The sequence below is a fragment of the Equus quagga genome, chromosome 9, assembly GCF_021613505.1.
Source record: "Equus quagga isolate Etosha38 chromosome 9, UCLA_HA_Equagga_1.0, whole genome shotgun sequence".
Taxonomy (NCBI): Eukaryota; Metazoa; Chordata; class Mammalia; order Perissodactyla; family Equidae; genus Equus; species Equus quagga.
In genome coordinates, this window is record NC_060275.1 from 41,020,726 (window position 1) to 41,085,023 (window position 64,298).

Genomic DNA, 64,298 nt, shown 5'->3' on the forward strand with positions numbered 1-64,298 from the left:
AATTTAATTCTTAGACCAGCCAGAAAGACCTAGAGGGTAGAGGAATTGTCATCATCCGCTACAGGGGTGTCATCCCTACAGGATGAAAAATGTTCTGGAACTAGATAGTAGTGGTGATTGTATAACATTGTGAATGTACCAAATGGTACTTTAAAATGGTTAAAATGGTGAATTTTATGGTTTTAAAATTTTTACAGTAAAAAAATTGAAAAAAAAAGTAATGATGGGTAAAACTATTGGTGTCTTAGCACAAATGAAGGCAGTGGAACCAAACTGTACTAAAGGCATTGTAACCTTCATTGTTACACACTTGCAGTAAATAAATGAACCAATGAATAAATAATTTTAAAGCAAGCTTTACTTAAAAATGTCCTTAAAGAAGCAGTAAATATTATTAACTTCATGAAATCTCAATTCTTGTGTATACATATTTTTTATATTCTGTGTGGTAGAGCAGAAAGTACCAAAAAAGCACTTCTGCTGCCTGATGAAGTACAATGGGTTCTCAAGGAAAAGCACCTGTACGATTTTTGAGTGGTGAGATGAATTGGCTGCTTTTTGCATGGAAGACCATTTTCACTTTAAAGAACAATTGAAGGATAAATTATAGTTATTCAGACTTATTTATTTGGCGGATATTTTTTCAAAATCGAATGAAGACTATAATTTTCTATACGTACATAATGTAATATATATTATATCTAAAGTTTAACTTATTATATATGTGTTTTCTAGTGTCTTTGGTATGGCTTTTATAGTGGTTGCTCTAGGTATTACATTAGATATATAATTATAAATTTATAAATTGTTACATTATATATAATTTATAATTTTATATATAATTACATATAACTTTTAAATATACTATGTATACACTTCTTTGTGTGTGTGTGTGTATATATATATATTTATTTAAAATGTAATAAAATTCACTGGAGGAAAGACAGCCTTTTCAACAAATAGAGCTGGAGCAGTTGGACATCTGTAAGTCAAAAGATGAACTTCAACCTAAACCTCACACTTTTTTCAAAAATTAACTCAAGGGGCTGGCTCCGTAGCCGAGTGGATGAGTTCGCACGCTCTGCTGCACCGGCCCAGGGTTTGGATCCTGGGCACGGACATGGCACCGCTTGTCAGGCCACGTTGAGGCGGCGTCCCACATCCCACAACTAGAAGGACCTGCAACTAAGATATACAACTGTGTACAGGGGGAGTTTGGAGAGATAAAGCAGAAAAAAAAAAAAGTTGGCAACAGTTGTTAGCCCAGATGCCAATCCTTAAACAACAACAACAGCAACAAAAATTAACTCAAAATGTATCACTGACTTCAATACAAAACAAAAAATTATAAAGCATTTTTTAAAATAGGAGCAAATCTTCAGGATCTAGGGCTAGCCAAAGAGTTCTTAGACTTGACACCAGGAGCACAATCCATTAAAAAGAAAAGATGATAAATTGGACTTTATCAAAATTAAAAACTTTTGCTCTGCAAAATACTGTTTTAAGAGAATGAAAAGACAAGCTACAGAGTGGGAAAATACGTTTTCAAACCACACATTTGACAAAAGGATAGATTTGGAATACATAAGGAACTCTCAAAACACAGTGGTATAAGAGCAAAAACTCCACAGGGCGTGAGCAGAAGACGTAAAGAAGTCGTCCACGGAAGAGGATACACAGATGGCAAATAAGCAAGCGAAAAGATGTTCAATATCATTAGTCATTAGGGAACTACCAATGAAAACCACAATGAGAGATGGCTACACACTTATTGGAGTGGTTAAAATAAAAAATAGTGACAAGTGAATAGAAGCCAATCTGAAAAGGCGGCATGCCATATTAGTCCAACTAAATAACATTCTGGAAAAGGCAAAACCATGGAGACAGTAAACACATTAGTAGTCGCCAGGGGTTACGGGGGAGGGAGGGATGAACAGGTGGAGCACAGAAGATTTTCAGGGCAGTGAAACTACTCTCTAGGACACTATTATGGTGGATACATGTCATTATACATTTGTCAAAACGCATAGAATGTGCAACGCTAAGAGTGAATCCCAATGTAAACTATGGACTTTAAGTGATCATAACGTGTCAATGAAGGTTCACAGATCGTAACAAATTTACCACTCTGGTGGGGATGTTGATAGTGGGAGAGGATGTGAGTACATGGGGGCAGGGGGTTTATGTGAAATCTCTATACATTCTGCTCAATTTTCCCGGGACTCAAAAACTACTCTAAAAAATAGTCTATTAAGAAAAAAATAATGACAACATCAAAAGCTGGCAAGGATGCAGAGAAACTGGATCACCACTGCTGGTAGAAATGTAAAATGGCAATTTCTCAAAAAAACTAAACATGCAACTGCCATATGACCCAGCAATGCTGACCTGGGCGTGTATCCCAGAGAAATGAAGATTTATGTCTGTACAAAAACCTGTACGTGAGTGTTTATAGCATCTTTATTTGCAATAGTCCCAAACTGGAGACAACCTAAATGTCCAGCCACAAGTGAATGATTAAACAAGCTGTGGTGCATTCACACTGTGGAATACTATGCAGCAATCAAAAGGAGCAAACTGTTGTACACACAAGAACCTGGATGAATCTACAGAGAATTATGCTGAGCTAGAACAATTTTAAGAAAGCAATCCCCAAAGGTTCTACACTGTATGGTTCCATTAATATGACATTTTTTAAATGATAACATTATAGAAAGAGATAGATTAATGGTTGCCAGGGGTTAAACAGGAGGTGGGAACAAGAGGGAAATGGACAAAGCTATATGAAGGCAACTTGATGGGTTTTTGTGGTAATGAAAATGCTCTGTATTTTGACTGTATAATGTCAATATCTTGATTGTGACATTGTACTATAGTTTTGCAAGATGTTACTGTTGAGGGAAACTAAAGTAAAGGGTACACAAGATCTCTGTGTAATATTTCTTACAACTGCATGTGAATGTACACTCATCTCAAATAAAATGTGAATTAAAAAAATTGAGTGAAGTGAGCCTGTCACTACAAGGAAGACGGTACTTGTTGCCAAAGATAAGATTTAAGCTTTTGAGCAAAGATTAGAATTTTGGAAAATGTGTTTCCGCCACTGTGAACGTCAACTTCTCAGGACTTGAAGACTTTTTTATGAGATCAGTAGTGATATTGACTAATGTTATGCTTTGTTACTGTGTAACGAAATGTGCCAAAAGTTATAAGAGCTGCAAAACTCAGTGAACCAATATTTTGTAAATGATCAATCTACAATATTGCAAAATCACGCATAGCTGAAAGAGCCATTCAAAATATAAGACAGATGAATGATAGATGTACTGGACAGAGTACAAAAGGTCATTGATATGACTTCAGATTCCAATCACAACCAGCGTTTAAGAAATTACCATTTGTCAACTTTTAATATAGTATTCAAAAAGAATATCCACAATTACCTTTTCCAACTATGAATCTGTGTGAGGTTAGATTTTCTTCTTATCCTTCATCTAAAATAATATATCACAATAGACTGAATGGGGACACATATATGAGAATTTGGTTGTTTCCTATTAAGCCAGACAGTAAAGATTTGCAAAAAAAGTGTAAAACAACATCCCTCTTTTTGCTTAATTTTCTTTTATTTTTGAAAATATAGTTATTTTTCATAAAAATATTATTTATGTTAACATGAATGGGCTTATTATTTTTTAATAATTATTAAAGACATACTTTTAAATCTTCCTATCTTGAATTTCTAATAAGGTAAGATGTGACAAATGTAATACTCATCAGCGAAAGCTCTTTGGGGCCATTGATAATTTTTAAGAGTAAAAATTTGGGTCTTGAGACCCAAAACTTTGAAAACCACTGTTCTAAGAGTTTTAAGTTTTCATGTTAATCATAGCTGGAGATTCAAACTAACTCTAAACCAAGCTCATGTACCAAAGGGCTTATGAAAGAAAACAAGAGGGCGGCCAATTTGGGAGGGAGGCGTCCAAGGAGAGAAAGAGAGCTGTCCTACTGGCCCTCCCTACATTGAGACAGGGCGGCATGTCTCGATGCCCATTGCCATTGGGTGTTTCCAGTGGGTTTCTAGGGAATCACTGGAGAGGCCACACACTTGCCCCCAAATAAAGGATCAGTAATTTGGAAAGCTGTCTCCAGTTGCTGCTTTCCTTTTTATAGACAATATTATACTTCCAGAGGAGCCCAAATTGCTTCCCCTCCTTTATTTTTATTTTTTTACTTCTCCTCCTTTAAAAACAAAAACACAAACAACATTTCACTAATTAGACTTTTACCAAAATAATGATTTATAGTATATCCAGCTATTTACAGAGAAGATCCATTTATAGAAGAATGAAGCGGTTGTAATATATTTTAGGTGAAATCCATGACAAAGAATCCTTTTTAATTTCATTTGCTGGCCATATCGTCGAGTTAATCTTCAAAATGCATGTTGCTAAAAGGGGAAAGAACAATTGATGACTTAATTTCTAAATTTAAAAACTGTCATTTAAATGAATCACAATGAAAGAGTCTAATTTTTAAATGAAGTGCCATCAGCAGTCCCCTGGCATCCCTCCCAGCTGGCAGGCAGCCCCGGCCCTGGCTCCAGGAAGATGCACTGGCCTGCGTTATTCAGATGCTAAAACATTAGGGTGAGCACACACTGCAGCCTCAGAAAGAGGGTCATTCTGATTTAAAATCTATACTAGATCTTGGGGGCTGGCCTTGTGGCCAAGTGGTTAAGTTCGCACGCTCTGCTTCGGCGGCCCAGGGTTTCGCCAGTTCGAATCCTGGGCGTGAACATGGCACCGCTCATCAAGCCATGCTGAGGCGGTGTCCCACATGCCACAACTAGAAGGACCCACAAGTGAAAAAAAAATACACACTTTGTACTGGGGGACTTTGGGAGAAAAAGGAAAAATAAAATCTTTAAAGAAATAAAAATAAAAATAAAAAATAAAATCTATACTAGATCTGAAGGCTCTGTTATCGGTGAATTAACTATAGAAATGCCCCAATGAAGGAAAATGTAAGTTGATTGCCTACTCTTCGAAATGTGTTTAAATGACCCAGAGGCAAAACGGTTCTGTTGTAATATTGTGATGGTTGTGGTTGTGTGTGAGTGTGTGTGTGTGTGTGTGTGTGTCCACTTAATGGCCCCACCATGTCCCTGATACTCTGATAGTTCTCCACTTTATTGACTTCCTTCTTTCTTTCTCTTCTCTGTGTTTTATAATTTTCTTTAATTCCTTCCAATTTTTGCTTCATAATCCGGCCCTTATAATAGTGCTTACATTTTCCAGTTTCCAGAGGAATATTCCAGCAGTCCCATCCACCAGCTAATGGGTCCTCTCCTCCCTAACCACTCCTCCACCTTCCCTACTCCCACCCCTAATTGCATCCCTACTGGCACAGGGGACCACGCCTGCAGGCACAGCTTCAGGCACAGCTTCCGTCAAATTAGCCTACTGGGTCATTGGCTGATCTGTTCCTTTTATTTTGAGACACAAAATAAGCTGGAAATACGTTTTTTAAAAAACAGCTTGCATATATTTTAAGTACTTTTCTAATAAGCCTCTTGAAGTAATTGATCCATTGCCTTATGATTAGCTTTAAATATCTTCTTGTTGAGGAAATATGGGAATAAAACTATTTGCTTTCTGTCCATTGTCATTCTCCATCTTTTGACTAACTTTGCAAGCAAATTTAGTGTCTTGATCTGTTTGTCCACTTAAAAAAAAATCATAGCCTTAAAATATAGTATGTCTTGAATAATCATTTTTCTTAAGAAAATATACTCTTGCTTTAACTAACTGCAGTGTTTTTAGTTTCAGAGATACTTTAATTGAGCGTGTTTTTCCTTTAGTTTCACTAGTAATTTTCAGACTCTATTTTGAATGAAATACACCTGGAGGAAATTTAAAGATTTACTTTTAATTGATGTTCAGATCATATGCCATTTTCTCTGTGCTCTTTTGTGAGTGAGAATACAAATCTGCATATGAACCTCTGTGCTGTCTACTGGTGAGGTACATAGTGGCTGCTGGGGCCCAGGTGAGTTCTGCCCTTCAAAATGGAGGCTTTCCTGCAGGACATGCCCTTCCCCTGAAGGGTGCTGCCTTGCCCAATTATCCATTCCCTCTGGGTGGAGGGGGGAGCCCCAATTCAATGGCTGTTGATGTGGGGAGTACAATGGCCTGGCCTCGTTGCTTCAGTTCAGGATAAGTCTAAGGGGCCATCCCAGCTCCAGAGCTCCCTGTAGGGCAGTGGAGGGCGGGGGTGTGGCAGGCCCTGAGGCCTTAACTGCAATCGCCTCACAGTCCAACGCCCCCCCCCTGCTCAGTCCCGAATCCCTCACTCCACTACAGGAGTTCCCAAGTGCACTCCCCAATAAACATCCTGTATGCAAATATCCATCTCAGAGTCTGCTTCCTGAGACCCATCTGGGACAGGATAGTCTCAAAGTCTATTGCCACTTAGAGATTCTCTGAAGCAAGACTTTAAACCCTCTACTTGAAAACCTTGCCTTAGAGTTACTTACTGCTCATGGAGCCAGAATTAGTTATCTTCTTTAATGGAAAAGCCATAACTATGCCAGTACCCTTTGCTACAAGCCTGAGCTCAACCACCACCAAGACACCTTTGGACCCAACACTGACAGATCATCTGTCCCCTTGATCAGGAAGACTGGCATTTGTAGGCAAAATTAGTTGTGCCTTTTAGGAGCACCACAGACCCTCACTCCAGGAAAAAACGCACAACCATACACAATTTCAGACACAATTATAGGAGGATATTAAACTCCCTCCCCAAAAGTCTCCATGGACTCCAGTTTAAGAACCATTCATTTGTAGTGAAGGGAACAGGAACTATAGTCTCAGAGCAGTTGTCCCCAGTATAGAGAATGAAGAGAAGGTTAAACAAAAAGAAAGAAAGAAAGAAAAGTGTATATTAAAAAAAATCCTAATTCTTCTTCATATGATTCATCGATAGGTTTTGAATAGCCAAATATCAGACTCCACTTACGTTTCTCACAGTCATATCTGCTGTTTTTGAACTTGCGTTTTGACGGTATCTCTTTCTGGTACAATAGACACTGACGAGGGTGACTATGAGCATCAGGGCAAACACACCGGCAGTGGAAGAAGCAGCAATGATAACGGTGTCACGATGGGAGCCTCTCTTCTCACACCTTTCTCCCATGTACCACCAGTCTTCCCCTGACGGACACCTACACATTCAGAGCATGACTCAGAGTTCTCAGCTGATATTTTAAATCTGAAAATCTTCACCATTAAAGATATAGGTCAACATTCAGGTCATTGACATGGATGATGGAATGATTTTGCCCACTCTAGTCCAGAGGGGGATGGTTAGACTGGCACCAGAGGCCAGGCAGGGCCAGTGGATAGGAGCAATGGAATGACTTCTACTCTCGTACTTCAAACAGCAGCTCCGAGGTGGGAAAGGAGGTGAGTGTGGGTAAAGGAGAAAATTTAGTTCTCAGTGTCCCCTCCACCTCCCAGCTAGACACCTTGGTCAAGCTCGTCTCAGAACTTAGGTATCTCCATCTGGAAAATGGAGAGAGTCACACTTAACCACATCAGACTGTTGTCAGGACTTACTAAGACATGTAACTCATAAGGACTTTTTCAGGCAGTTAGAATATAATGTGCTATTTTTTCATAGGCAATTTCATTGTTCTTGTGGCTATCCAAAGTCCCAAATGGAGAGAAAAAAGTAAATATCCTATGAATGGTTATGGGAATCAACTGATTTCACTCACATGAAATATCAGTATTTAATCCTACATCAAGGGAATGATAAAATTTCTAACAAAAGAGTGGGGAGATCTCGTCTGAGTGACCCCCTTACCTGCACTCGGCTTTGCCTTCTCGGACAGTGCAGAGGCCATCATTCTCACATTGGAAGTCTGTGCAAAGTTCACTGATGCCAGGGGTTGGGTTTGGCTCAGTTTGTGTAGAATTAAGGTGGGATATGTCTAAGGAAGGCAGGGGGAGAGCACGGATGGAAATGAGCTTTGCTTTAACAATCATTTGCTCTTTAAGTTTAAAATAGATGCCCAGGTTTCAGATTTGTGAGAAGTTCAGGTAATCTTGAGGCGTAGTCCAGTAACATTCACAGGCATGAAAATAATAAATAGGCAGGTGAAATCTCGCTGGCCTGTGGGGCTACTACAGAACCACATGCTTGCCTGGGCCTAGGCTTGCCTGAGCTTGAAGGGGCCCAAGCCCTTGTTACTGACCCTCGAGGGACAGCCAAAGAGACCAAAGCACAGAAATGCAAGACCACTGATGGGCTATGCCCCAGGTCACAGGTCTCCTACTTGGTGGAGCAAGTTAGCGGATATATGGCGCAAGACACCAGGTCCCTTGACAACCAGGGTTCTGTTCTTTGCAGTGTTTTCCGTTACTTCTGGTACAAAGAGTGTCAAACAGAATTGATGAATATGTGACTTTTTCTCTGCTACATAAAATGTTTTTCTCCCTTGGGAAAAGTTACTCCTCAATAAGTTTTTCTGAGAAATATCATCTAGATTTACTCTAATAGACAATAATGTAAAAATTTCATGGGTTTTACTTGTACCACCTTTCATCACAAACAAGATTCTGATTTACTGAGACATAAGTGGGTCTTTAATAGTAAATGAGTTAAAATCCTACCATACAAAACATGGAAACTACCAGGATTCCTGGAAAATGTATTTATTGGCTTCCATGGCTAAGAAATTTTAGGAAGACAGTAGATTATTCTCACTGCCAAGGTATACATGTGTGTGTGCATATGTATGTATATATATTTAAATGAGACAACAAAGATAGTCCATTTCCAGTTTAATTTCACGTGCTTGTGTGATATTTTTATTTCTGGAATCCTTGAGTATAATCCTAGGATATAATAGCTATACTTCAACTTATTTCTAAAGATGTTTTCTGGCCTAAAGTTTTCCACTATCGCTCCATGTAGTGGTAATTAAATTCTTTATCCAGGAATCATCACTGTTTCTATTTAAATTATTTTCTTATTGCTAATGATTCATACCAAAAAGAAAATCCTAGTCATGCCTATTTCCTCCCACATCTCTATTTAATATACCTAAAAATGGAACCCAGAAGAGCACAATAAATAATCACTGGCCATAACAACAAAACAAATAGCTTATATAAAACTATTTTTATCAACATACCTTCCACTGTCAGTAGGATATAAACGTCATCTCCTTTTATAAAATCTCTGCTTTTCAGCCTCTCATGGGTTATAAAGGCACTGGTTCCATAGCCCCGACCTCTTCTAAATTGAGTTCCATTAGGGAAAAAAGCCACTTCTCCCACATTGGAAGGCCTGTCCCAAAAATAGTTTCCATTATCTGAAAAAGCAATTTATATTAATGGATTGTGTTTAGCATCATCATAGCTTTTGGTGGTAGGAAAGCACAGGCAACGTGAAACACAATTAGGATGGAGCTCAGAATAATTAAATGATGGTATTGACCTGTGATGTATTCGCTGGCAAGTCACGGGAGCTTGTTCATTTTATACTGTCCTAAAAGAAATGAGATGCCTGGCAGAGAGGACCACATTCTGGAACATGAGTGGAGAGGTTCCAAAAGTTTCCTAGGTCGGGTACCATGCCTATACTGACTGACCAGTATAGAAAATCCCCTACGCATTGGAGTCATTCCTTAGTGCCCTTCTGAGTTACAGAAAGTCCTTTTAACTGAGTTAAATCAATATGTTGCTGAGAGAGATTTTAATATTAGCAAAGGACAGTTTATTTCATTAACTGTCCTTCAGGAGTAGAAGACAGTGAGAAGCACTGCTTCTGGGAAAGGTGATGACCTGCCCACCCCTGAGCCATCTGCAACGTCAGTCAGGGAGAAATGTTTTGAAAAGAAAGGGAAGAAATGCTGAACATCAAGTCCTTAGACTTCTCTTTCTGAATATTATTTTTTTCCCTATCAAATTAGGTTTTTTTTTCCTCTGTCGCTCAGGTCCATTCTTTTTGTATATAGAATTCAGATTTGGTGGTAATAATCACCTTGCCATAATTCCATTTTTCCCTTTATTGGATTCCAAGAGGGCAAAGGATTATTGAAATTGGAAATGTGATCATTGCTTTCTGGGTGCTGCTCCTTTTGGAGACTGGAAAGATGGGGAATGACGTCATCACTGGCAAGTCTTCCAGGACTCTTTAATAAGAAGTCATAATCCATTCTCACGCTCTTCCCAACACTCCAGAGTACCTGCTCAATGTCTTCCTTCTCGTCAAAAACCATCCCCCATTAAAACAGCTGAATTGTTTTTGACAGTCCCAATGGCAAGACCAAGGCTGCACAGGTTGTTGCACTCAGCACCTGAGGGCCTCACCACCCCAGGCCCTTCCACAGGCTTCCATGCTTGATCTATAGTGATTCTCATAACACATGTAGGGGGTTTTATTACTGCTCCAGTTTTACTGCTGAGGACATTGGGGCTCCAAGAAATTATTTGCTTAAGGTCACAGAGCTAATGAGAAGCAAACCTTGGATTTGAACCCATGCATGCCAGACTCTAAAACCAACACTCCTTGCACAACACTGGGAATCCAGGTATGGACATCAATTCCTAGGAATATAGTCAGTATTTTCTCCATTTGTTGGCATTGCTGCTGACATCCCTGGCAATCTCTTGCCTGAGAGACTTCCACAACCGCTGAAGCCCTTCCCCCTAAATATCTTTTGTTCCTAAAATTTGGAGCCCAAAATTCCCTGGGTACACGACTGTGCAGTCTCTCATTCCCAAACCATCCATCTCTCCTACAGCAATGATCATGAATTAGCAATAAAGAAAATGAGTCACGAACCGGTGGTCATAAATGGGTCTGTAGTTATACTCCGCTGGTTGGACATACGCTGTCGAATGTCAGGATTTTGATCCAAGAGTGTCATCGTGGCTTGTTGCCAAGGACACGGCCACTGTAATTGATCATCATTGGCTCCAGAGATCAAGTGGAAATATATTCCTGCATTAGTCAAATGGTTTAGATTCAAGAAAATCTGAAAGGCATAACCTTTGGAAGAATAAAATGGAGGGCTATATAGAGTTCCACTTGGGTTGCCAATGAACTGTGTGAAATTCGTTATATGCCAGATATGATGAGGGCACTGTGTTTCTGAAAGATTGATGTCATCAATAGACAGGCCACCCAGTGATGCACCAGTGCCTCTGACCCCTCCAAACGCCACTCTAAATTTGTTGGTCACTTTCAATGTTACATGATAAAGTTGCCAGCTCCCAATAGGTATATCTGCAAAAGAGATATTATTATTTCAAAGAATGCAAAGACTATGAATCATGTGCAAATCAATATTAAAGTTCTAACCTTCATGGACAAATGATCATCCTAGAGCTCCTGATGTCTACAGGTTTGAGGTTTATGGCTTTCTTACTCCTCCAGCCCAGACTCATTTACTTCAAGGTGTTTCTGTGGGGTCGAGCTGCTCTCTGGAATATTTGGATGTTTATCTAGTTGTTTCTCGGATAAGTCACCCTTTCCTAGAGATGGGTGAGTAAACAACAGCATCTAACTTGTGAGTACTCCATGCCCTATTCATGGGTTACTCCCTGCTCTATGTTAGTTAAATGGTCAAGCAAGCCCAATATTCTTACCCTTGTTCCCAAGATTCCTGTGATACTCAGCCAAAGTCTCCTTCAATATATTTATAGTTTGGAATACTTCCTGCACATGCAAAATTTTCAATCAACTTTTTGGCAATATTAAACAAGAATCTACCAAACCCTAGAAAGGCAACATCCTATGATTCACTCCTTGGGTCACTTACAAGTGACTCGACATTGTAAGTGTTATCTGGTATTTAGTACCATCTCCTTTCTCCCCAACCTGCACTTCTTCCTCCACTATATGGCACACGGGGTGCCACCTTGTCTTACTTTCTTATATCACATACCCAGATAAGAAGCAGTACATTAAAAAAATGTCAGAAGCCCCCAGACAGAGAATAGCTGAGGAATTCATGTCAAACTCGTAGTTAACACAATGACTTAAAACTTAAATATGTTGGCACTGAATATGAAACACAATTGCTTGAAAATAAGTTAGAAATATCCAAATTACAGAAAATGCTGTGTTTATGAATAGACTCTAGATTGAACAAAAACCTTTCCTGAGAGCTTTGCTTCGTTATTATCAGTGCTATCAGTTTAAATGCTGGACTCCTAAGCAAGTTTCTTAAGTGCTTTTGTGCTATTGTCTATCAATGATAATACTCACAGGTTACTAAATGGAAAGGAATATATACACACATACATGCACACACATAAGATGTATATTATATATGTAATTTTATATATTATACATGATTACATATATAATGTACATATATAGTATGTGGGTGGGTGTGAGTGTGTGTATATAGATATAGACATAAAGAGATTGAGAATTTCACTGTACGTATTCATGAAGAAAAATATCATCTGTGTTTCAGATTGTTTCTCCTTGTTAAACGGGGGGGGAATGGCATGACATATAGCATAATGTTGATCAATTTTATAATAGGTTTTACTTAATTCATTCAAACCAAGAGGTCAATGTGTGGAGCAGACAGTACTATATCTGCCAGCCCTCAGCCCCTCCCTGCCTCAAGGACCCTCTTAACCATCTGCTTTAATACGTGGTTAACATGACCCACCTCTCTGACACGTGATTGGAATGAAGCATGGGCACCCAATCCTAGAGATACCCTTCCTCCACTCAGGAATTGCTCCAGACGTTGCATTTAATTCAAGTCATAACAATCAGAGTCCTTCACTGGGATTTATTTTCTAAGCTGGAAATTAGAAGAAGAGTCCCTTTTACAGTCTAAAGGCACGTTTGGCAAGACGTAAGCTGGGAAGCGCCAAGGTACAAGTTTATAGACAAAGCCCAGCTCAGATAACATGAGATGTCTCCAGCCATGTTCAGAGACAGGTGCAGTCCTGCCTGAAACCGTTCCTCCCTCGTCCATTCCATAATTTAGTTATATTGAGCCAGTAACTCTTCCCATTTTGCCTAAGCTGGTATCCGTTGTATTTTTATGACTTGCCAAAAACTGACCTCTACTGTGCCAGAGACTTATATACTGTTTCTTAAGTGAGTGTCACATATTAGAGTACACAAAGGGGCCTCATTTTTGCTTCCTGACCACAGCATAAAACAGGGAGGATCAAGTTCTAAGTTGAAAAGCAATGAGTCCATAGCCCCTGCCCTGTTGTAAGTTATTGCATTAAGAGTTAAGACTGCCTCTTACACTCTTTGCCATTGGTCTTAGCAGCATCTTTTCTAACACCATGTCTATTCGGGCGTGGGAAATAAAAGAAAAAAATAAACAAATGGGACTACATCAGATTAAAAAGTTTCTGCAAGCCAAAGGAAACCATGACGAAATGAAAAGACAACCTACCAAGTGGGAGAAAATATTTGCAAATCATATATCTGACAAGGGGTTAATTTCCAAAATATATAAAGATCTCATACAGCTCAACAACAAAAAAACCAAACAACCTGATCAAAAAATGGGCAGAGGTTATGAACAGACATTTTCCCAAAGAAGATATACAGATGGCCAACAGGCACATGAAAAGAGGTTCAACATCACTAATTGTTAGAGAAATGCAAATCAAAACTACAATGAGATACCACCTTACACCTGTCAGAATGGCTATAACTACCGAGACAAAAAATAACAAATGTTGGAGAGGGTGTGGAAAAAAGGGACCCTCACACACTGCTGGTGGAAATGCAAACTGGTGCAGCCACTATGGAAAACAGTATGGAGATTCCTCAAAAAACTAAAAATAGAAATACCATATGATCCAGCTATCCCACTACTGGGCAAAGAATGTGAAATCAACAATACAAAGAGATTTATGCACCCCTATGTTCATTGCAGCGTTATTCACAGTAGCCAAGATGTGGAAGCAACTCAAGTGCCATCGACTGATGAATGGATAAAGAAGATGTGGTATATAAAAACAATGCAATACTACTCAGCCGTAGAAAAAAGACAAAATCATCCCATTTGCAAAAACGTGGATGGACCTTGAGGTTATTATGCTAGGCAAAATAAGCTAGACAGAGAAAGACAAACGCTGTATGATTCCACTCATATGTACAAGATAAACAAACACATGGATATGAGAACAGATTAGTGGTTACCAGAGGGGAAGGGGGTAGAGGCGTGGGAGAAAGGGGTAAGGAGGTACTTATGTGTGATGATGGATAAAAACTAGACTATTGGTGGCGAGCACAGTGCAGTTTATACAGAAACTGATATATAATAATGTACACCTGAAATTATACAATGTTATCAACCAATATGACTTCAATAAAATAATTTAGTAAAAAAAGAGTTAAGACTGCCTCACTGTGAACCCAAACAATGAGACTGCTGATATTGTACCTTTTATTTCTTCCACAAGGGTTAAACTACCATTGACATCATCTGCAGAATACTCCCTGATATAGATGTTCAGTTGGTCATTTTCACTTCCGCTGCTATATAAAAAAAATTGCAAGCACTGAAATCCTCTTTTAGGGTACAGTGTTCTACTTTCCAGCACTGCCATGGCCCCCACATTTACAGAGCTACTGTCGAAATGCATGAAGAAACCAGAACCTGTTAAGAGGACAAAAGCAGAATTGAGAGAAAACAGATATTGGATATAGGATTGCATATTCTGTGGGCACTATAGGTCCACTTAGTTCCCACTGTATTGGGCATTTAAATATGGGTCTAGGAACAAGCATTTTATGAAAGAGACAACACGAGGCTACCTTTTTCTTACAACAGATGTTAGTTTTCAAAAACAGAAAAAAGTATCACCTATCTGGTTTAGCGTCTCTCTCTCTCTCTCTCTCCCTCCTTCCCTGCCTCCCTCCCACATTCCCTCCCTCCTTTCCTCTCTCCTTCCTTCTGGCCTGCGTATGACCACTATCCACTACCCAAATCTGCATTTAAAAAGAAAAATATTTTTTATTGAAATATATTTGACATATATCCTGTGTAAATTTAAGGTGTGCAACATGTTAATTTAATACACTTATATTGTAATATGATTGCCATTATAGTGATAATTAGCACCTCTATCATGTAACATAATAGTCATTTCTTTTTAGTGGTTGGAATAATTAAGTTCTAGTCTCTTAGCAAGTTTGGTGATTATGATACAACATTGTTATCTACATTCACTATGTTGTGCAATAGATCTCTAGGGCTTATTTACTACTCATTGCAAGTTTGTATTCTTAAACAACATTTGTTCCATACTCCTCCCCCCCCAAAAAAAGAACAAGAAAAAGAAAAGGAAAGGCACTTCATTATTAGAGAGTAACTCCTGCCTAGACCACCTGAGCTGTCACGTGCAGGGGTGGAAAAATTTCCCCTTCTTCTCTTCCAGGTTCTTTACCTGGTCTAATATTTAAATGGATATAACACAGATTAAAAAGAGAAAAACAAATTTAATTATGTACACACAGGGGACACTAAAGATATGAAGACTCAAAGGGCAGCCAGGTAATCGAGGCTTATATAACATCCTGAGGTGAGAAAGGGGCTAGGGGTCTGGAGGCACAAAGGGGAGCAAAGGCAGAGGTGTTTGGGAAACAAAGATTGTCCTGTTGGGCAGATACATTTCTTAGATAAAAAGGTATCTCTGGTAACAGCTTTCTTCCTGGTACAGGCCCCCTTTCCGATGTAAATTTCGGCACGTATGGGAGAGGTAAAGAGCTTTCCTGAATCTGCTGGATTTTGATTGCCTTTAGCTCAAAATAATCCTTATGCCAAAGAGAAATCTTTTAGGGTGGCAAAACCTGCTCCCCTCCATAAGCAATGGCCCTGAGTGCTGAAGTCTAGTTTTCGTTTTTTGTTTTTTGGTTTTTTTTAAGATTTTATTTTTTCCTTTTTCTCCCCAAAGCCCCCCGGTACATAGTTATATAATCTTCGTTGTGGGTCCTTCTAGTTGTGGCAGGTGGGACACTGCCTCAGCGTGGTTTGATGAGCAGTGCCATGTCCGCGCCGAGGATTTGAACCAACGAAACACTGGGCCGTCAGACGCCGCGGAGCGCGCGAACTTAACCACTCGGCAACGGGGCCAGCCCCCTGAAGTCTAGTTTTACACATTTGCTGCCAAAAATGAGCAAATAAATAAAAATTTGGTACTTGTAGCCAAATAAAGGACTATCTAGTTCAAAACAAAACTACAATGGCAGAGAATACTCATCTGAATAAAATTAAATAATTGTACTTTGTACCTTCACTTTAAGTATTTTTTTAACAGGAGGATGTAATCACAACCAGCTGAAATTCTGAAATTGATTAATGCACAGCCTATTGCCTTTCACTGGAAATTCTCTTGTATTCTGCAAGCTTCTAGAAAAAAATCCTTTACCCCCAACATAAGAGTCCTTCAGGAGGGACAGTCCCTTCTGCTGTGGGCACATACTATGGGTGAAGGCTTCACGGAGCCCAGCTCTGACTCATAGGAAGAAAAGCAAATACAGATAGTAAAAGCAAAGAAATTAACCACACCCTGATAACGCACAGAACCGAGTCCTTAGTAGCAACCTCATGGGTTATCGCCAGTAATTCTTATGGAAATTAGAAATAAATTATCAGTCTTTCATAGCAAAGGGAAAGGCTGGAAGCACTGAGAGTAAAATCTAGAAATATCTCCCTCCTGTTACCTTTGCACTGGCCCATGTTAGAGTGGTCGCTGTCTGGTCCCCTGGGAACTTGTGAAACCCGCTGCCAGTCAGCATTATCACCTGAACTTTGAATCATACCACACACGTTTTCCAGTTCAAAATCGCATGAGTCCATAAAGCTCAAGGAAGAGGCTACAAAAGCAAAAGAACAATTATTGACACTCATACTACGTGATCATCTAAGTAATAAAAACTGAGCTTATCACAGAAGTACTAGGAATGCCAGAATGCTGTGAAAGGGGACAGCTTGCTGATTCTGGTGATGGTATCTTGGAGGCCTCTTGATGTCTGCAGAACCAAGACATCAATCAATTCCAGACATCTGAATAAGCTGCCTGATCTAAGTCTTTTTATTAAATTATCAAATTATAGAAATCTGAGTCTAACCTCCTCTAGCTATTCAGATTATTAAGCCACAACCCAGATTATTTGATCCCATTTATGTTATGGCTGTACACCCTATTTTGGGTGAAAAGAGTTTGATTATCAAGTTGGCCCACATTTGAATTAGAATTGGCTTCAAAAACCTGCGTGGGGCATGTTCCTACAGGAGCCAATTTGTTTTTATATCTGAAAGCCTGATCTTTTGAGAAGAAAAATGCTGCTTCCGAGTTGTAGACTGGGATCTGGGTGCCATTCTGCTATTTTTTTCTGAATATCAAACTTCAACTATCAAATAATAATTGTCAAACTATAATTCCAGAAAACCCAGAAATATTCAGCAAAATGGCACAAAGCATAATTTTTCCCACCTAGCAGAGAGAAACAGAAGTCATTTCAAAGAACCTGTCACATACAACAGTTATACAGCCGGTTCAACTTTAGGAGATCATAGTCACTGAAATCCATGCGTTGGCCGATCACATCCGCGAAGTCTGAGATTTTTGTTACGATTGTTGGTTCTGTCCCATTTTGGAATGCTGTTTTACTGTAGTGCATTACTGAAGTGTAGTCATAGGGAACATTCAGAGAGTCAGATACTTGGTCATCATAGGTGTTAAAATTGTGCTCTCTACCTAAACAATAAGTAAGAAATCTTTAATTACTTGATGTTCACAAAATTCAGGTCATCTTAGTCCAAATACTGTTACCTTTGAAACGGAGACTGTAACAAACACAGTGCAACCTTTGCTACAACTGCTCTATGGTATTTCAAGAGTGTTCCATATAGTCCTATTCTAGAATATAATATTCAAGCTTAGAACTGTGATACCAGCGGTCATGCCGAACGTATCTAAGGTTTCATTACAGCCCCCAATTGGGCATTAGCATTTGACCTAAGGTTCTAAGAGCTGCTAATGGAAAGGAGGATTCTAAAAGATGTCGCTGAAACAGTAAGAGTCATCGGTAGGCGATGATGGGAGGGCATCCATAGCAGATGGAGATGAAAGTAAGAGGACTTGGGGAGGTGTGATGGGAAAGGACTGGAGAATGATAGCATAGAGTCATTAGAAAGGAGTGACATAGTCAAGGATTTCATGGTTAGTGAAATATGTGTAGATGTATTTAAAATGAATACATTTAGAGAAGATGCCTGGCTGCTTAGCATCATACTAATGGACAACTGATTGTGACTTGAAATTGGTTGATTTTGTGGTCACAGTGAGGTGGATCTGATGTTCAGAGCATACAGATGTGTTATCGAATGTAGGTGGAAGTTTCTACCTAAAATAAGACTTTGGGCAACCTAAAGTGTGTGGCCATGGATTAAAACTAAACACTTCTCTTGCTCTTTCAGTCTGCTGCTATGCCATACGCCAGTTGAGATCACCAGACACTAGGGCGGATGGTAAGGTGCAAGAGCCGCGATGTTAAGACTGTGATGTCAGGGGCCTCAGCACAGGGCACTCCTCACAGAACCTCACATGATAGCAACGCCATTCCATCAGCCATACCCTACAGAGGCAGGACAGACGGGGAAACGAAGTGTCACTGTGGAAAACATGAGTTCTAGTCAGACATGGTTATTAAAACCCTTCTGACTTTGAGTACAAAGTCACAAAAAGTTTGAGCTGTTCAACTACTGCAGTGTTTCTCCATATGGCCTCCATGGAACAATAAACCTGAATACTCCACAAAAAGAAAAAAAAGACCATGATCAAGTCACTTCGGGAAATGCTTCTCTACTTGGAGATTTACAATTCGTGTCAGTCTAACAAAGACTCTGAACAGGAAGCAGTATAAATAACTGTAAGTTTAATTTCTTTTAACCTAGCGTTTCCCAAACTAATTTGACCACAGATCTCTTTCCATACACTGGTGAACACATTGTGGAACAGAGCTCCATAACACCTGCTTTGGGAAACACTAGTTTCTAAGATCACATCCAGCTCAAACTAGGTTTCAGGGACACTGTGCCCCAACAAACTTCAGGCACTTCAACTCATGTTGCGTCAGAGCTAAATGAAGTAAGATATCACAACATAGAGTTTTCCCATTATTAACAGTCGGCACAGATGGTAGGAGAGGGCACATGCTTAGAAATTCAGTCTTTAAGTAAAAAATATAAGAAAGCAAGAGAAATGTACCTGACAGAATTCTGTCCCAAATTATGCTGACATAGTCATCCCGATCAGAACGTGACTGCTCATGCCAGAACCCCAGTGCGTGGAGGAACTCGTGTTGAACCGTTGCTATTCTGTCACAGTTTTCCCCAATGGAGAGCTCTTGCCTCCCAACACGCCTATTTCCCACGTAAGACCAGCAACTAACAGGAGAGTCACAGGAGAAAGGGGTGAGGGTGTTATAATGATGGAGGTTGAGGTCTCCGGGCAGAATCTCCAGTGCCTAGTCTCCTTAGTTACCCTCCCAGATCCTTCACTCTTACGTCTGTACACTGTATGCTTCTCTTGTAACCCTGGTGAGGTATGAAAAACTTTGCAGACCAGATGGTCCCAGGAGAACTTGCCCTGGCACCAAATATTACACAGAAGTCAGCCTAGTCCTGATTTTTCCCGGAAAGTTCAGTCTTTTCAGATCGTCCTCGGTATGATGATAACCACTAATAAGGGTTTTATAGAGACAGCAACCACTGGGAATTGCTGAGCTCCAGGCAAATAATACTGTCACCTTCTTAACTCAAGCAATAAAGTGTACTTAAAATAAATTTAAATACACTGTGCATGCACACACACACACATGTTTTACTTAAAGGGGGAAATAAGGAGTATGTTAACCATAAGCAGCCAAAGTTCCCAAAGTTGTGGGTTGGATGCATGCAATCCCATCCTCCTTTTCTTAGCATTGGTAGTCTGGTTGCATGTATGAAAATATCATTTTTATGGCTAGAGAACCCAGATACAAATTGTCTTGTACTGTCCAGTAAATAGCAAAGGAAGCCCCCAGCCCACCCTCAAGGTCAGGGCCTATGGCAATTGCCGTGATATGCCACAGCTGCACAGTTCTCGTTCCAGGCCTTAGAAGACAAACTCTTCAGCTCACCCGCTGTCCTTGATCACTGCTATATAGTTAGCTTCTCCAGCCCAAGGCTTGAAGTCAATGCATGTTTTCAGGCGATAACGTTCAAATGCATTGAGGATAACTCCCTTAGCATTCATGTCTGAAGGAGGAAAACAAACAAAAGTACACTTACTAAAATTATCGCCATTGAACAATTCACCCTGGAAATAGGCCACACAACATATTGCTTATTGTGAGTTAGTTCTAATATGAATGTTTGGCGTTTTATTTTTACAAAGCTTGGTATTCGGTGCCAATTAAGTATCATATACAAGTATTTGATTGTCCTTCAGATCCCTTATTTCACCCTGTGTTTATCTTCTGGAGCCATTAGAGGTGCATTACTGAACAGTAAGCAAAGGCATCTCCTTACCTCAGAGAACATATGCATTGGATCACAGGCAACCAAAATGAACAAGCACTGTCATGTGCTTCATCTGTGAAGCTGAACTGTGTATTTATGGCCTCAAAGTGGAGCTTTTAATCTGAGGACCTTGAGATGGGAGGGTCCCTGAATATTCTGAAATAATATGCAAAGTATCTATGTCTATATCTGTATCTCTATCTATATCTATGTCTATCTACATCTTCAAATTGCATTCTCTGGGGAGAGCGTTCATAAGATTCACAAGTGAATTCAGGGCCCAAAATAGGGTTAAGGATCATTGCTTTGAAGCTGAGTGATGCTAACAGGTCGGACAGACATGGAGCTCAAAAAAGCAGAGGCATGAAAGCAACAAAGACATGCAGGAAAAGAAACTGGCAACCTGGAGGGAGGGGCTGTATAAGATGTACGTGGAGAGATCATCACAAATGGGGTGGCATACCGGGAAGTGAAGGGTGCTGGCCTCAGGGAGGCGGGAGGCAGTATGGCAGAGTGGAAAGTACTTGGACTCTGGAACCAGACACACCTAAGTCCTCACCACTTACTTTTGACATGTTACCTTGGTTAATTGGATTCACTTTTGGAGGCTTGGTATCGTCATTTAATCATGATGAAGTCAACTTTACAGGAATATTGTGAGGATGGGGAGAAAGTAGAGGTGAAGTTCTAAGTAAAAGGAGCATTTATCAAATATTCATTTCCTTCCTCCCCTCTTACTTGACCATTGCACAGGCATTTAAAGAATTACTCGGAACTCCTCTGTCCAGGCAGGAGAAGGTCAAGAACAGCATTCACACAAGTAAGGCCCTAAAATCCACGCATCGATGAGAGGCACTCAGAATTCAGCCTTTTACAATACCACACAAATAACACATTTGGTTATAAACAAGTTAGAAAATGCATATGAACAAAAAGGAAATTTAAAATCCTACCCCCCAGGAATAATCAACCACCCTTATCATGTTTTTTGCTTATGAATACATACATACATAATACACATATATTTTTATTAAAAATAAAATCACAGGCTTCGTAACAGTCTGTAAACTTCTTTTTCACTAAATAACACGTCATTAAAATCTTCATCAATGTTGTTTTTATTATCTTAACGGCTACATTATACAGTTGTAACATATGGAAGTAACTTCCTGTTGTCAAATATTTAAATTATTTCCAAATTTTCTGTACTATAAATATCACGTTTGGATCACTATTTCAAATCTAACACTTCCTTAAAATAAGGCGTGATAATACCGACCGCTATGTGACTATTTTCGTAGTGAATGTGAAAGCAGCATGCTGGTTTTTATCAAACTTAATGAAGATAGTTTCTACCCCGCACTGAATTGTTTTGAGAATCAAATAAGGGAACAAATGTGAAAGTTCTGTGAAAAGCATAGCCCTCTCCCAAGATAAGATTTTCATTTCCCATGTGCCTTTATTTACTGAGGGCCTTTTAATTCACTTTGCATCCTAGACGTGGATGAGCTCCACCTGGGATCATGTTATTTCAATCCCAAGGCTCCAAAGGATAAGGCAGGTCCTGGACAAGCTTAGGAGTTAAGCAAGCAGCTGTTCAGGATTATTTTCCCCTCCTTAGCCTCTTCAGTTCCTAGCACCTTGACCTTCATTTCCATCTCCACCTCTTTTACTGCCATCCTCCAACCCCCCCACCACCCCATCCCCCACCTCAGATCTGGCACTCAGGCGAGGAATTTTAACTTATTCAGTGGAAGCTACACATGGCTGCTTCAAGCATTACGCCTTTCAGGGGAGTTGCATCGATCAGCCAGACAACACCTGAAGTTTCAGCTAAAAGACTAAAGCCCTACTGGCAGAATTTCATGTCGGTCCACCAGAATTTGAGTAATAGTGATTTCTGGAATACCTCTGGAAAACCCTTCATAGGTATTTACTTTTGCTACGTGTAAGAGTGGCCTTGCTTAGTGATTTTCTTAGTCGGAGTCATTTGAAGATGGTATAAATTTCTGAAATGTGAGGAAATACTCGTCTCATTTTAAACATAGAGAATAAGTTCACTGCTACGATATTAAACATAGGTAAAGTATTTTCTAAATAAGAAAGAATCAAAATCATAGAACTGAAAAAATGGCCTATAAAAATTTGAAGTTTAATTGTATTATAAAACTATATAACATGAAACAATGCAATAATATTAAGTGAAAGAAAGCGGAACAAAAAATTTAAAACACTACAGTTATAACTATGTAAAAATGTTCACAGTTTGGATGGTAGGATCTGAGCTGAACTGTTTACTTCATACATATATGTTTATCAATTTATTTTTAAAAATATTAACTGCTTATAATATGCCAGAGACTATGCCAAGCCTCAGATTTGCAAGATGAAAAATGGCTCCTGTCCTCAGGGCATTCACTATGTTGTTTTATAAGGTTATTTAAAAACAAGTATATAAAGTTCATAAAGTTACAATAGCTTTGGTTACAATACATGGCAAAAATAGACTAAGAGATACAGTCATATTAAAGCTCACTGATCTTTCATGGAACACAAGAGAATAATTTTTTTTTAATTTTATATATATATAATTTAAAAACACAAGTACTTTTAAAATTTTTTAATCAAAGATTAAAACAAAAAAATATTTAAAATCTTTCAGATTCCCCCTGATTCCGAAAGTCAATGAACATCTTTCTCCTTTCATGTTACAGCTTCCAACCCTTCCAAACTGTTGCTGTGGCATTTTCTCCCTACTCTTGGTTTTTCATCCATGTTTCTGGCCAGTCCTCCCCTCTCAATAACTTCTATCAGATCCTCTCTTCTCAATAACTTCTATAAGATCCTCCATCTATTCCAATTCCAAAAAGTTGTTGCCCAGGCTGAATTCCATTCTCAGTCATCTTCTTACTCAATACAATCTTCTTGGGTCATTCAATGAGATCCAATTATCTAAAGAGTACTTGTGAGAGAAGCTCATTCATACCCATGGCTTCAATCTTCTCCTACATCCTAATAACTCCCAAATATTTCTCTATCTTGAACAACAAGGCCATACACCAACACTTTATATGATACCTCCGCCTCAGTGAGCCTGATGCATTTCAAATTCTGCATGCCAAAAACTAATTTCCACCACACTTCTCTATCTCACCCTCTTTGAGCTATATTCCCTATTCTTGTTAAAGGCACTACCATCCACCCAGTTGCCTTTGTTTAAAAACAGGTACATAAAGACTGAATCCTGAGCACTGGCATTTCGTTACCTAGACTGATCTTATTCTTTTTTTTTTTTTTTTTTGGAAGATTAGCCCTGAGCTAACTTCTGCTGCCAGCCCTCCTCTTTTTGCTGAAGAAGACTGGCCCTGAGCTAACATCTGTGCCCATCTTCCTCTACTTTATATGTGGGATGTCTGCCACAGCATGGCTTGACAAGCAGTGTGTAGTTCTGCAGCTGGGATCTGAACCAGCAAACCCCAGGCCACTGAAGCAGAATGTGCACATTTAACCACTGTGCCACCGGGCTGGCCCCTAGACCCATCTAGTTCTTGACCTCTTGCAGTCAATCACCAAATCAAACAACTGCCTCCTAAGTCTCTCGGAGTTATCCGTTTATGTCTATCCTCACCGAGAGAGTCTTGGTTTAGAAACTCTTCAGTTCTTCCCTGAATTTCTTCAGTAGTCTCCTAATTGACCTCCTTATTGCTTTCTGCCCCTCTAATAATACATCTTCTATACTGCAACCAGCACGATAACAGTCTCACTTCCACATTAAAGCTTTTGGAGGCTCCACGTTATCATCAGTATACACACCAAGTTCTTTAACACGGGAAAGACTCCTTCCCAGTCTGGGTCCTGCCTACATGTTCAATCTCATTATCTCCCCACTTCCAACTGAAATTCCAGCTACGGGTTTTCTCCCTTCCGCATGCCTTCGCACATAGTGATCCATCTGCCTAGACCACCTTTCCCTTGCTATCAGAGGCTGCACTAGCCCACCTGCTGCCTTTCTGGGACTTAGAAAGAAGCATCTCATTTGGGCAGATGCTGCATGTGTTGGCTTGGCCAGTGAATGAATAGCACTTCACGCAAAGAAACGAATGCCTTCTGATGAACAGAATGCAAACTTGATTTCAGTCCCATTTGTTCCCTCTCCCAGGCGCCTACATGTGGTGTCCAACTTGATGACTTTCTTGACAGGCCTGTTGCAGAGTGTCACCTGCTCCCCAATACATATGCCTTTATATCTAGGTTGAGTTAAATGCCCCTCCAACACGCTTCCATAACTCTTTGAACATGTTACTAATCATGCTGTTTATTCCATTCTATTATAATTAGCTTTTGATTTATCTGAATCTCTACTGAAATGTGTGATCTTTAAGGAGAAGTTTACCAAGCAGCAGTTCCTAAACTGGTGCTGGTAACTGACATCATTTTTGCTAGTCCGTAAATAAAATGAGATCCATGGTTAGAGTTTTCCATTACAATTAAATTTCTTCTTTAGACAAATTGTCCTTAGTTATGGATTCACTTTTTCTGACTTTCTAGTATTAAAATATTTATTTTATGAAAAGATGATGGTAAAAGATAGTGGGTTCTTGCTCTTATTTAAGTTCCTGACTTGGCAAAATAAAACATCGGTAAAACAATGCTGCTCTCTAAAGTTTCCTTTGGTTGGTTGTTTAATATTTTTTACTCACGTGTAAAATCTGAACATGTGGGAAACCACAGCTTTAGAATAAAGACTCACTCCCTAATCTTTATGTCCCAAGCATCCAATACAGAGTAGGCTGTCCATGAATGTTGGTTGAATTAATCTCTTTATTGGTTCAAACTCAGCAAATATTTCAGACATCATTTAGGTTCTTTTCATTGTTCATTTTTCGTACTTCTTTAAGTAAATGTACATAGCCACACAAAGCAACAAACGAATAAACAAACCCTTAAAGACCATGCGATCCTACACTTGGAAATATTGTGATCAAATTCTGTCAGGGACATACATTAGTTATGGACACTCCAATGTGTATACTAACCCAAGCTATCTTCTAGAACATATGGAATGGTATGAGGCCATCTGTATGTTTCTCCAATGATGGAATTTCTATCTTGTGTCTATAGAAAATAAATGTGAAAGAGTTAACTAAATAAATCAGGCAAAAACTTATGAAACAATCAAAAGTTAATCTAGAAATAAATCAAGTTTAAAGCTTTCCCAGCCAGCCTAAACAAATTGCAGGTGTGTGTGCATGTGTGTGTGTCTACCCCTACTTTTATCGTATCCTATCAGATTTTCCAGGTGGAAACTACTAATTTCTATCATTAATTTTGTTGATGGAGTTGAAAAAGGAATCATGCAAAATCATGTAAAGAATGACTGTTGGAAAACTGAGCTATAAATATTGGTGGATTTATAGACTAGTTTCCTATACTAGAGATAAAAAATATACAAGAAGGAAATGATAGCAAAACCTCAATAATCTTGATCTCACAATATCAGAAAAAGTCACACATGAGCTAGGCCAAAGTTTTCAAAAGTTTTTAAAGGATTTGAAATTTTTATAACAGAAAACTAATATTTCGTTAATGTATTCATCTAGTCAACAAGATGAACATGCTCAAGAGAACAGAGATCCATCAGCAACAAAACTGCAAAGGTCTCTACCTTCATGGAGCTAACACCTAGTGGAGGAGACAAACAAGGTGTAAGAAAGGAAAGTAGTTTAAACAGGATCAATTTAATAGTGCAGGAAATAAAAAAGGGAGATGTGGACAAGAGTGAAGGGATGGGGGAGTACATTAGATGAAGTGGTCAGGACAGGACTCTTTGAAAGGGTGACATTTAAGGTGAAATGGAAATGTTAAGAAAGAACTGGGATTCAAAGTGACCTTAGGAAGATATTCGAGAGAGAGGAAACAGTACTAGTTACCCTGGTTCTGAGGTGGGAATATGCTTGGTATGTTCTGAGTCTTGGTATGTTTTGAGGCCAGTAGCCTAATGAGTTAGGAGAGAAGGAGATGAGATAAGAGAAGAAGAGAGGCGAGAAGAGGAGATGGCAGGACAGATAGGCAGGAGTTAAACTATGCAAGGTCTTGAAGGCTGTGGGTGAATTTTGGTATTATTCTAAATGCAGTAGGGAGGTGTTGAAGAGTTTTAAGCCAGGAAGTGAAATGGTGTCATTGGCTACTTAAAAGACCACTTTGCTGTGAGGGATGGAGACAGGGACAGATAGAAAAGATTATAGGACAGCAATATTTGAAATAGACAAATTAGGAGAAAAGTAGATTATTTGAGGAATATGTTTGACACAGAAATCACAGAACTTGCTGATGGATTGGATAGCGAGGCGAGAAAAAGGGAAGAAGCAAAGGTGACTTCCGAATTTTTGACTTAGTCAGTGGAGTGTGGGGAGAGGGTGCTGATGATTTTACTAAGAGGGAAGACTGAGGAGGAACGGTTTGTATAGAAAATCAAAGCTCAGCTTAGGACAGCTGACGTTCGCGGTATTTCACAGACATTCAAATGGAACTGACAAATTGGCACCTGGATAGACCAGTCTGGAGCTCAGGGGAAGGAATGGACTAGAGTTACACATTTGGAGTCATGAGCATAAAGATGACAGTTAAAGCCCTGACACAGGTGAGATCAAGAAGGAGAGAACACAGAAGAGCAGGCCCAGGACTAAGCCTCGGACACCACAGCTCTGTTTCTTGAGTTCAAGTTCACCATGGGGGTTTGAGGGGTGTCTACAGTGCTTATGATAGAGAACATTTAAGCTCCCTTAAACTACATGTAAGGTACCTGTGTTCATCTGCGTGCCATGATGGCTAGATAAGAATCCGTGCTCTTTATGAATAGGTTTGGGAGGATCTCAACTTGGCAAAACTATTTTCAGCTGTCAGGGTAGAAGTCACAAAATCTCTCTTATGGTAAAAAGCCTGATTCATTGAAGACATTTACAAATTCAGTTTAATTCTGCTTCAACTAGATTGAATCAGTGAGGTTCTATCTAAAAATAAAAATGTCATGTTTTTCCAATAATGAAAATTAATCAGATCAATAAGACTAAGGCATACATGGTGATTGATGGTGGCTTCAACCACACTGAAATCTGAGTAATGGAATATGAAGACACTATTATATGAGTCCTTAGAGTATAATGTACTCATTGAATAAATGTGTCACCATGATTCTGTGCCCTTAGGGCTAGTTGGGCTTAACAAATACTCTGTATTTTAGCTTGCAGTGATTAATAGACGATTCTTCCTTGCATTGTTTCAACTCACCCCAGCAAGTCTGACGTCTCCCTCAAAAAGATCCAGTCCCAAACCTGAGAAGGAAAACAAAAATTCACGTTAACAATTGAATTCCAACTTACATAAAGAATGAAAAATATATATATATCCACAAACCTTCATTGATATCAAATATATCCGGGTCAATTCCACCATCTACATCTTTAAAATAACAAAGAAAAACATATTGAACATTATGTTTATGAAAGAAGAAAATCTCTATCAATGATCAAATTAAAAGTAAACAAGGTTCTTTTGCCTCAGATAAGTGGCTACGAGGTTCTGATTCAATATACACTGATTGGTTGGTTGGTTGATTGATTGATTGATTGAGAACATCTCATGAGCCAGGCTTGGGGATCTGGGGCTTTTGCATATATACTCTTGTCTTACCCATGTCCCTTGAATGCCAAATGACTTCAGGGACAAGAAATTGGTTACTCCACACAATATTAAGCTTAATTTGGAAGACTAGAGTAGATGACTAGATTAAATAGGAAGCAAATGTTTAAATGTGGTCAAAGCAGGCCAATCTCCCCATACATGAACACCCCTTGCTTGTAGCATACCTTGGAGCTCTCAAGCAAAATTCCTAATTTAAACGTGAATTACTCCTTCAAGTTGCAAAGGGGTGGATACTATGGCCTAATCTCTAAGTATACAACTGAATACAATAGAATAGAAGTATACAAGTCATCAGGTCCAGATGACTTGACACAAAATAGCAAAAATAATAATAGCAAGCATTTATGTGACTGTGTTTGGACTTTCCTATATCACCATCTGTTTTTCTGCTGAGTATGTGGAATCCTGAAACAGGAACAATAAAATGTTCCTTAATATATCAAAAGAAGCAAGTGTTTGATCAAAGTTCAATGCAATTACGCAAATGCAATTATGTATTGTACTTATCATTAAATGCGTCCTAAGTTCTTCTGTTCTCTGTTCTAGTATCCACATAACTTTCTTTTACTATAACTTAGAGCAAAACTCAAAATAGACTCACCAAAGTTTTCCGGAGTTGGCTGGGAAACAAACACATAAAAAAGATATTATTACCATGCCCATGACATAAGTGGTCTTCCTGGTTCCAATTTATATCTAGCCATTTGGGTTTTTTTTATTATTATTAATATGATGGATTACTTTCTGACATATATCCAAGACAGCTAAATTGTAATTTAAGATAACTTTTTGATCAAAGGATCTTCTCATTTCATATAAAAAAATGAAACTGCCTGTTACATGAATTTGAAGGTGAAAGAAACAAGAAATCAACTTCACAGATTGAAAAGAAGGCGGAACATAAGACTTCAGTTCTCAAATAAGTGTTTACTTTAAATATGATTTTTTTTTTTCAGAAAGATTAGCCCTGAGCTAACATCTGCCGCCAATCCTCCTCTTTTTGCTGAGGAAGACTAAGGCTGAGCTAACATCTGTGCCCATCTTCCTCTACTTTATATGTGGGATGCCTACCACAGCATGGCGTGCCAAGCAGTGCCATGTCCACATCCGGGATCCCGGCCGGTGAACCCTGGGCCGCTGAAGCAGAACGTGCGAAGTTAACCACTGCGCCATCGGGCCAGCCCCTAAACATGATTTTCTAAAGGATTCATGGAGCAATTTTTTTTTATTGAATTCATAATAGTTTACATCATTGTGAAATTTCAGTTGTACGTTATTTCTTGTCCGTCACCATATAAGCATGGAGCCATTTTTGAAAAATCTAATAATTTACTCCCAATGATGAGATACTATTGCAATTTATAATCATCCTTTAAAAAGAAATTTTATTGAAGACCTCATTAATATGTTTTACTTTCATATTTCTCTCAAGACTCTGCCTTCAAAGACAATACCAAATATTTAAGGAAAAAATCAATGGGTATACTTTGCAATTAAAAAAAAAAAACTTTTAAAAAAGCCTAGGGGCTGGCCCCGTGGCCGAGTGGTTAAGTTTGCGCACTCCCCTGCAGGCGACCCAGTGTTTCGTTGGTTCGAATCCTGGCCATGGACATGGCACTGCTCATCAAACCACGCTGAGGCAGCGTCCCACATGCCACAACTAGAAGGACCCACAACGAAGAATATACAACTATGTACTGGGGGGCTTTGGGGAGAAAAAGGAAAAAAATAAAAAAAATCTTTTAAAAAAATAAAAAATCTTTAAAAAAGTCTAAAAATAAATTCTGTACAAGTGACCAAATGAAACCCAGACTACATGCCCAATGGAAGAAATTAAGTCAATTTGAGAAATTTCTTACTGAAGTCTAGTAAAAAAGCTCACAGGACTGGTAGACAGTAGGTCTGGGTTATATTCCTGGTTCCACCAACTAATAGGAAGTTAGTTCACCTTCCCGATACTCAGACGATCTATAAAATATGATCAATGCCTGCTTTGCATGGGTATTGTGAGGGTTATATGATATAATGTGAAAGCACTTTGTAAACTATAATAAAAATGTCACACAAATGTAAGATGCAATGTTATTTAGATGTGGCTTACATATCTAACTACTCGAGTCATTTGGAGTGTTTGGCAAGCAGTGAGGATGAACTGGTTGGATGGTTACCATCCTTTTTGATATTAATAAATGCCCTGGTTGTCTCACACTTTATACACACATAGGCACATACTCACAGAGGAATGCCAATGCACCTACTGGAAAAAGTTATGAAGTATTTGTTCAAAATTACAAGTTGAATGTAGCTTAAATGATATCTCTTGTTGTTAGTACTGTAGTTCTTGTTCAGAGACTATCAGCTCAATATAATAACTGTTATTTTCAAATCACAATTAAAGGTTTTCCCCCAGGCATTTGAAACATTATTTAAAACCCTGGGTTGGTTTATGGTACAGACTATCTGTCACTGTAGGAAGATTGGTCTAAACTGATGAAGAAGCAGAAGAGAAATCTCAGGCTACAAAATTTTGTAAGTATTTGCTGTGCCTGTGCCATTTGTCACTCACTCCATTCATGTCTCACATTACTATAACAGCAACATGCATTTCATTCAGCAGTAAAAGTGGAATGATTTTCAAATTTCACGTTTTCCATCTATTCAAAAGAAAACATTACACAACAACAAAACTAAAAGAAAAACATAAATTTATGTCAATGTCCCTGACTCTTTCTCTGGCAGGGGGCTTCTTCTCACTCTCTATACCCTGCCTGGCCCTGCTCACCAAAAAGAAACAACCATTTCCTTAACACTTTGAAATTCCTAAGAAACAAAAAACAAACAGGTTGTTTTTTAACAATCGGTATCAATTGCCCCCAATTTTTCTAAGTGTTTTCCATACGTTGTTTCCTTACCAGGCCAGAAACCACAAGGAGAGCAGCAAAGAGAAACCAAGGCAGATACCATGAATCCATGCTGTCACTTCCAGAGGAAAGTCGCAAACGAAATTCAGAGTAGTGTTTACCCTTTAAAAGGCAAACATCATAACTTATAACCTTTGATCTCAATGATCCATCTTGCAAGTCAGCTCGCTGTGGTAGCAATACCTCCAATCAAAGAGTTAAAGTCCAGTATCCTTAACACAACTCTGCAGAGTTGTTGGTTGGTTGTTGGTTTTTTTTTTTTCCCTGTATCAACATTCAATAGCCAAATCCTTGCTGAGCCTGGTAATAAAATAAGTTCTCTAATGTACATGTACTGGTCCCTAAGATTATTAAGTGCCACTTGAGCAAAAGAAAACATCAAATTAATTTTTAATCCTAATCTTTCAAATAGTAAACATTTATTAAGCTCCTCCTACTCATGTAGTCCTCTGATGCTTTAGTATATCCAGTTGTGTCCATAGCTTTTTATCTTTCATTTATTTAATAAAAATTTATTGAGTTACAAACTCCATTAAGGTGTTAGAAATCTGGCATATTTGATATTCAGATACAAAGTAACAAAATAGCAACATATCTCACTCCTGAAAATTCCCATCAAGCAAACTCAAGTGGGAATTAGGATAAAAAGGCAAGGAATGATCACCAGTTTTCTAATAAACTAATATTCCCAATCCATCTCTCAATTCTGTCTCACTTTTTCCTTCTTTTCTTGGGATGACTTCTCTTTAGAGACAGCCTACTCTCTAAGTCAGTTCCCACAGTTTCACTCCCAGCTTAAGTGTGATGCAGGATAATATTTCAGAAATACGTGGTTTTTTCCACAGTATTTCCTTCCCCACTCAAGATTGGTCTTTGCACCATCCCATGCAAATAGAAAGGATATAAAAAGACACGTAGCACAGACAAAAACTTGGGAGGATGCTTCGTGAATACAAGCTAGTCATTCCCACCCTCTGAGGAGAGGATGAGTTAAAGGGGAAAGTTAAAAACGGTAAGTATGATCATCAGTTCCTCACTTGCTCCCTGGGATCCTCCAGATGCTTTGTGGGACCCAAAACCAAATGGGCCCATTTCTCGGCTGGAGCTACAAGGAAACAATACTCTACAGAAGAAAGCATGTCTGAGGAGGAGGAGAATAATTCCCGTGAGACCAGATGTGATGTGAGCTGAGACATCAGACACCTGACTGCATTCTGTGTGTTGGGATGGGCAGCTCACATTAGAAGTTAGGAAACTGGAAGAAGGCAGGGTAGGAAGTGACAGTTCCTAGGACTGTTGGAGTCTGTTTTGAACGGTAATGACAGCATATGGACAGAGCCTTACTAGGGATCTCATGGACAATCATTGAGGCGTGGCTGAAATTCAACTCCAAAAATGTGTTTTGACTACAACTAATGGATATCCTTTATATCTCGTTCTTTCTGGGGTTGTCAATGAAGCTCTGTAATGCAGAAGCTACACTTGGCTGGTCTAACATCCCTCCAGCTCCCATCACTTGATGCTGTCCTTAGGAAGCCTCATCATGGCGTCTGGAGTCTGATCCCAGGGAGCTGTCTCTGCCTCTGCCTGCTGATCCTCTGCTGCTCTTCATTTCTCCCAGCTAATGTCATGAACAAGAAACCCAGAGCTTGAGATTTTAGGACTTATGGATTGCTCTGAGAGCCCCTGGAACCATCAGGAAAGCAAATTTCTCTTAGGAATATGGTTCTCAAAATCCCCATGGAACATGAGTACATTCTAGACCTGAGGGTAGCAGATTGTGAGTGTAAAAAGCTTTCTAACAGTAAATAGTACAGATATTGCAACAAAAGATCCAAGAAACTTTATATCTTTCCTCTTGTAATGCCCATTTTCTTTACTTATTCTCCCTCCAAAAAGAAAAAAATGTTTGTGTAAGTTATTTCATGAGTTTCCCAATACTCGCTCTTTGTGATATTTTATAAACACTTCTATAACATAATAGGAAGGTACATATATTTGAATATGAATTAAATTAAATGGATCTAGGAAAAAGGAAAAAAATGGAGGTGGAGTGACTAAAGAAGTCCCTGAGCAGCTATGAGAACATGAATTCAATAGGGGCCCAGGCAATGAGAGGGCAGGCAAGCTCACAAGTCATCCGTGTGCCCTGGGATTGAGCACACTAAATTACGTTCTTCACACATATCTTCTAAATCCCTCCCCTGATTTGCCATCTCCTAGTCCATTTTTCAAAATTGTAGTATATTACCATATTAGTCAGAGTTCTCCAGAGAAACAGAACCAATAGGATGTGTAATAGATAGAGAGAGAAATTTATTTTAAGGAATTGGCTTACGCAATTGTGGAGGCTGGCAAGTCCAAAATCTGTAAGGGAGGCCAACAGGCTGAAGACCCAGACAAAAAGTGAGGTTGCAGCTCCAATCCAAAGGCTGTCTGCTGGCAGAATTCCATCTTCTTCTGAGGATCTCTGTCTACTTTTCTCTTAAGGCCTTCAACTGATTAGATGAAGCCCACCCACATTAGGGAGGGTAATCTGTTGTACTCAAAGTCTACGGATTTAAATATTAATCTCATCTAAAAAATACCTTCACAGTGACATTTCGACTTGTGTTTGACCAAATATCTGGATACCGTGGCCTAACAAAGTCGACACATAAAATGAACCATCATAGTTACCTTTTTGTTTCTCTTGTTTTATTTGCCAGACTCTTCATGCTCACCTGTTTACAGGATAGCTACTGGTCACACTAAGGTGACTATTGTTGTCACCTCATACAATTGCCTTGACTGTCAGCCACACCCCTGGCGAATAGAAGGTGAAGATGCTATCTATCGTAGTTTGTGATGAGCATGAATGACAATACAGTCACATCTTTGATACTAGGAAATTATCAAAGGACCAGGAGTAACCCTTGAGATTTTAAGAAGCCAATTGGCTGAGGCAGTGAGGAAAAAGTCTATTACTACACAGGATAATCCTACTTCAAATCCCTGGGCTGATTTCCTACAGGGAGCTTTTATGCAGGGAGCCAGCCCGCAAAGGAACTGTGGGAAAAAACTGCTGCAGCAGGAAGAGATAAACAGCTGCCTCCCACCACTATGAAAGGATCACCAGGTGGCTCGTAAAGTTTCACAACCCTAATCTAGCTCAGCTGGCTTGGTGCCACTAAGAATTTATTCCATATGGTATTTGTTGTAAATGGGGAGATGTGGGTCAAGGGGTACAAAGTTCCAATTATACAGCGATGTGACTTGACTCAGCAAGATTGTACTGTGTACTTGAAATTTGCTACAGGGGTAGATTTGGAGTGTTCTCACCATATACACAAAGATAAATAAATAGGAAAATGGTAACCGTGTGAGGTGATGGATATGTTGATTGGCTTGGTTGAGGTGAATATTTCACAAGGTACATGTATATCAGGTCATCAGGTTGTACATCTTAAATATATACAACGTTTGGTGTCAACTGTATCTCAATAAATCTTGGGGGAAAGAAAAAAAGAATTTACTCCAAGCTGGAAGAGGTCTAGAGTGAGCAGCCAGTGACTCTGTGATGGAAATAATGACACCTGCTCCTAAATTGATACCTATACATCTATCTCTTGGCACTGTTCAAGAGTGATAACTCCCTCAAACTCAAGTCCAGTTTCCTGCCCCTGTGCCTCAGGCCTGCAAACACCTGGAAGAAGGGATTAATCACTCCTTCTCTGCTTTGGTTGCACTTATGTACAACACTCATGGCCCAGGATTATAGTTACTTATTTGTAAATTTGCCTCTCCCAAGTAACTAATTAGAAACTAGTCTCTTTGGAATGTACAGCCCCAGTACTTGGCCTTTGATAGGAGTTTGGTAAACGTTTGTTGAAAGAAATGGGAATGAGCTATTGAAAAATCTGTGTCTAGGGGCTAGCCCCGTGGCATAGCAGTTAAGTTTGGCTTGCTCTGCTTCAGCAGCCTGGGTTCGTGGGTTCAGATCCCAGGCGCGGACCTACGCCACTCATCAGCCATGTTGTGGTGGTGACCCACATACAAAATAGAGGAAGATTGGCACAGATGTTAGCTCAGGGCGAAACTTCCTCAGCAAAAAAAAGAAAAATCAGTGTCTATGTGCGAATTGCTTTTAAAGCCTATCTTATCTCCACTAGGCACATAGGTCAAAAAGCCAATAAAATCACATATTTTATGTGTGATATTTAAAATCAAAATCCTGCATATTTTTGCTCAGCAAGAACTAATATTTTCCCCTGGAAGTAATGGAAGTCTTCATTGTGATATATTTTTAAGGGTTTCCTGTGTACACATCACTGCTTTGTGATTTGGTTGGGTCAATTAGACTTAGTACAAAGTGACAAAAGGCCTTGCAGAGGGTGGGATTACGTGTGCCCAGCACTAACATGGTTTTAAAAGCTACTCATCCATATAAATGCATTCACTGCAGGCTCACTCCATTCATTTTTGAGAAAATTTCTGCCAATTACCTAATAACCACGGTTTCGTCTGTCCGTTGTTCTTTAAGTAAATATGGTGTTCATGAAAAAAGCAGCCAGTTCAGCTCACATCTCAAACAATCATACAAGTGCTTTTCCTCAAAAACAGGTAAGTTGAGAGTATCAGTGGAAATTTGGGTCAGCTAAGATGACACTGTTATCGTCCTCTTATTTGCAATCACCAAAGTTCAATTATCTGTTAACAACTTGCAGGTGGTACCTTCTCTGTGCCCGGTACCAAGCACCATCCAGCCTGTCTTTCACTGCATTGGCTTTTTGTTTTGTTCAGTTTGTTTTGCAGTGTGTGCCAGCTGAGAAAAGCCACCCAGACATGTACTAGAATGACAGATACTTTCCAAAGAATGTGCAAATGACTCTATCTGCAGTGTAACAACAGAAAGAGCAAAAGGTAACCAGGGTCACACACATAGTGCAAGACTAGACGGGTGCCTCGGGGAATGAGCTTGACTCTGTTACCTCGTGTTACTAAAGTGTGCGACCGTCAATGGCATTGCTTAAGCATTCGCTGTATCTAAGCAGGAGAAAATTTCCTGGACAGAAAATTTGAGGGAAAGATAGTCTTCTTTCCTCCTTCTGTTTCCTGCGCTCCAGCTTCCAACTCACAGTAACGTTCCGCCTGGGCCACTTTAACCACAAATGTTACTGAGGAAGAAAAGATCGAATGCACAATTCATTCCACTGTAGTCTACTGTGAATAGAAAAGCTTTCCTGAGCATTCTGCTGTAGGTGTTTGGCTCCTGGTCCTTCCTGTCACATGCACATTCCTCCACAGCAGTCCCCAGACATTTTTATCTTGAGACCCCTTTTCATTCTGAAAAATGATTGAGGACCCCCAAAGAAATTTTATTATTTTGAGTTATCTCTCAATATTGACCTTTTTAGAAATTAAAAACTGAGAAAAATTTAAACTATTTATTAAGAAACAATAATTTTAAACCTATTATTTGTTAACATGAATAATATATTTTAAAGAAAACTAAGTACATATTCAAAAACAAAAATAAATTAGTGAGAAAGTGGCATTTTACATTTTGACAAATCTCATCTGGCTTAATAGAGGACAGTGGGATTCTCAGATCTGTTTCTGCATTCAATCCTTTGCAATATGTTGTCATGATGAAAGCACACAAAGAAAATTAGGCCTCAAACAGAAATGTAGTTGAAAAAAGGAGGAGTGTTTTAATAGCCTGTAAGGACCGTAGGAAGCTGTTTTTTCCATTAGGCACCATAGAAACAGGGCCTAGGGCCAATGAGCTTGAATGATGCTGTCTACGAAAATGCTTGAGACAGACCTAGGGGGAAATAATTTGCTCTGAACTAAAAATAGAGCTACAGATGTGAAATGAATAAATGTCTAATTAAATATTGCACCTAATCTCATGTGTCAAACTCATCTGTCATTACATTTAATATTCGTAAATATTTTTGCATTTGAAAAAAACTTAAAAACACATCAGATTTTCTCACTTTGCCAGAAATCTCAAGTAAACATGATTATGAAGAAAGGCAATAAAAAAATTAAAAGTTACTCACAGGCAAATATTTTCAAAAGCAGAATCCTAAAAATACACCCAATATTTTATGGGGGAAGAAAACTATATTTATGTAATGTGGGAGGTCAGCACATTTGAGTATGCTTGAAAGGATGTGGGATGGGGCTCCAAATAAGAGGGCGGACCCAGGCCTTCAAAGGTCTCAAAACCTGGCTGGCCCGAAGCTGTAACTTGTCCTCTTGGCTCCCATCAGGAGCACAGCCTCAGAGTGTAAGCCCTGGGAAGACTCCCAGCCTTGGCGTTCCTTGCCCCTCCCTCTTACGGGCTTCTCCATTCCGCCTCAGCTCTCACCCCCCTGCTCCGGTGACGTCGCCTTCCGAGAAAGGTAAAGGAGTCCCAGTGTCCACGTTTCTTCAGGGTTTTGCAAACTCAGCCGTTTCAGGCTTCCTGGGATGTTCCCTGGACTTCCCTCTGTTCCAGACCTCTGAACCTCGAATGGAGGGCGTCTGATCCTCCGCGAGTCAGGATTCTCCCATGCCATGTCTCTTGGCTTGTCCTCTCTCCACCAGAAATGCTGTGTGTCTGGTTTCCCGAAATACCTCTGGACAAGCCCACCTTTGTCACTTTGAGTAGCGACAAGTCACACGTGGGGAGAAAGTGTCCTAGCCGTTCTTCCTTCATCTGGATCTCACTGAGCATTCGCCTGTGCCGGGTGGGAGGGGGTGATCTCCAGAGCTGAAAAGGAGAAAAATAAATGTTTCGGACAGATCTGCTTGTCTGTCTCCAGCACATATGTAAGAAATACATAAGAAATTGCCATAAGAGTCAATTCTGAAGAAAGCAACCGACGCACAGGAGCAAGAAAAGGACTTTTTTGCTTAATTGTGGACCTTAGTTGGTTGGACTAAATATTTGCTTGGAGACCTAAAAGAGAAAAAAAAAAATTGAAAAGTATTGAAATTTGATATATTTATTTGAAAGCGCCAAAGTAAAATTCAGAACTTTAGTGCTCCTTCTTATACTTACACTAAACTGTAAGATTAGTGTAAACAAAAAATTGTCCTGAACCTGGAAAGAACCTCCTCCTGCGAAGCTATGAGCATTCCTGATAAAACGCATAAGCCATTTTCTTTGTGTGTGTGTGTGTGTTTTTGGAAGATTAGCCCTGAGCTAACATCTGCTGCCAATCCTCCTCTTTTTGCTGAGGAAGACTGGTCCTGAGCTAACATCCATGCCCATCTTCCTCTACTTTATATGTGGGACACCTGCCACAGCATGGCTTGATGAGCGGTGCCATGTCTGCACCAGGGATCCAAACCGGGGAACCCTGCGCCACCCAAGCGGAACGTGAAAACTTACCCACTGTGCCGCCGGACCGGCCCCACAGGAGTCATTTTCTGATGAAGTTTAATGGAACTAAGATTTTCAGAGAATCTGGTTCTCCAACCACCCATTTCAATATCAGCTGGCTGTTTACCAAAGCTTTTTTAATGTATTTGATCTTACAATGATTACAAAAATGTTCTCTTTTTCTATAAAATACTCCCACTGAGAAAAAAAATCTTTAAACTAGCCTCTGTAAGGGCTTTTCCCTTGTGTGCAAGGGTGTCAGACAACTTTGATATCTGCTAATAACTAAATATCGGAAAAGTTTTCTTTAACATTACTACTACTGTTTTTATTTGAAGGGAAGGGGCTGGGCATTCTGATTTTTCCAGGGTTTAAGGTCTCTAGGCCTGCTGGCTTCTGTACCATTGAATTACTTCATAAGCATATATTACTTACATAGATTAATTCCTTGAAGGATTGTAGGCAAAGGCACTCTGCTTTAATTACATTTCCCACATAGTCTGTTAAGGCACAGTACTGCTAATGTATAGTTTTCAAAGAAATAAAATTATGACTCTCATCCAAATATAAATAGATACATGTCAAAGGTTTTATTCAATTAATTAATAAAGACGCAGTATGATGCCAGAACCAGTTCCAAGAAGAATCTGATGAATAGTCATATATATAGGCAATCAGGAATGCCAAAATACATGTGCTAATAGTTGCAAAACTGATTAATATTATATAGAAAAATGCAACGTAATATTGAGGTTATCTTTCTAGAGGGCAGAAGTCAATTGTATCTGTACTGGACAGTAGCAGTTGCCTCTCTATTTACAGAAGTCATTTGCACCACTACCAGGTTTCTGCAACTTCAGTTTCACCCCAGTCAACAGAAGACAGTCAAAGATATACACCCCTATATAGTGAGACCGTGTTCTCTTGACAGTGCCCAGCATTCCATGGAAAGACAGCCCAATAATCTCTTTAGCCAATTTCCAAGTCTTGGACAATTTTTCCTAACAAACCATTTTATCAACAATTGTACCATATCAAAAACCAAAGTATAGAATGAATTAATGGTGAGTGGGGACTATGAAAATTATAGCTGAACAATTGCTGGCTCTCTGCTTTCTTCTTTCTGACTTAATAATACTTTCTTAAATTGTTAATAATTATAGTATAATTTCAATCTAAATCCCCTTTTTTTGGAAAGGGAGAAAACTTCGAAAAATGACTCTAGAGCTCACCTGGAAAAATAAACATCTGAAAATAGTCAAGAAAATTTTGAAAAGAATTGGGAGAAGGGGATAGCCGTCAGTAGCTATGTAGAAAAAAAGTGGAGAGAGTTGCCTTCCCTGATATTAGATATTAAAAGTCATTTGAGGGGCAGCCCTGTGGCGTAGTGGTTAGGTTTATATGCTCTGCTTCAGCAGCCCGAGGTTCACAGGTTTGGATCCTGAGTGTGGATCTATGCACCGCTTGTCAAGCCATGCTTTGGAGGCACCCTACATACAAAATAGAGGAAGATTGGTACAGATGTTAATTCAGGGCCAATCTTCCTCACCAAAAAAAAAAAAAAAAGTCATTTGAAATTTATAATAATAACAACAGAAAATAGATTAATAAAACAATATAAAGACCCAAACATAAGAATCTACTATATGCTAGAGGTGGCATTTAAAACTAGTGGACAAATGATGGGTCATCAATAGATGATATTGATACAAATAGATATACAGTTAGTTGTTTAAAATATTTTTAAATGGCTATTAAAGCATCAGCTGGAATTAGCCGGATGGGAGTCATAAAAGGACTTCAGATATTTTAGACAAAAGGCAGCCAGAACACAGGAATTATAGTAAAGAACATGGTGCAAGCAAGGATAAAACAGTGGGTGCAGATGGAAAGCCTAGTGCCCAACAGAGAATGGTGAGCTGAGCAGAGAAGAGTGGTCAGGAAGCAGCGTGTCAGGTCTGGGCTGTCTCGTAAACAGGCTTGAAGTTGATCCTAAAGCAGATGGGAAGCCTCGAAAGTTTTTAAGCAGGAAATTGTCATAATCAGGTTTTTATTCTAGATAGATTACTCTGCTGTCTGTGTAGAGGATAGATTCGAGAAGGTTAAGAGAGACCATTTTGGATATAGTTGCATAAGGAGAAGTTTCCAGAAGTATTTAGGAATGGGAGCCAGATTATAAATGTTTAAAGGAGGAATAGATGGAAAAGAGATGAAAGTTGTCAGCACAATCCTCACGTTTGAGAATTTGGGCCCTGAGAGAAAGAAGAACGGTAGGATGGTAACTTCAGGGAGCAGGAGGTTCTAACAAAGATTATAGGGAATGTCAAAGACTCGGGCATGTTGGCAGCAAAGCTGGAGCCAGGGGGGTTGGGGGAGAGGACAGTGACGGGGAAAGGCCTGGGAAGAGTGGGAAGGGAAGGGTCAGAGGAGCCATGAAAGACCCATCTATCCATCTGTATAGAAAAGGAGGAGGCCACTAACTCACAGAACAGGTGGGTGACTTGTACCATGCAGTCCTGGTATTAGCTCTCATGTTCTCATCTTTATCACTTTCTGGAAACTCTTTCTAAAAAGAAAATATGCCTAGTAAAAAGGATAAATCCAGGGGCCAGCCCGGTGGCGCAGCAGTTAAGTGCACAAGTTCCGCTTTGGCAGCCCCAGGTTCGCCGGTTGGGATCCCGGGTGCGGACATGGCACCGCTTGGCACGCCATGCTGTGGTAGGCGTCCCACATGTAAAGTAGAGGAAGATGAGCATGGATGTTAGCTCAGGGCCAGTCTTCCTCAGCGAAAAGAGGAGGATTGGCAGCAGTTCGCTCAGGGCTAATCTTCCTCAAAAAAAAAAAAAAAAAGGACAAATCCACTTACTGCTCTAAAAGGCTCAGAACCATCCAGTGTACAGATTTCCTGTCCCCATTTTATGCTGGTGTTATTCTCAGTGCTGGGGATAAAGCAGTGAGCTAAGCAGATGAAGTCCTGCCCTCTTCGAGCTTACATTCTCATGGGAGAGGAGAGAGTCGTCAGATATGTCACCACAGAACACCATGTGAGGAAGTGACGTGTCCCTCCTCAAGGCGAGGAGGTCGAGAGTGAGGGAGGGGCGCTACTTACCTGAGGTGTCAGGGGAGGAATCTGTGGTCAGATGACGATTTTCTGAGACCAGAGGGACGAATTCCAGACGGGTGGAATTTACTGAACGGTGGATACGAAGGCAAAGTTTCAGGATTAGAGATCCTGAAAACAATACCTTTTAGGAAAAGGAATAAACAAATTAGCCTGGTCTAGTTATCAGTTATCCAGACAGTGTGTTTCCCAACTAATAGTTTGGGCTGCAAATTAATTTTCTATTACTTCCAAATGTGACTTGTCTCATTATAAATTACCACTTAATATTTATTTCTGATCCCAAAAGCAGGCCTAAATTTTGGAGAACTGAAGAATTAAAATTATTAGAGTAATAATCCAATTTCTGTTAAGTCTCCATGAAAAATGCTAAGAGAAAATGACTCTAAGAAAAGCCTGAGACGAATAGCCGGGATGTCTATAATTTTTAAAATCTTCCTGTACTTTGGTTATTCATCAAACCTGCTGTGTACCTACAAATGCTAAGCACTGGCCTGGGAACCAAGGGTCCAGATTTTGAACAACAGCCCTGTCTTCTAAGATTCCACTGCCAAAAGGAATGGGTGACTGGAAACAAATTAATTACGTGGCAAGGCTGCAACAGAACGTGGCCAACGTGCTTTGGGACTATAACAGCCAAAGAAAGGAGATACCAGGGCGCTTCTCAGAGAAAACCCCCTATAACTTTCCTAATTGCCCTATTCAGATGACACTTCGCAATCACTTTCTTACTAGTCCATTATGCTGCCTTTGGGACTTTTGAATATTTCCTCATTTTCTAAACTTTCTCTGTCCCTGGTTACCTGGCTACTCATTTCTTTTCCCACCTCTCTGAATTCCAGCACATTAGTAACTATGCGTTATTCTTTTTATGTGCCCCAGCAGCTAGAAAAATATCTGGCAGATGACAGATACTCAACAAATATTTGTTGGGTTGAACCACACTAGATGTCACCTCAACAAAGTTCTTCCTCTGCCACACCCAGGGTTCTATTCTTGCCCCATTCCTCCTCCCACACCACATTCCTTCCTTTGTTCATTCATCCATTCAAAATTATGTATGGAAGAGCTATCAAGTGCCAGGACCTGTTCTGAGAGCCAGGGATATAGCAGTGAACAAAACAAGTAAAAATCCCTGCCTTGATAGGGTTTTCATTCCAAGATAGGAGACAGATAACTAAAATATGTAGCATGGTGAAGGTGCTGAGAGCTATGGAAAAAATTAAATGGATCTATTAGGGTGCAGTCAGAGAAGCAAGACCACTAGGAGATACTCCCAGTGGTGTGTAGGAGCTGGTTAGTAGTGGCCTGAGAGATCTAATTGTTAGCATCTCTGCCCCACTCCCCATTTAGTGATGTCACATCGTTAGTTTAAAATACCCATGGTGGGAATATTTATACAAGGGAAATTGGCAAATGCTACAAATCAGGGCTTTTTTTTTTTTTTCTAGGAAGCTAGTTGTTCAACTTTTCACAATATAACACACACACACACACACACAGGGATTTACTATAGGGATTCGACTTTACGCAATTGGGGGAGCTGGTTAAACAGTCTGTAGGGGGCTGTTGCTTCCGCGTCTGGTGCTGGTGCCTGAAGTCAGCAGGGCAGGTAGCCAGAAGGGAAGACAGATGTGAAGTAAGGGAAGCAAGATGGAACCTACACAGCTGAACTAGAAACCAAGAGGGTGGATTGAAACTCTCGTTGCTCTCTCATCATCTCTAAGCTTCCGACTTCAGGGATGTGCAGGGTGGGGTGGGGACATCCTATGGGAGAAGCTGGTGCCCTTCATCATGGAGCTAAACACATCCCAGACCCAGAAGTCTCAGAAACTAAAGGAGGATCCAGCTAGAGCCAGAAGAGTTGTGGGTCAGCCACTGCCCCGTGCCAACCAGGTGAGCCAGCAGGTAAGTGACACTGTAGTTGACTGCACCAGCAGCACTTCGCACACTGTACCAGTCCTCTAAGCCTAATATGGCTGTCCCTTCACTTCTGCCTTCCAATGTAAAAGAAAGAACAAAAATGGGACAGAAGCTAGAAGGCAGAATGTGGTCAAGAGAGGGTTTGGTTTTGTTTGAATTAGGAGAAATCATAGTATGTTTGTAGACTGACAAGAATAATCCAGTAGAGAGGTAAAATTTTATCATGGACAGAGAGAGGGGACAGCTGCTGAAACAGTGTCCTTTAGTAGGTGAGCGAGGAGGACATCTAGTACACAAGTGGTGAGACTGCAGGCTGAGGAAAACGGCTTTCATCCTTCGTAGATCAAGTCCCGGAGGTGAGTAGAGCGAGTGCATGAGGCAGGTAGGTAGATGGGGGTGAGGAAGCTGCGGAAGTCTCATATTATTGTCTCTAATCTCTCATTTATACCTAAATGGGGTAAAAGCATCAGCTGAACAGATTTTTTGGGAGAATTAAATAAGTTAATATATATAAACACATAGGAGGTATGTAATAAATGTTAACAACTATTAAATATCATTACATGTTAGTCTGGGTCTTTAAAAGTTCTCATGCTTTTAATGACCACCTTTACTTAAGCTTCAGATTCAAAATCAACTCCTGCTGGACACCTCTCAAAATCAACAGGTCTAGAACCCAAAAAGAAACCCTGTACCTTTTAGTTGTCACTCTCCATTTCTGCACAATCTTGCCAACCCTTGGCAACGCTAATCTCCTTTCTGCCTCAATGTATTTGCCTATTGTGGACTTTGCATATAAATGGAATCACACAATATGTGGTCTTTTGTGTCTGGCCTCTTTCAATTAGCATAATATTTTCAAAGTCCATCCATGTTGTAGCATGGATCAGCACTTTACTTCTTTTTATTGCCAAGTAATATTTCTTTGTAGGAATATGCCATATTTTATTTATCCATTCATCAGTTAATGGACATTTGGGTTGTTTCCAATCTTTGGCTGTTATGAATAATGCTGCTCTGAACATTCTTGTACAAGTTTTTATGTGGATGTATTTTTTATTTCTCTTGCAAATACACCCAGGAGTAGCATGGCTGGGTCAGATAGTAACTCTATGTTTAAGTTTTTGATGAACTACTAGATTATAGCAGGTATATTTTTTCATGACAAAAGTGAAACCATGGATACCATTCTTCTTTTTATAAAAGGTTTGCGCTACACTAGCTGAAGATCTCGAATGAGAGAACTTTTGATTCCGGTTAGCTGGCCCTTTGATGCCCCGCTGTGCATAGCAAACCACTGCCCTGCTGGTCACAAAGAGCCCCTCTCAAAACCAAGGCTCTGCTCTTAGCACTCTAGCTGGAGTTTGGAATGTGCCTTCCAAATAAAGTCATGGTCATTTTTTCCTCTTCACTCATCCTCCACACTCTTCAGTAACACCTTAATTTAAAAATGGTGTATTTAAAATAGCGTGTGATTCTCAAATTTCCTTTGTCATCCAGTTATAATTGTGTGATAATCTATTGGCTGCAATATGTTTGAACATTTATGTATGCATGGTAGTTGCAGATTGTATTTTATGGTGTTTGGATGATTTTTTAAAAGCAGAATAAAATACCGTCTAAATCTCTCATCACACCCAAACCAATATACACTGCATAATCTTTCGAAAGTTAGCTTCTGCCAGGTCATTACCCTCTTGAAAGAACTTCAGTGTTTCTAGGGTAAAGAAGAAACGCTTTGAGCTTGGCTCACACTCTGCCCCATGTGTGTCTCAGTCTTATCTCCCGCCACACCCTCCATGACTTTCTGCTCTGTCTGCTGTGTTCTCCGCACAGTCTCCTGGACACACCTTCCTGAGTCTGTTTCCTGGCCCTCCGCTCTGAGACTGCTTCCCCCTCCTCTTATTATCTAGGTATGACTCAAAGTCCAGGTCGATGTTGGTCTCCTCTGTGAAAGCTTCCTTGACATCAACAAAGTGCTCTCTCCCTCCTCTGAGGTCCTACAGTATTTATTTTTGCCATACAGCATTGAACATGTTTTTATGGATGTGTTGTATTTTCCCACGGTTCCTTGAAGGCAGGATGATACAGTACCCTTTGCCCTGTATCCAGAATTTTTCATGTAGTGTGGGTCTGAGGAAAGCTGATTTCACTGAAATGTGACTTTGATTTGCTAAATACTTAACAAAAGCTGTGTTTCAAGTAGTCTATCAATGGTTTACTATGAATAACATTTCCTTTTATTTACTTCAGTAATTCCCTGCATTCGTGTGGTTCAGTGACTAGCTTTTGGCCTTCTTTTTGGGCGTGTTGGATTTTTAATCAAGCTTGATTAAGTGCCTACTCTGGGCAAGGTACTGGAAATATGAGAGTTCAAACAGCAAGTCTGTCTCATAAACTGTGCCTTCCAGCAATCCCCTTCATGATACTCTTATTTTTCCTAAAGTTTCACAACCATGTTAGAAGAACTGGTGTTCAAATCACTAGAAGGACATGTGGACGTGTTGACAGTTTGGATCAAAACTGGGGAGGGGACGCTGAGTTTAGTGGACCCCTGGACGTAGCAGGTTTGCCCTGAGAAGAGGAAGGGAAGTGGGCATTGTCTTTCTACACTATGTCGAACAGTGTGTGACCCTCTACGGCCGTCCACACCATGTTGAATGTTTGCTCTGTTGCTGCGGCTGCCCCTTCCTTTTCCTGGACGCTTCATCTCTGTTTCCCTTCAGGTCAGTTCAGCAAACATATTGAGCACCCACTGTATTAGAGGTATGATGGAAAGCACTAGTTGCCCGATTTATTAGTATATGTTATATGTTTTTATAACATATAAAATAGGTGTCATATATAACATGTATAAATTTATATACGTATATTTTTATTAGCAGGGTATAGTAGCATTTAATAAGAGGGTTAGATGCGAAAGCAAACACGTCAGGTGAAAACCAAATAAGGGAAAATTACCCTCAAGAAGTACTTGAATATTCTATAAAAGCATACTATAAGAGGTACAAAAGAAGTGAGGTCCACCTGAGGAAACAGCCAGCTCACACTTGAAACACCTCGGACTCACTGTGGGGCTTCTTGAGAGGGACCCAAGTGAAGTGTGCATTTGATGGGACTTTGCTGTGTGTGAGCATGTACGTGTGTGTGCCTGTCCTTTTTTGTAGGGGAAACAAAATTACAAAGCTGTGTGCAGCAGCAAATCCTGGTCTCTTTCTCCCTTCCGCATTCGAATCACCCCAATATGCCTGCACTCTCTTCTCCACTCTGACCACGTTCCAAGCAGCACGGTCTTTGAATGTTCTATCCGTAATGTCATAGTTCGAAGCTGCCACCTTGTGGCTGTTAAGTGAATGTGTTTTAACCCACCTTTTCAATGTGCCGCTTGTCCAGCTACTCTTGTAATTTGAAGCCGTTCCTAATACTTTCTGCATTTTCATCACGACCACTAACTCCACTCGGCATGTGGGAACATGTTACTTATGTGACAGCTACAGAGCAGAAATATGTGCTTCCTTCCTCCAGAGATGCCAGTTTTCCCGTCATAGGCTCATGAAAGTGGATTGCAATTCTTTACATCCTTCAGGATAACAAGTGTCCCAAGAGTTTAAAATCGCGGCAGGGTCACACGTTGCTTTGGAGTCTAGACACAATGATAGTGTTCTCCCAAATTGCTGTGTAATCTTTACTTTAAAACCCCAGTATCCAGCAAGCAATAATGAGTTTCTTTCGCTAGCATTTATTGAACACCTGTTAGCCATCGCCTTGAGGAGCCCCCAGCCTTGTGGGGAGCCATGCAAGACCACAGGACAACTGCTGTAGTGCAACCTGCTTACAGTGGGGCTCTTTGTGCATTGGGAGCCTGGGAGAGAGCACTCGAGTCCCTCTGAAGGGGTCGGTGATGGCTTCACAGAAGAGTCTAGGCTGAGGCTTCAGCCAGAAGGTCAAGGGGCCACGGCTGAGGGGAGGTTAGACACTCCAGGCAGAGGGAAGAGCAGCACCGTTTTGGTGAGGAAGCTCACACACCACCATTCTGGGACTTCATTCCTGGAGTTTCACCAGCCCAAGAGGCACTCAAGGATCTTGCTTTTAACAGGCTTGTTTAAATATTCTTAGGAGAAACTTCTTTCTTTTTTTTAAAACAAAATCTTACACTGAACCATAGGCTATTCCTGACATATAGTTTGACCAACCACTGCGTTACCAGATGTTTGTTTTCTCCTTCATGTAATTTTCCCTTTTCAAAATTACTTATTCTAACGCAACGCAAGATCTTTCCACAGTCCATCCATCCCTTCCGAGTGGTTTGGAAACTGGCTGAGACTGATGCTCCAAGAAGTCACAGAAAACTACACTTTTGGTACCTGCTAGGGGAGGGACAAAGAGAGGAGAAGCAAGGTCCTGTTTTCTTTTCTCCCTAAAGTAGATGCCCACAAATTAGCTCAGAGATGGACAACCCATGGCACCCAACGCTTAGGAGCCATAGAGAGTCTAAGGAGGCCACACATGAAGGCAAGTGCTATCTGTATAGTCAATAAATAATATCACACAAAAATAAGAAATATTTGATCAGAGACCTGCCTAGTAGCCGAGTATTTAAGGTTTGTCTGCTCTGCTTTGGCAGCCCCAAGTTCACAGGTTCTGATCCTGGGTGCGGACGTACTCTGCTGTCAGCCATGCTGTGGAGGCATCCTACATGCAAAGTAGAGGGGGATTGGTGCAGATGTTAGCTTGGGGCTGATCTTCCTCAAGTAAAAAAAAAACAAAAAACAAGGAGGATTGGCAACGGATGTTAGCTCAGGGCAAATCTTCCTCACAAAAAGAAAAAACACGGTTCAAACATATATAAATGTTGAACAAGTAATAACTTATAAATCCACCTGGAGTTGTTACTGGATTAATAGCACTGTATATTTCCTCAATCATAAAAGTCAGCTGCTCCTCATGTAGGGAGGTCTGAGAAACTTTTTGGAATTCAAAGGGAGTTTGCAATGCTGGATCTGGTTTAGCTCTTTATCCCTGTCTTTGTCTAGTTAATGCCTACTTCTTCAGATCTGGTTTCAACTGGGATCTTTTCTGTGAGTCTCTGACATAACCAAATCCTGCTCTTTTGTGCTCTCATAGCATTATGTACCTCTCCTCTGTAGAACTGAGCACAGTTGCAATTTTGGATTGGTGTATGTGTGTGTGCACATGAGTGTGTGAATATTTAATGTTTGTCTCTCGCCCACTAGTGTAAAATGCCCTCTGGGCAGGGACTGCGTCTTTCTGCTCAATATTATCTGTCCAGGATGCAGCACAGGTCCTGGTATACACTAACCACTTGTTAAACATACATCATTCACTAAATGAATAAGTACAATAAGCTAAAAGTCCCCGAGTCTCACCCAGGGAGACAAATACAGGGAAGACATGTCAAAGTAGACCATCTAAGGCCCTGCTGGCTGATAGATAATTCTAGGGATCTGGAACTCCAAAGGAGGTCTCCTTGAAGGGGAGACCCAGACATGTCGAAGAAGGGGAAGACAGAGCTCACAAACGTCCTCTAGCTAGACAGTCAAACTCAAGGGCAATTGCACCTCTTGTGGACAGCCAGTGTGTTGGAAAAAGCATCAGATTAAGAACTAGGCACTAGGTTCTAGTCTTGGGTCTAACTGCTTTCAAGCTGGTGTATAACCTTGGACCAGTTACCTAACCTCATCTACCTCGACTCAGATTCCTCATCTGTAAAATGGAAACATTTGCCCTGCCTACATCATCATTGTGAGAATCAGGCAAAACAATGGGTCCAAAAGTACATTAAAATTATAGAGTACTTAATAAATATAAGGGTGGTATTTTTTTTAACTACTTCTCTTTCATGATACCCCTCTTCAGCTTCTCTTAATTAATATTTCATGCCTTATTTTTCCTTTTTAAATTTTCAGATTGTTTTCCCAAGTTTCTTTATGAAATGCTTTCTATAGTTTTTCTGGAGATTGTCTACCTGGTAATTTTTGATTATGCATCTTAATAATTACCTAAAATGAACTCAATTTCTTAAAGGCCCCATGGAGACTATCCGTCTCAACTTGTTCGTAGCTCAGTGAAAGGAGAGCCAATACTGCTTCTCCTTACTGTCACAAAACAGTTCAACAAATACTTAGTGATTGCCCACTGTGTGTTAGGTGTTGAGCAATGCCAAATTAGCATGATCACAAACCTCAAAAATGCCATAGTCTGGGGGCCAGCCCAGTGGCATAGTGGTTAAACTTCACGCACTCTGCTTGGGTGGCCCAGGGTTCACAGGTTCAGATCCTGGGTGTGGACCTACATATCACTTGCTCTTCAAGCCATGCTGCAGCGGTATCCCACATACAAAATAGAGGAAGATTAGCACAGATGTTAGCTCAACAACAATCTTCCTCAAGGAAAAAGAAGATTGGCAACAGATGTTAGCTCAGGAACAATCTTCCTTACGAAAAAGAAAAAAAGCAAGAAAATTTCCGTGTGGTCTGGTGCAGTTGTGCTTAACCATGGCTGCACATTAGGAATCATGAGAGCCTCATCCCAAAACCAAATAAATAAAAATCTTGTAGATGGAACATGGGCATAGTTGTTTTTCCAAAATTTCCCAGGTGATTCTATTGAGCAGCAGTGTTGAAAACCATTGATCTGGTTGGGAAAGAGACATACAAATTAATTGTAATGCTGTGATAGAGATGTAAACAAATTGCTACTAACATAGTAAATTCTGCTGGGAGATCAAGCAGAATACAAGCTCACAAGGGTGAGAGATCTTTGTTCATTGATGTATCTCATGCACTAGAACATGTCTAACATAGTCATTCAATTCATATTGTTGAGCTGTAGCTTTAAGAGCAAATAAATAGGATTTCAGCAAGATAAGGTATGGGAAAGGCATTCAAAGCAGAGGCACTAAAAAGAAAAAAGACACAAGAGTAAGTGTAGAGCATGTGGGAAGAATTTCAAATAGTTGAATGAAACTAGATTGCAGACTGTATGATGGAGGCAAGTAGAAAAGTGCACTGATGTCCATGCTAAGGAATTTGTTCTGAAGTGTGCAGAAATTGGTAAATATCAAAGAACAAAACAGTACATAATTTACAGTTTTCAAAGATAACACTAAAGATCTAAGGTAACAGATACTTCTCTTTATGGACCTGCAGTCCTATAAACAAGATGACTGCCTCCATTTTTATAGTGGAAGAAAGTTGATGAGGTTAATTTTCCTGTGTTCAGAATTCCACTAATAGGGGCTGGCCCTGTGGCTGAGTGGTTAAGTTTGTGCACTCCACTTTGGTGGCCCAGGGTTTCACTGGTTTGGATCCTGGGTGCAGACATGGCACTGCTCATCAGGCCATGTTGAGGCATCATCCCACATAGTAGAGCCAGAAAAATCGACAACTAGAATATACAACTATGTACTGGGGGGCTTTGGGGAGAAAAAGAAGAAAAAAGGAAGAAAGAAAGAAAGAAGATTGGCAACAGATGTCAGCTCAAGTGTCAATCTTTAAAAAAAGAAATTCCACTAATAATCTGACCAAAGAAGGCTAAACTGGCAGGTGCCTGGCGTTCATTACAGAAGCAAGACACAAATAGAGATTTAGAGGTTCAGTATTGGAAGAGGGTGAAAAAATATAAATAACATTGTTGGGAATAAATATTTCCTAAAATAAGGCAGATTATCAAATTATTAAGGTACAACTGAAAAGAATTCTGAATTGAATATCCTAATAGATTGGAGACTCATGAATTAGAGGGGAAAAATCAGATTTCAACAAGTTCAGACTAAGGTGGTATGATCCCCAGGCAAGAGAATTTAGAAAGAAAAAAGTTACTAGAAAGAGTATTCTAACAATGTTATGACAAACTGATCCCAATAAGGAAGGAAAAGGGGAAATACTTAAAGAAATAAAAGTAACTGCACATTTGAATAAGATCAAATTTTTTTAGTGGGATCAGTCTTATAGATAGGACATATCTACAAGGATAGTCATGACCTAAAACACTTAAGAATCATTTCCAGAAGTTTAGTGCCCAGGATATCTAAGACTCCTGAAAAATTCTGAAGATTTTATTTTTTTAAAAACTTTTTAGAGATATATTTGGAAGGGGAAAAACACAACACAGACATAGGGTTTCTGTTTGGAGTAGAAGCTATAACGGCAATAATTCACTCCAGTGGTTCTTAAACTTTGGGATGCATGAGAATCACCTCAAGGCCTTGTTAAAACACAGATTAATGACCCAAGCCCAGAGTTTTTGTATCAGAGATCTGGGGCAGGGCTTAAGAATTTGCTTTCCTAACAGATTCCCACACAATGCTGAATTTAGTGCATGTCTTGGTTTGGGTTCCACAAGAAATAGACTCTGAGACAAGGGTTCAAGTGTAAGTAGTGCATTTGGGAGGTCCAGAAAACACCTGTAGGGAAGGGAGGAAATGAGCGCTCTGGAGCATTTACCAAGACCTGACCAAACAGGGCCGTCAGGACTGCCTTGAGCAAGTAAAGCGAGAAGTGAGCTTTTGGACGAATAGATCACACATAGCTACATGGGGAAGCGCACGACGGTGAGGTGTTCTATGTTGAGGAAACAGCACGTGTGAAGGCTCTCTGGTGGGATTATTCATGGCAACTTTGAAGGAACAAAATCTATGGCTATAATGCCCTGGTCTCTAGTGAGGAGAGTGGTGATAGATGAGGCTGAGAGGGTTAAGCAAGAAGCAAATCATGTAGGTTTGTAGGCCAAGTTAAGAACTTCTGTTTTGTTTCTTTTTCTCTTGAGAACAATGGAAGTCACTGGCTGATTTTAACGAGAAAATGATGGGAAATTTGAGTATATATACTAAGGGAAGCAAAAGTAGATTCAGGAAGACTGACAGCAGTCTACAAGCGGGGTTGATAGCCCTGGGTAGCAGAATGACAGTGACTAGGAAGAAAAGCAAAGAGATTTACGGCTTTTTTAGGAGATAGATAAACAGGATTTGATAATGAATTGGACATGTGAGGTAAGGGAGAGAGAACTGCCAAGGATGACTCCCAAGCTTTTTTGGCTTAAGCAAGTGCTGGAAGGTATTATGTTTACTGAGTTTTGGAACACAGAGAACTAGGTGTGAGGAGAAGATACACTTGGTTTTAGCTACCATGAGTTTGAGATGCCTGTGAGACAATCAGAGATGCTGAGCAAATAGTTGGGTAGTCTGGTGCTCAAAGGAGAAGTTGAGATTGGTTAACGTAAAGACGGTACCTAAAACCTGCAGGAACACGATCACTGATGTACAATGAAGGACAAGAATCCTTGATGAGGGATAAAGTATAGAGTGAGAAAAGAGAAGGGATAGGACTGAGCCCTGAAGAACTCTAATATGGAAATGCCTGGCCAAAGACGGGGAACCAAGAAAGAAGAAGGAGTAGGAGAGGACTCTAAGGAGAACAAGGAGAGTAGAATGCCGTATAGGCCAAGAGAAAACGGTATTGCATCCCAATAAAATAAAACAGGTGCTAACCATCTATGAGACCTCCGTCTAGGACATAAGGAACTTTTCACCATTAAGGTTCTGGGATGCAAACCCTGAGTTCCATTTTTCTCTACTAAGGAAAACAGCATTTAACTAGAAAAAGTAGCATAAGCATAATTAATAGAGAATTGAAGTTTGAGGTACATGAATAAAAATAAACAGCGGCTTCACAGGAATTCGTATCTCTAGGTCCAGATAAATGGCATCCCAGTATGATAAGGATGAGAGTGGCAACCCCAGGAAAATGAAGACAATGACAACCGTTTGCTGGGAGCCTCCCACATTCAAGCTTCACAACAATCTGTAACCATCATGAAAAGAACAAAAGCGATGCCTGTCTTCCAAGGATCTGCTTCCACTAAGGCTTGCCAGAACCAAACCCACATCACGGCATACTCAGACTTCGTTCCTTCTTTTTCTGCTCCATGTCGGACAAAATTCTCGAATAGCTGGCTTGCAAGCAATTAGAAAAGAAAATAGTAATTAAAGGACCCACTGTATATTCACCAAGTCAAATCAAACTAAATACATTTCATATTTTAACACTTTTAATGGACTGGTAGATTAAGAATTGTTAGTCTTGTGAACAATATGCAAAGGCTATAGAATAGAATATTCAGGCATATTTATATGTGGTTTAATAATTGTACACAAATATTATTGATTAATAGACGGTGGTTGACTAAAGCAGTCTTTAATGGTTTGCTCCTGGGCTGACCTTGGTCTTGTGCAATAAGGTCAAAGTGTTGCTTATCAAATTTGCAAATGAATCTTGGTGTGATAGCTAATATGTTGAATGCCAAAACCAAAATTTCAAACATGTAAGTGGCAAGAATCAGAAAAACTAAAAAAGACAAAATTCGGTAGTCATAAATTATGAAAAAACATTTTAGAGGTTATAATTGACATAGATTGCTATCAGTGCTCATGTACTTGAGCAATTTTGATTAAAATGTGGTTTCTAATACAGTGCACATAATGGCACCAATTATTCTGCATTGATCAAAAAAAAAATTAAAGTACTACATTGCAATCAAGGAGCCAACAATTCAGAGCATTAACAAAAGTGAACCGGGACCAGTTAATGAAAACCAGAAAGATAAGTGACTCTAAAACCAGGCCGTGAGGAATGATTGAAGATAACGAGGAAGTTTAACCTAAAATAAAGTAAAAATTTTCCTGATATTGCAACAGTTTCTTATTTTATGCATTCAAAAGCAGAAGCATCTACAGATTCAAAATTCCAAAGACATTTTTTTTTACAGAAATAGAACAAACAATCCTAAAATTTGTATGGAACCACTAAAGACCCTGAATAGCCAAAGCAACCTTGAGAAAGGAGAACAAAGATGGAGGCATCAGGCTCCCTGATTTCAAACTATATCACAACGCTATAGAAATAACAATATGGTGCTGGTGTAAAAATAGACACATAGATGAATGAAGCAGAATAGAGAGCCCAGAAATAAACCCACTCATATATGGTCAATTAATTTACAACAAAGGAGGCAAGAATATACAATGGAGGGGCCGGCCCCGTGGCTGAGGGGTTGAGTTCACGCGCTCTGTTTCGGTGGCCCAGGGTTTCACTGGTTCGGATCCTGGGCGCGGACATGGCACCGCTCATCAGGCCATGCTGAGGTGGCATCCCACATGCCACAACTAGAAGGACCCGCAACTAAAAATACGCAACTATGTACTGGGGGGCTTTGGGGAGAAAAAGGAAGAATAAAATTAAAAAAAAAAGAATATACCATGGGAAGGGAGTTTCTTCAATAAATGGTGTTACAAAAACTGGACAACTACATGCAAAAGAATGAAGCTGGACCACTATCTTATACCACACCCAAAAACTAACTCAGAATGGATTAAAGACTTGAACATAAGACGTGGAACCATAAAACTTCTAGAAGAAAACATAGGCAGTATGCTCCTCAATATCAGGCTTGGTGATGATTTTTGTGGATTTGACAATGAAAGCAAAGGCAACAAAAGCAAAAATAAACAAGTGGGATTACATCAAGCTAAAAAGCTTTTGCACGGGGAAGAAAATCATCAACAAAATAAAAAGGCAATCTACTGAATGGAAGAAAATATTTGCAAATCATATACTGATAATGGGCTAATATCCAAAATATATAAAGAAAAATGGGTAGTGGGGGCTGGCCTAGTGGCATAGAGGTCAAGTTCTCACTCTCAGCTTTGGTGGCCTGGGGTTCATGAGTTCGGATCCCAGGTGCAGACCTACGCACTGCTTATCAAACCATGCTGTGGTGGCATCTCACATACAAAATAGAGAAAGTTTGGCACAGATGTTAGCTCAGCAACAATCTTCCTCAAGCAAAAATAGGAAGATTGGCAACAGATGTTAGCTCAGGAGCGATCTTCCTCACCAAAAATTAAAAAATAAGATAAAAAAAGAATGAAAGACTTTAAATTTTTTTTTAAATGTGTAGTGCACACGAATAGACATTTTTCCAAAGAAGACAGCAAACGGCCAACAGGTACGTGGAAAGATGCTCAACATCACTAACTGTCAGGGAAATGCAAATCAAAACCACAATGAGATATCACCTCATACCTGTTAGAATGGCTGTTATCAAAAAGACAACAAGTGTTGGCAAGGACATGGAGAAAAGGGAGCATTTGTGCACTGTTGGTGGGAACATAAATTAGTGCATACACTACGGAAACAGTATGGAAATTCCTTAAAAAGTTAAAAATAGAACTACCATATGATCCAGCAATTCCACTTCTGGGTATTTATCCAAAGGAAATGAAAACACTAACTTGAAAAGATATATGCACCCCCCACATTCATTGCAGTGTTATTTACAATGGTCAAGACATGGAAGCAACATAAGTGTCCATCAATAGATAAATGGATAAAGAAGAAGTGGTATATATATATATACACACACACACAGAATATTATTCAGCCATAAAAAAAAAGAATGACATCTTGCCATTTGTGACAACATGGATGGAGCTTGAGGGCATTATGCCAAGTGAAAATAAGTCAAAGACAAACACCATATGATCTCACTTATATGTGGAATCTGAAAAAAAGACAGAAACAAAAAGAAAAACTAAACTCATAGATATAGAACAGATTGGTGGTTGCCAGAGGCAGAGGGTGGAGGGTGGGCAAAATGGGTGAAGGTGGTCAAAAGGTACTAATTCTCAGCTATAAAATAAATAAGTCATGGGGATGTAATGTACATCATGGTGACTATAGTTTACAATACTGTATTGTATATTCGAAAGTTGCTAAGAGAGTAGATCTTAAAAATTCTCATCACAATAAAAAAATTGCAACTATGTGTGGTTATGGATGTTAACTAGACTTATTGTGATGATCATCTCACCATATATACAAATACCGAATCATTATTTTGCACACCTGAAACTAATATGTTACATTTCAATTAAAAAATACTAAAGCAGAGGCCATAATTTTATTTTATTTTTGATCAGATAAGAGTTTGGAGTTATGAAGCTGTTTTATGGAAATCACTTAGAAGCGATGCCATCATGCCACAGCCTGAAAACATTCTGGAAAAGCTCACTAGCTTAGGGGCTGGCCCCGTGGCCGAGTGGTTAAGTTCGCGCGCTCCGCTGCAGGCGGCCCAGTGTTTCGTTAGTTCGAATCCTGGGCGCGGACATGGCACTGCTCATCAAACCACGCTGAGGCAGCGTCCCACATGCCACAACTAGAAGAACCCACAACGAAGAATACACAACTATGTACCGGGGGGCTTTGGGGAGAAAAAGGAAAAAATAAAATCTTTAAAAAAAAAAAAAAAAAAAAGAAAAGCTCACTAGCTTAGAAAGTGCTCCTCTCAACTCCATGGCACTAGGCTCACAGACTTAATCACTATTTTCTTTTTCACTGAGCCATCATCTCTGCTCAGCTTAATCTTCCCCATAAACTGCCGGAGTTCTGCAGCTTGTCAACTGAAGACATAGTTTAAATTTCAAAAGACAGGACACAATTTATACCTTTTTTCCATAATAAAAACTTAAAAAAAGACTACACATTTTTTAGTTTATTTTGAAAAAAAATCAAACTTATGGAAAATTTGCAAGACTATTACAAGTTCTCATACACCCTTCATCTTTTGTCTCTAAGTATTAATATTTATTTATCTGTGTGTGTCTCCTTTTAGCTTAACCACTTGACAGAAAATTACGCATACCATGACCTAATATTTCTGATGTATCTCCTAAGAACAAGGACATTCTCTTACATTTCTACTATACAGAGTGGTGGAGGGATAGACACATAGATCAACAGAGAACCCCAAAAGAGACCCACACAAGTACACTCAAATGTTTTTTTACAAAGATGCAAAAGCACATTCAATGCAGGATGGAGAGTCTTTCCAACAAATGGTTCTGGAGCAATTGGACATTCATAGGCCAAAAAATGAACCTCCACCTAAACCTCACACCTTACACAAAAATCAACGGATTATAGATTTAAATGTACAATATAAAATCATAAAACTTCACATGGGAAAACATCTGCAGGACATAGGGCTAAGTGGAGAGTTTTTACACGACACCAACAGTATAATCCATAAAAGAAAAATATCAATAAATTGGTCTTCATAAAAATTAAGACTTTTTGCTCTGTGAAAGACTCATTTAAGAAGAAGAAAAGAAAAGCTACAGATTGGGAGAAAATATCTGCAGACAATATGTCTGACAGAGGACTTGGATCTAGAATATATAAAGAATTCTCTAAAGTCAACAGTAGAGAAATAAACAATCCAATTAAAAAATGCGCAAAAGGTTTGAACAGACATTTCACCAAAGAGAATATATAGATGTCAAAAAAGGACATTTAAAAATAGATGTCCAACATCATTAGCCATTAGGGAAATGAAAATTAAATACACAGATATCATATACCTATTTGAATGGCTAAAATTAAAAATATTCATAATACTAATGCTGGTGAGGACATGAAGAAACTGGATCCCTCATACATTGCTGGTAAAATAGTACAACGAATCTAGAAAAGCTTCGCAGTTTCTCATAAAATTATATATACATATCCACAATACAATGATCCAATTCAGGAAATTTTACAATGTTATACTACTACTACCTAATATATAGTCAGCACTCAAATTTCACCAGTTGTCTCAATAATGTCCTTTACAAGGCAATTTTCCCCCTCTGTGGATCCACACATTCTTAACCACTTAGAAACAAGTGGTGTTTATCATGTACACAGGGCACATTTTAAGCTGTATTTTGTTTTGTTTTTAGATACTTTTGTAACTATAACACAAAGATGAATAATAGTTAAGGTATTTACAGAAGCTGAAAAAAGTAGTGAGACTAGCCTTTTCAACTTTTCAAGAGAAAAGAAGTAAAATAGATAAAAACAGGTGAAACTGGGTACTTGCCATATATCATGCATTGTCTTAATCTTCACAGTGACTCTGAAGTAGGGCATTGCTACCCTCATTTAGAGAAGGAAACTGAGGTTGTATTACATAGAATAAATGACTTACCCAAGGTGGCAGGTAGTAAATGAGGGAAGCTGGTTTCAAATCCAAGGTTGAATGATTTAGAGCTTAAGCTCTATCCCTTTGCCATTCAAAAATTCCATGAACTTCAATTTATATTACTTTTCGAGAACTCCACATCGCTTCAATCAGAGCTTGTTTATTATGTACTTAGACACAATTCTAACAAGCTTGGTTGTTTGGTTTCCAGATTGGTTGCAAGGTAGAAAAGAAGGGCAAGATTAAATATAGAACCATCACAGACATATACTTTTAGAAATTGAAAGCAATCTAAATGTGTAAAATAGAAGACTAATAGTATATCCATACATTGGGATGTATGAAACTATTAAAAATATCATAGAATCTTTTTTGACATTGGAAAATGTCTGATGCAGAGGTAAACAAAAACTCAGGCTATAAAACACCCATTTTGGTGAAAATTACATAAAATCACATATAAATATATTAAAAACATTCTGACATATACCAAAATGTTAATAAAAATTACATTAGATGATAGGTTTATGGGCGTGTTGTTTTAGATACTTTGCATTATTTTTCAAATCTCTCCATTCAGCAGTTATAACTTCTATAACAGAGAGCACTCCCTTCCATTTTTTTTAACTTCTTACAGATATTATGAATCTCAGTACCCTATCTATACCTAGAATTTTGCATAGTTCAAATTTAGAAAGCACATGAAGAAAAGAGGAGATTAGCAAAAGAATATAGATAATTGGTCAATTTTGAAGGGAAATTCTTGGTTCATTGAGTAAAACAGAATTGTCATAGGATCAGGAGTAGAATATTGTGGTCAATTTCTGCTTCTGCTTCTCACTGGCTATTGTGATCATGAGCAAGTCATGAGCAATTCTTTTTGAGTCTCTATGGCTCATGGGTCAATGACTATAACACTGCCTTCAAATGTCTTCTCCCCAGTTTGACTATATTCCTTCCTGGGCACCCAGCTGCTTTCAGAGACACATAGGAAATATATAATTAAGTCTTTGTCAAAAGATGAGTTTAGGCAGCCAGCCCTGTAGCCTAATGGTTAAGTTTGGCACGCTCCTCTTCTGCAGCCTGGGTTCAGTTCCCAGGCATGGGCCTACACCACTCATCAGCAGCCATGCTGTGGCAGGGAGCCATGTACAAAACAGAGGAAGACTGGAACAAATGTTAGCTTATGGTGAATCTTGCTCAAGTAAAAAGAGGAAGATCAGCAACAGAATTTACCCCAGGGCCAGTCTTCCTTGGGGGTGGGGGAAAAGGTGAATTTAGGCTTCCAGGTCATTTCATTCACTATTGGGCTGGCTTCTCCCATCTGAAAGACCTAAAGGGAACATGGGGAAGATTTTCTGAGGTGCACTTCAGGGTCTAAAGGTAGATCCTTAAGAGAAAGATGGTAGATTCCTGTGAAGTTCATTGGGTTATAAGCCAAGGCAAGGCCATTCATTGAAAAGGAGACAAAACTAGAAAAGAGAATAATCGAACACAAAAAAGTGAATCAAGTTTTCCTTTAAATTGTCATTCACTTATGTAGTATTGCGGGAGAGGGTGAATATCTTGTTGTTTAGCATGAACACTAAAAAAGGTAAATGGGCAGAGTGACATCAGCAACATGTGCACCCAACACAGGAGCACTCAAGTAAATAAAGCAATTATTAACAGATCTAAAAGGAGATATTAACAACACAATAACAGTAGGGAACCTTAATGCTCAACTTACATCAATGGATAGATCATCCAGACAGAAAGTCAACAAGGAAATAGTGGAATTAAATGAAAAACTAGACCAGAGATATATATATATAGAATGCTCCACTGAAAAACAGCAGAATAAACATTCTTCTCAAGTGCACATGGAATATTCTCAAAGATAAACCATATGTTGGGAAAACAAGGCAAGCCTCAATAAATGTAAGAAGATTGAAACCAAATCAAGCATCTTTTCCAACCATAGTGCTATGAAACTAGAAATCAACTACAAGAAAAAAGCTGGGAAAGTGACAAATATGTGGAGACTAAACAAGATGCTACTGAACAACGAATGGATCATTGAAGAAATTAAAGGAGAAATCAAAAAATATCTAGAGACAAATGAAAATGAAAAAACACTATACTAATTCATATGGGATGCAGCAAAAGCGGTCCTAAGAGGGAAATTCATAGCAATGCAAGACCACCTTAATAAAGAAGAAAAATCTCAAATAAGTAATCTTAAACTACACTTAACAGAACTAGAAAAAGAACAAATAAAGCCCAAAGTCAGCAGGAGGAGGGAAATAATAAAAATTAGAACATAAATAAATGAAATTGAAACAAAAAAAACAGTAGAAAGGATCAAGGAAACTAAGAGCTGGTCCTTTGAGAAGATAAACAAAATTGACAAGCCCTTAGACAGACTCAGTAAGGAAAAAAAAAAAAAAAAAAGAGAAGGCTCAAATAAAATTAGAAATGAAAGAGGAGACATTACAATGGATACCACAGAAATACAAAGGTTTATAAGAGAATACTATGAAAAACTATATGCCAACAAGTTGGACAATCTAGAAGAAATGGATGAATTCTTACACTCATACAACCTCCCAAATCTAAACCAAGAAGAAACAGAGAATCTGAATAGACCACTCACAAGTAAACAGATTGAAACAGTAATCAAAAACCTCCCCCAAAACAAAAACCCAGTATGAAATGGCTTCTCTGGAGAATTCTACCAAATGTTCAAAGATTTAATACCTATCCTTCTCAAACTATTGCAAAAATGGAAGAAGAAAGAACATTTATTAACATATTTCTATGAGGCCAACATCACCCTGATCCCAAAGCCAGACAAGGACAACACAAAGAAGGAAAATTACAGGCCAGTATCACTGATGAACATAGACACAAAAATCCTCAAGAAAATATTGGAAAACCTACTACAGCAATATATTAAAAGAATCACATAGCATGATCAAGTGAGATTTATACCAGGGATACAGTGTTGGTTCAACATTCACAAATCAATCAACGTGATACACCACATTAACAAAATGAGGAAAAAAACCACATGATCACCTCAATAGATGAAGAAAAAGCATTTGACAAGATCCAACACCCATTTATGATAAACACTCTCAAGAAAATGGAAAGTATCTCAACATAATAAAAGGCATATATGACAAACCCACAGCTAATATCATACTCAATGATGAAATGAGCATGAGCAAACTGAAATGAGAAAAACTGAGAGCCATCCCTCTGAGAACAGGAACAAGACAAGTGTGCCCACTCTCACCATTCCTATTCAACATGCTACTGGAAGTTTTGGTCAGAGCAATTAGGCATAAAAAGAAATAAAAGAAATCCAAATAGGCAATGCAGAAGTGAAACTCTCCCTGTTTGTGGATGACATGATTTTACATATAGAATACGCTAAAGAATCCACTGAAAAACTATTAGAAATACTCAACAACTACAACAAAGTTTCAGGGTACAAAATTGACTTGCAAAAATCAGTTGCATTTCTATACTCTAATAACAAACTAACAGAAAGAGAACTCAAGAAGACAATCCCATTTAATACAGCAACAAAAATAATAAAATATCTAGGAATGAATTTAACCAAGGAGGTGAAAGACCTATACAATGCAAACTATAAGACATTATTGAAGAAATCGATGACATAACAAATGGAAAGATATTTTGTGCACATGCATTGGGAGAATAAATATGGTTAAAATGCCCATACTACCTAAAGCAATGTACAGATTCAATGCAATCCCAATCAGAATCCCAATAACATTCTTCATGGAAACAGAACAAAGAATCCTAAAATTCATATGGGGCAACAAAAGACTCTGAATAGCTAAGGTAATCCTAAGAAAAAAGAACAAAGCTGGAGGCATCACAATCCCTGACTTCAAAATATACTACAAAGCTATAATAATCAAAACAGCATGGTACTGGCATAAAAACAGACACATAGATCAATGGAACAGAACTGAAAGTCCAGAAATAAAGCCACAAATTGATGAACAGCTAATCTTCAACAAAGAAGCTAAGAACATACAATGGAGAAAGGAAAGACTCTTCAATAAATGATGCTGGGAAAACTGGACAGCCACACGCAAAAGAATGAAAGTAGACCATTATCTTTCACCATACACTAAAATTAACTCAAAATGAATCAAAGACTTGAAGGTAAGACATGAAACCATAAAACTCCTAGAAGAAAATATAGGCAGTACACTCCTTGACATCAGTCTTAGAAAGATCTTTTCGAATATCAAATCTACTCAGGCAAGGGAAACAAAAGAAATAATAAACAAGTGGGACTTCATCAGACTAAAGAGCTTCTGCTAGGCAAAGGAAAAGAGGAACAAAATGAAAAGACAATCCATCAACTAGGAGAAAATATTTGTAAATCATATATCCGAAAGGGGTTAATCTCCAAAATATATAAAGAACTCATGCAACTGAACAACAAAGAAACAAATAACTCATCAAAAAATGGGCAGAAGCCATGAACAGACATTTTGCCAGAGAAGATATACAGATGACCAATAGGCACATGAAAAGATGTTCAACATCACTAATCATCACGGAAATGCAAATCAAAACTACACTAAGATATCACCTTACACCTGTTAGAATGGCTATAATCACCAAGACAAAAAAATAACAAATGTTGGAGACTATATGCAGAAAATGGAACCTAGTGAGAATAATGGTGCAGTCATTACGGAAAACAGTATGGCAATTTCTCAAAAAATTAAAAATAGAAATACCATACAACCCTGCTATCCCACTACTTGGTATTTATCCAAAGAACTTGAAATCAACAATTCAGAGACTTGTGCACCCCTATGTTCATTGCAGCATTATTCACAACAGCCAAAAATTGGAAGCAACCCAAGTGCCCATCAACTGATGACTGGATAAAGAAGCTGTGGTATATATACATAATGGAATACTACTCAACTACAAAAAAGACAAAATCGTCCCATTTGCAGCAACATGGATGGACCTTGAGGGTATTACGTTAAGTGAAATAAGCGAGACAGAGAAAGACCAACACCGTATGATTTCACTCATATATGGAAGATAAACTAACAAGTGGACAAAGAGAACAGACTAGTGGTTACCAGAGGGGAAGGGCCTTAGGGGGTGGGCATAAGGGGTGAAGGGGCGCATTTATATGGTAACTGACAAATAATAATGTACAACTGAAACTGCACAATGTTATAAACTATTATGACCTCAACAAAAAGAAAAAAGTAGGTAAATGAATGAGTAAATGATTACTCAGAAGTCGACCTGAACATACCACACATCCGTATAATAAATAAGACTCAAATTATATTTAAAGGATATCTAAATATCCTTTAAAAATAGGCACGAATGGAATGTGATTCATTGATACTGAAAATAAAATAAGAAAAAAAATGAGGAACCTGGTCAGAAAATAGAATTGACTGAAAAAACGCAAAATTCAAAACTGTAATGGTGCAGATGCACACCACAAGATTGTTAGGGGGTAGGTTCACTCAGAAGTCCATCTCACCTCCATTATAAGTGAACTAACTTGGAAATCTTCAGGAAGTCTTTATTTTACCTAAGAAGAGACTTACTGGAGTGACCTATTTCAAAAATCATTTGAATTCTGAC

The 64,298-nt window shown here is 39.2% G+C and overlaps 1 protein-coding gene across 6 annotated transcripts; it reads right to left on the reverse strand.

Moving 5' to 3' along the window:
- Positions 1-3,686: 3,686 nt before the first annotated feature.
- Positions 3,687-34,179, reverse strand: MEP1B (meprin A subunit beta). 6 transcript variants are annotated; one of them, XM_046672441.1, is made up of 17 exons: positions 33,927-34,179; positions 33,542-33,701; positions 31,195-31,305; positions 28,884-28,902; positions 27,995-28,039; positions 27,869-27,912; positions 25,618-25,696; positions 20,200-20,317; positions 19,287-19,465; positions 17,556-17,774; positions 16,738-16,890; positions 14,456-14,671; positions 10,861-11,304; positions 9,206-9,385; positions 7,873-7,999; positions 7,024-7,228; positions 3,687-4,450 (listed from the first exon to the last, which is right to left on the reverse strand). In XM_046672441.1, exons 3-17 carry the CDS (start codon positions 31,252-31,254, stop codon positions 4,436-4,438), a joined length of 2,103 nt encoding a protein of 700 aa, XP_046528397.1. In that variant the 5' UTR covers positions 31,255-31,305; positions 33,542-33,701; positions 33,927-34,179; the 3' UTR covers positions 3,687-4,435. The 6 variants fall into 6 exon arrangements, with proteins under 6 accessions (XP_046528397.1, XP_046528395.1, XP_046528394.1 ...); XM_046672439.1 differs by having other exon boundaries at positions 33,883-34,179; XM_046672438.1 differs by having other exon boundaries at positions 33,542-33,677; positions 33,838-34,179.
- Between the last annotated feature and the right edge of the window lie 30,119 nt (positions 34,180-64,298).

What these genes read in the sequence shown, in the direction of transcription:
- MEP1B (XM_046672441.1), bottom strand. Translation starts at nt 31,254, where the DNA reads ATGGATTCATGGTATCTGCCTTGGTTTCTCTTTGCTGCTCTCCTTGTG. An exon ending in GCAGTGATCAAGGACAGCGG is followed by an intron (nt 19,466 to 20,199) that starts GTGAGCTGAAGA and finishes CTCTCCTGTTAG; the next exon opens with TTGCTGGTCTTACGTGGGAA. An exon ending in AGACCCATTTATGACCACCG is followed by an intron (nt 9,386 to 10,860) that starts GTTCGTGACTCA and finishes TTGCTTTTTCAG; the next exon opens with ATAATGGAAACTATTTTTGG.